The sequence below is a fragment of the Lepus europaeus genome, chromosome 11 (genome assembly GCF_033115175.1).
Source record: "Lepus europaeus isolate LE1 chromosome 11, mLepTim1.pri, whole genome shotgun sequence".
NCBI classification, from domain to species: Eukaryota; Metazoa; Chordata; class Mammalia; order Lagomorpha; family Leporidae; genus Lepus; species Lepus europaeus.
In genome coordinates this window covers 57,180,999-57,253,087 of record NC_084837.1, presented here as the reverse complement: position 1 = coordinate 57,253,087, position 72,089 = coordinate 57,180,999, and the positions used below count along the sequence as shown (strand labels likewise).

At 38.5% G+C, this 72,089-nt stretch overlaps 1 long non-coding RNA gene across 1 annotated transcript; it reads left to right on the top strand.

Annotated features, from left to right (window-relative positions):
* Positions 1 to 14,701: 14,701 nt before the first annotated feature.
* LOC133769526 (uncharacterized) lies at positions 14,702 to 25,584 on the top strand. The gene is made up of 4 exons (XR_009867205.1): positions 14,702 to 14,788; positions 15,525 to 15,817; positions 18,105 to 18,336; positions 25,271 to 25,584. It is a non-coding gene; the product is annotated as an uncharacterized LOC133769526 (long non-coding RNA).
* The last annotated feature ends 46,505 nt before the right edge of the window (positions 25,585 to 72,089 follow it).

The window sequence follows — 72,089 nt, the reverse complement described above, 5'->3', positions numbered from 1 at the left end:
AAGGCAAATAAAATTAGTTTGTAACCAATTATGATACAAAATAGAAAGGAAGTAGTGACAGAGCTGTAGAGGTAACCTTGTCTATTCTCAAATTTCTAAGAGGATAAAGAGAATCACAGAAACATGAAAAGTTTTGTCAAAGATATAGATATGGGGACTGCTCCCCAAGAGGCAGAATTCTCAGAGTATTTGTTCCTGAGGTTGGAGTACCATTTAAATAGATAAGCAAAGAGGAAAATATATTGAAATGTCTTAATAAAATGTTGCGCAGCAGTGAGAAAAGGCAGCTACTGCTGATAAAGTGATTTTGTAAGCAAGTACTTCTTGCCATACAGCTCTAACAGCAAAACTTCATCTGCTTATTAATGGTCACTCCTTCTGCATTGGATTTGCAAATCAAGAAACTGGAAGAAATACTATTTAAAAATTAACAAGAAGTGAAATTCTGGAGAAAAGCCCAAGCAGGTAAACAACACCTAAGTATACTCATTTGTGTTCAAGTAAAACACTATCAACCATGATGTACAATATGCAGTCTATAGCATTTAAGAGAATGTGAAATGTTTTGTCATCAATGGACACTTGGGTTGTACCCCCTCATTCACACCAGATTTTCCATCAATTCTTGGTAATAAAATATCCTTCCAAGGTAGAAAGATAGTCTTTCTAGTACCTGACCTAAGTGTTCTTCATCCACAGACACAAAACCCCATCTCTGGTTAAATATCAAATTTACTACCCACTACCTATTTGCAGGTAAAAAATGGCCAAAACACACACACACACAATCATGCTGAACAGTCTTGCTTTAAATTTGTGAGCATTTATCTTTTTTTTTAAATTAATTTATTTATTTTTATTTTTTGACAGGCAGAGTGGACAGTGAGAGAGGCAGAGAGAAAGGTCTTCCTTTGCCATTGGTTCACCCTCCAATGGCTGCCACTGCCAGCGCGCTGCAGCCAGCACATCGCGCTGATCCAAAGCCAGGAGCCAGGTGCTTCTCCTGGTCTCCCATGGGGTGCAGGGCCCAAACACTTGGACCATCCTCCACTGTACTCCTGGGCCACAGCAGAGAGCTGTGCCTGGAAGAGGGGCAACCAGGACTAGTACCCAGTGTGCCGACGCAGCAAGGCGGAGGATTAGCCAATTGAGCTGCGGTGCCGGCCAAGCATTTATCTTAACTGAAAACTTTATGCTAACCCAGCAATCTTAGTAGAGTCCCTAATCCATCCACTCTCCGACACTCCTCAATTATTTTACAATTCCCAAGCTCCTCCCAGACTTCACTACTTCCTCCTTCCTCCTCACTCTCTGATGATGATCTTAATTCACTGAGATAATGGAAGCAATCAGAGGAAAATTTCCACACTCTTCCTTGCCACGTTTAATATTCTATCTACATCGGCCTTCCTCCTGTTGCTGCAGATGAACTGTCTCTGTACATATCTAAGGCCAATTTTTAGTCAAGGAAACTGACTACAGAGCAAATTAATCTTTGCATATGTGCTATGGGAAGTACAGAGTATTAGGTTTTATGTTTGATTTCTCCTTGTACATTAACATCAAAGTGAATATAATCGAATGATTTGTGTCTTTATGGAAATGGACAGGATTCCATAAATTATTTGGCTTTCCCCTTTTTTTACAGATTAAGACCTCAAGAAGTAAAATGACTTTCCCAAGGATATATGTCTTTATTTGATTTTAAATTCTTTAAAACTTTTTTTTTTCATTTTTATTTATTTGAAAAGCAGAGAGACAGAGACAGAGAGCCAGATAGAATGAGATCTTCCATCTGCTTGTTCACTCCCCAAATTTTCACAGCAAACAAAGCTAGGCCAAGCTGAAGTCAAGAGCCTGGAACTCAATACATGTCTTCCACATGGGTGACAAGCCCAAGTACTTGAGCCATAAGAGTCTGCATTAATGTGAATCTGGATTGGAAGTAGAGCCAGGACTTGAACCCATGCACTCCAACATAGGATGTAGGCATCTGAAGCTGAGGATCAACTGCTAAACCAAATGCCCACTCTCCTTTATTTTTTAAAGTGGGTAATTAGAGGAAAGATGGCAGATAATGTAAGAATAGTTTCACAAGTGTTTCTATGAAACCAAAAAAAAAAAAAAAAAAAAGAGAGAGAGAGAGAGAGAGAGAAACATCCTTTAATTTTTAAACTCCAAGGGTAAATAAAGATTCAGAAAGCAGCAGCAGATCACATAGAAGAGAGGGACTTACGGGCTCTGGTTTTTTTCACGTATTACAGATTTGAAGAAGATAAGAGAACACTGTATATAGAATTTCAAACTTAAATGCATTTATGTCTTCAAATATGCAAATATATCACCTATATTTGATTTCATACAATTGTTCTTAAGTACTAACCCAAACTTTTATTTCTAAATATGATTAATTAGATTCTAGCATTACCACAGAGTGCCCAGTGAAATTTCAAATAAGCTATAGATAATCTTTCAGTAAAAGCATGACATATGTAATGTGAAATCTACATTTGACTGGATAATCTATTTCTTTCAAACCTGGATAATCTGAAAAATATCCTAAAACATATGAATAGAAGAGCTGGATTTAAAAAAGACATAATTATCCTTTAAAATGTGTGACTGAGCTCATAAGAAAGTAAAAGAAATCTTCAGAGGAATAAATTGAAAAAGAAATTGGTAAACTGAATTCAAAATGATGAAAATTATTTGCTGATAATGGTAACCAAAATAATTTGAATGGCCATCGAGGGACAGGAAAAAATAAAGACTTAGGAGCTTCATAAAATTGGCAATAGGATCTAATGCCTTTCTGAAAATAGGATTCCTGAAGGGCTTAAAGCACCATGAAAAATGGACTAAGATAATAGGTTCCAAAAAATTAAAGGAGATAACAAAGAACCTGATTATCTTGCCTTGGCATTTTTATAGAAAAATAAATAAATAAATAAATATAAACACATTGCCCTAGAAATTCAAACTCGTAGATTTCTTTCATTTAGTAAATTTGGATTTGAAATTGCATATTCAGTGGGGTCCTGGGAAGCCTAAAAAAATTAATTTCAGATGGTCCCAAATTAATAAATTGGTAGTTTGGAGCAGCTGGTAGAATCAAAAACAAGTTCCCTTTGAAGAAACGCACACTGAATTCAGGTCTTACGGTAATTGCACAGAAAAAGAAACATTAGGCCAAACATTAGGTCATCATTCAAAATAGAATAATACATCAAAAAACAAGAATCATAACAACAATGCATCAAATAATAAAAGAATACATCAAAAAACAGAATCATAACAAATATAAATGAACAAAGCAGCTGAATTAGAAGCCCTAGAAACTTACTTTGTTACTTTATTATTGCATACATAATATGAAGAACCTGAAGAAATGGGAAACTACTAAAAGTAGACATACTTTTTGTAAAAGAAAAAAAAGATCATTGGAAATAAATTTAAAATTCTGAGAATGAAAAAAACAAGATTAGACATCATTGAAAGAGAATGAGCAAAGTGGAATACAAAGCTGAAGCCACCGTGGGAATGCAACACAGAAAGACCAAGTCATGGATAATATGAGACAGAAGTTAAAAACATAAATGTTTAAAACAGAGATCTCTAACATGTTCACTTGTACTCTGGAAGAAAAGATTAAGAATAGGTTTAAAAAAATGGGTTAAAAGTAGTACTCAAATATATCATGAGTAAGGATATTCCAGAATTAAGAAAAGATTTCTTAATGTAGAAGTGCTTGGGCCATTGCCACTCATGTGGGAAACCAGGAAGGAGTTCCAGGCTCCTGGCTTCAGCCTGACCATTGCAGCCATTTGGGAAGTGAACTACCAAATGGAAGATATCTCTCTCTGTCTCTCCATTTCACATAAAAAAACAAAAAACAAACAAAAACAAGAAATCCACACTTAGTTTAAAAAAAAAAAAAAAAGCTCGATTTATTTATTTGAAAGGCAGAGTTACAGATAGATCTTGCATCTCTGGTTCACTCTCACTGGGCCAGGCCAAAGCCAGGAGTCCGGAACTCCATACAGGTCTCCTACATGGATGGAAGGGGCCCAAGTACTTGGGCCATCTTCTGCTGCTTTCCCAGGCACATTTATAAAGAGATGATCAGAATTGGCAACTGGGACTGAAGTGGTGCTCATACGGGATGCTAGTATTTCAGGCAGCAGCTTAACCCACTGGTTTTTTAATCCCAGGGAAAAAAAATAATTTTCTGTTAATGACACTGTATATTGGTCAACTTTTCCAGTGGACGATTTAGCAATATTTATCCTGATTAAAATATTTATTGCCTTTTAATTTATGATCCTGTTCCTAGAAGTTTATTCTAAAGGGGACAATCTGAAAAACATGGATGTTGATCTCTGTAATCTGTAACAGAGCTTTGGAAACAATTTAACTATTTAACAATAGAAATATAATAAATAATAACATAATAGAACCTCAGGATATTATGCAGAATTAAAAAGGCTGGTATATGTGTATATCTGTGTTTATTGATAAGGATAGACTGCCATGACCTGTTTGTCAATGAATAAAGCAGATAGCCAAACAGCATGTATCATATAGTACTGTTCTACCATTCATGTAAAGTTGCATATAAGTTTAGTTTATATTTAAGCTGTCTTACTTTATTACCCAATGTGGTTGCATACAAATAGAAAGAGGTCTAAAAAGGCAATTGAATGGTCTAAAACATTGAAAATGCTTACCCCTAAATATTTTGGTTTCAGAGAATGTTGACTTTTCTTTCTATACATTTTATACTGTTTGATTTTTTTAAGAAGCATGTTAAATACATACAAACACACACACACACACACACATAGAATATCACTGGCTTTTTGCATCTCTGGATGGTTTTCTTCTCACTTAACATGAGACCACTTTGGTAATAAAGCAACTACTCTTGATGTTTCGGTCATTTCTATGAAAAATCATTTTTTAAAAGATTTTATTTTTGTTTATTTGAAAGGCAGAGTCACAGAGAGAGGCAGAGGTCTTCCATCTGCTGATTCACTACCCAAATGGCGGCAAAGGCAAGGGCTGGGCCAGGCCAAAGCCAGGAGCCAGGAGCTTCATCCAGGTCTCCCATGTGAGTGAAGGGGCCCAACAATCCTGGGCCATCTTCCACTGCTTTCCCAGGTGCATTAGCAGGGAGCTGGATGGAAGGAAAGCAGGCCCATATGGGATGCCATAGTTCAGGTGATGGCTTAACCCATTATGCCATAACGCTAGCCCCGAAAAATAATTTTTTTAAATATTTATTTATTTTACTTGAAAATCAGAGTTACACAGAGAGAAGAAGATGCAGAGAGAGAGAGAAGTCTTCCATCCGCTGGTTTACTCCCCAGTTGGCCTCAACAACCGGAGCTGAGTGGATCCAAAGCCAGGAGCCAGGAGCTTTTTCCGGGTCTTCCCACACGGATGCAGGGACCCAAGGGCTTAGGCGATCTTCTGGTGCTTTCCCAGGCCATAGCAGAGAGCTGGATCGGAAATGGAGCAGCTGGGACTTGAACCAGCACCCATATGTGATACTGGCACCCTAGGCGGCAGCTTTACCTGCTATGTCACAATGCTGGCCCCGAAAAATAATTTTTTACAAGATTGAAAAAGGGCTGATTAAAATCAAAAATTAAAAAATATTATTGGGGATAGCATGATTTTCCTAAGACTCTGGATAAAACAGAACAATTCAAGATAGTTTGCTGACTTAACTCTTCTCAAGTTTTTACATTTACAAAGAGTTGAATTTTCAAATTCTGCCTCTTCACTACTTTGTTACTTTTAAAACAGAATTATTGTAGCAACACAACAGTGGCAGCACCTCAACCTCGGTTTCGAAGTTTTATTCTTAAAAGAACCAGGTCGCCTTGAAGATATGGCTGATTCTTCATATGGATGACAAAAGATATAAGATAAGCCTGAAGCATATTATAGTGTTAGAAAGTAAGGAAATACAGAGCTCAAAACAAAAGAATAAGCATATGTCAAGCAGATGGGAGAGATTCTGAACAAGCTCCCAGTGGCTACACCTGGAATAATTGTAGCAACAAAATAGTAAAGCCACCTTGGAATACAGGTTGGCTTTTTCTTACAAAACAACAAATATGAACTATAGAATCCGGCAGTTGTGTTCCTTGCTATTTACCCAAATGAGTCAAACACTTACATACATAATTAAACCCAGTATGCATATTTATAAAAGTTGTCTTTCTAATTGCTAAATATTAGAAGCTACTTATAATGTCCTTCAAATACAGTAAAGTTTCTTACATTCACCTAACAGAATGTCACACTAAAATCAGCTGTGAATCCACAAAAGACATGGAAGAACTTTAAATACATATTGCTAAGTGAAAAGAAGACAATCTGAAAAGTTGTATGCTGTATTATTCCAAATATGTGACATTCTAGGAAAGGCTAACTATGGGGACAGCAAAAAGATAAGTAGTGGCTAGGAGTTCCAGAGAAGTAAAGGATGAATGAGTAGATGGAGCACAGGGGAAATTTAGGGCAATGAAACTATTCTGTAAAGTATTGTAATGATAAGTACATTTGTCAACCCCCATAAAACATAGAGTGAACTCTAATGTAAACTACAGAGTTTAGTTAATAATAATGTATCAATTGTTGTTCATCAGTTGTAATAAATGTACCACTCTAATCTGTAAGTAGGGTAAACTAGAAGGAATACTAGAAAAGGTTTATGGGAACTCTATTTGCTGCTCCAAATAAAGTCTATTAATTTTTTTTTAATTTTTTTTTTTTTATTTTTGACAGGCAGAGTGGACAGTGAGAGAGAGAGACAGAGAGAAAGGTCTTCCTTTTTTTTTGCCGTTGGTTCACCCTCCAATGGCCGCCGCGGTAGCGCACTGCGGCCGGCGCACCGCGCTGTTCCGATGGCAGGAGCCAGGTGCTTCTCCTGGTCTCCCATGGGGTGCAGAGCCCAAACACTTGGGCCGTCCTCCACTGCACTCCCTGGCCACAGCAGAGAGCTGGCCTGGAAGAGGGGCAACCGGGACAGGATCGGTGCCCCGACCGGGACTAGAACCCGGTGTGCCGGCGCCGCAAGGCGGAGGATTAGCCTGTTGAGCCACGGCGCCGGCCCAAATAAAGTCTATTAAAAAACTCAGGGAAAAAAGACGGGCAGCATTCACAATATAACCAAAAGTAAGAGTTGTGTACATAGAAAGATAATAGCAAGTATAGTAAAATGCTAATGATGGTGGCATATATGGTTATTCACTGTAAAACTCTTCCTACTTTTCTGTTTGACATTTTTCATAATAAATCGTGGGGGGGAGTTATTATGGGTAACATTAAGAAAAAGTTTAACATAGTAGGATCCAAATGAACCTATAAGATTTAGTTCTAACTCCATTATGAATTTCTCATGATTCTGTAAAAAAATATGGAGTGTGATTTAACTACTTCAGTTACTAATCTAAATTATGAAACTTGAGGTATCCTGTCTTCAAAATCAGCATGGTCTGGGCATTTGGCCGAACTATTCAGACCCCAGTGACGACAGCTGCATTCCATATTAGAGTGCCTGAGTTCAAGTCCCAGTTCTGCTCTTAGTCCCAGCTTCCTGCCAAAGTGCACTGTGGGAGGCAGCAGATCATAGCTCAAGTAAGTGGGGTTCCTGCCACCTTGTGAGAGACCTAAATTGAGTTCCTGGTTCCTGGCTTTGGCCTGGACCAGCCCTGGCTGTGAAGGAATTTGGGAAATGATCTTGCATAAGGAGAGATCTCAAGTAGGTTGGGTCTCTGCCACCCACTTGGGAGATTGGATTGAACCCAGCCTTGGCCATTGCAGCCATTCGGGTAGTAAACCTACATACTGGAGCTCTGTTTCACTCTCACTCTCTCTCTCCCTCCCTCTAAAATAAATATTTTTTAAAAGACCCCAGTAGCAAGATAAAATTGCCTTATTTGAGAAATGCTAAATGTGTGTTATCTCACAAGCAGAATAATGAGAGCAGTGATTTATAGTTTTTAAAATAACACTGATGACAGAGTAGTGGAATAAGGACATCTACTGCCCTGGCCTTCATCAGTGTTCTTGTTAAGACTTAGCACTGTTTTATTTACCATACAAAAACATATTTGCTATTACTCATACAACATGACAATAATTCCAGTTTTGAATGGTGCATATTTCTCATAAATCTAAATACACAGAATGTTTGCTCTGTTTTCAGTCACTACACTGCGTAAAAGTGTTGTATTAAAAATAGTATGACACATTTACATATTTATCTGTATTAAAAGCTTCATGAAGCAGTTACTGCAGATACACAGCTGTTGCTTTTTAGCTATTTTTTAAAGGAGCCATGTCTCTTCTTCTATACAAAATATGTACATTTTCAAATGTATCATCTGTGCCAAAGAAGTTGCTGAGATTTAACAGGAAAACTTATTCTCCGAGGAGAAAAATTATAAATTTTTCGTCACTGTGTCCAAATGATACATTTTTAACCTAAAATGATAAACTTATTCCTTTGCCAAGTCAGATATTATACATTGTAAACAGAAAGTAATTCTGGAAGCTCCTACAAATTATGACTGCATTTCATCATAGAGACCGAGGGTTTACCTACTCTACAGAGCAATATAAAGCTACATAAAAGGATGCAGCTTTATATTGAGCACATTATAGAAGAGAAAAGTCTGCTCGATGACTTAAAGTGACAGATTCTCTTACAATGCAGTGAACTTTTTCTTTTAAGACCATTTCCCATGAAATATCTTCATGAAAGACAATAGCAACACCTCTGTCTTTAATTAAAAGAGAAACTATATGCCCCTTGCATGCTATCTAGTATCATCTAAGTAGTTGTCAGAAAACCCAAATTGAAAAATGATTCTATTAAATTTCACTATTTTCTCTAGAATTTTAATATGGACTTCACAGAATTAAGAAAACGTGTGTGTTTTCAACTCAATGATCATGTCATGTTCAGTTGATTGTCATATAATTCAAATAAGCACTAGAAGGTTTTAGCATATGCATTGCACTTGTATTTGTGGGTTTTTTTTTTTTAATAGAAAGCTTTTAAAAATAGTTGGATCAAAGATATCACATTTCATAGTTTGGTTTCACCATGTTAGCTAAACAAGAAAGTCCTGATTAGAGAGAAAAATCATTTTATTAAAAGTTTGCTACTTTGCAGCATTCATCCTGTCAGAAAAAGATTATTTCTGTCTAACTTAATCAGCAAGAGGTCTTTATTGCCCTAAGTATTAATTGATTAGGTTCTCAGAGGCGGCCAATTAGCAAATTGTCAGCCCTGCTTATTTACATTGACTGAACATAATGGTAGTTATTTGACTGCTGAGTCATAAGGTCACCGAATCTTTTGTGCACTTTGCCCTCCAAAAGGGCAACAGTCATTCAGACACCAGAATGCATTCATAGCAAAGATTTAGCTTATTACTTATTGACTTAAATCACTCTTAAAAACAGGTGTTTCATTCTCTTTGGACAAATAATACATCTTTTCTTCGTGAAATACTTGAGATTTGGTTGAAATCCTCTAGTTGATTGTGTCTGAGAAATTTTGTTCAGCAAGCAGTTTGCACTTGAAACTCTAAATAGGTTTTTAAAGAGCAGACTGATCCAATGACTGCACCCCTTTGCAATATAGACTTCTCCTGCTACGTGACTTTGTTGTAATTTTAGCAATTTGAGCACACAGGTGCTGAAATGGCTCTGAGACACCAGTTTCAAAGTTGAGGGTTAGAATCATATTCGAGTTTCATCTTAATGAGGACGTTGCTATGCCTTCTGAGTACTGACATGAAAGATTGGATATTTGCTATGGAACAAAAGGAAAATGAAAATTCAAAATTATGCATAAATCAGTAGCCTAAAATTTCTGCCTACAGTCTCAGTGATTGTTACCATCATAAAGTATTACAACTAATTTATATTGTTGTGATGTTACTAGTTGTATTTTTTACCATTTATATTTTTTTGTTTACTCTCTTTAATTTTAGCATCATTGTCCTGTACACTTTCTATTATTGATTTAAACACCTTCAGTGATTCCATGAGTTAGATTTTAAAAAGAAAATACTTTGGTTGAGTGCATCACCTTTACAAGTTTTGCCACTAGATAGAACTAGACATCTGTTAGTCATTCTAGATTCTTCCCTATTTATCCTGACTTCCCCAAATGTGGATCCTGTGAAAAATCACATTTCCTTAGTTGTACCCACAGAATATTATCAACAGACATAAGTGCCCTCCTTCAGTTCAGTGCCTGGCACAGATAGACACTCAGTAAAAATTTACAGAATAAATAAGTGAATGATCATAATTAGCTTTATGCTACATATGAATATACATTTGAAAGAACAGAATCTGTAATGATTTAAGAACTCACTAAATTAACCTTTTACTCTTAAATTATTAATTAGTACTTTCTCAGACTGTCACAAGCAATAAATGTTAATTAGTCATGTAACTAAACCAACAGCAATAAATAGGAAAAGAAAATGAAAGAAAATTGAAGGAAAAAAGCTATGACCACAATACTTAAGTAATAAACTACCAAGTATATAAATAAAACAAATCCATATACTATGAATATGTTTTCTTTGTTTGTGGGACATACAGTTTTCAGATGATTCAACATTACTACTTATATATTATCTACAAAGTACTGAGCACTCTATGTATGTTACCTATACTCCTCTTCAGGACTATATAAAGGGGGCAGGTGTTTGGCACCGTGATTAAGACATTGCTTGGGACACCTGTATCCCATATCAGAATGCATAGGTTCGAATGTTGGCTCTGTTCCTGATTCCAGCACCCTACTAATGGACACCCTGAAAAGCAACACATGAAAGCTTGAGTAATTGGGTCCCTGGTACCCACAGGGGAAACTCAACTTGAGTTCCCCAGCTCCTGGTCTTGGTCTGGCTCAGCCCTAGCTGCTTTGGGTATTTAAGACATAAACCACCACACACAAATTCTGTTTGTCTGTCTCCCCCTCTCCGTCTGTTTTTCTTCCTTGCAAATATACATATATATATATATATATATATATATATATATATATATACAAAAGAGTACTTCACAGGTTTCTGGAGAATTGTAATTAAAACTAAGTTTCTTTTGGGTGAATTTTTAAAAATCCATGCATAATTTTTTCATAGCATACATTTTCATAATGTGAAGACCCCTTGTATGCATGGATTTAAAATTATTTTTGCACCAAAATAAACTCATCTTTTAATTCTGATGTCCAAACGTTTTGAAGTATTACTCATATAATGCAGATATCACAATCATCATTTTACAGATTACAAAACTGGTTTCACAAGATAGTTTGTCCAAAGGCACACAATGCAGGTCTTGCTGGCTCCTAAACTGAAGCTCTACTGACCACACTAATCTGACACTAAATTTGCACTATTCGTTGGAATTTTGGAAAAGGCAATGAGCATTATTCTGAAGCTTCACTAGACATATAGAAATATTTCATATCAAATATTGAAGTAGGATGGAGATAAGCAACACAGCCAAGATGAGAAAAATGACACATGTGATTTAGAGTTAAGATCGCATGAGTTTTGACATCGAAAAGCCCTATACTCATGCCCCAGCCTGTCCTGTACTACCTGGTTAACTTTAAGTAGTGATTTGACTCCTTCAAGTTACATCATAAGGGTTCAGTACTGTTCACTATTGTTTTTGGTAAAGGTCGACCAGGTACCAGCACTGTGGCACAGTGGGTAAAGCTGCCACCTGCAGTGCTAGCATCCCATCTGGGAGCTGGTTCAAGTCCTGGCTGCTCCACATCCGATCCAGATCCCTAATGCGCCTGGGTAAGCAGCAGAAGATGGTCGAAGTCCCTGGACCCTGCACCCACATGGGAAACTTGAAAGAAGCTGCTGGCTCCTTGGTTTTCGATAGGCTCATCTCCAGCTGTTGTAGCCATTTAGCAGATGGAAGATCTCTCTCTCTCTCTCTCTCTGTAACTCTGCCTTTCAAATTAATAAATAAATTTTTTAAAATAAGTAAATAAACAAATGTTCTACCAAAATGAATGCTTTCATGTATATGTTCTTCCTTATTCTTTGTTGAGCTATTTGTGCTCTTGCATTGTAGGACATGCTGAAACTCAAACATTACTACATAGGAGGGTAGGGTGGGAAGAATCGTTATGTTCCTAAATTTGTATTATGAAATTAATGAAGTTTGTATACCTTAAATAAAACATTTCTAGGTAAAAACATAAAATATTCATAATATAAAAAAATTATGACAGCACCTAGACAATCATCCAGTTGTAAGGTTGTGTTCAAGATACATAAATACTCAAGTTTGTTATGGACCCTATTTGATGATTTCTTCGAAGTGCACAAGCAGCATGGAGAGTATCCTATGAGAAATAAGTTTTTCCTGAGTCCTCATGGTGCTTCTCCGACATTGCATAAAAGACCCTAACCTCTCTTGTGCATTGCCACATAAACTGGTGTCAGGATAATCCACTAACTAAAGTCACAAGGCTGGCCTATTTGAATCCTATGCTCCATGGAGATTTCTTACTTTCATTGTGTCAGAATTATGAGGAGTTTAATTTAGAGCTAAAGAGATCCCTTAAAAGAAAATTCTCTGCTGTGCATCAACACTTTGTTTCTTTGTTTCATTAGCACCTTGTGGAAGAGAAGTTCTGATGTTAAAGGAGAGGGGAGCTCCTCATCTTCTGCCTGATGTTGGGCCTTGTCCTCTACTGATTGGAAGAAAATATAATTATGTGATCGATGACAATTTTAAAAAAATAGTTAATCAACTCATACTGTTTGACTTCTTTTACATATATACATGATAAATAGATGAAGAAATATTTTATTGTTTTTCCCTATGAAATCTCCATAGTTAAGCAGAGAAAGAAGAAAGGAACAAGGTGAATTGGCCACCCTGAAAAGTATGTGGGCTTATGCATTGTTTACTAAGTAATAAATATTTTTTGGGCACCTACTTTGTGCTCATAGCTCAAACCCTATGCTAGGTGCTGGGGATAGTATCTTTGATTTTCCATAGTTCATTTTCACTCAAACTTAATTAAAATGCAATGCTTATTTATAATCTTACCTAGCATACAAGTTTAAATTTTAAAGAAAAGTTAGCCATTAATGCTAGGTTAAACTACTGTTCACATATCCTTAGGAAATCAGTTTGTACTTAATAGATAGGAGATTCTCTCTCTCTCTCTCTCTCTCTCTCTCTCTCTCTCTCTCTCTCCTTTCCTCCCACCATCCTCTTCCTCCCTCCCCCCCCTTCTCTCCCTCTCCATCCCTCTGCCTCTCTGCCTTTCAAAATAAGTAGTCATAGAAGGGCTTACAGGAAGATATTGGAACTACAGTTTGAAGGACTAGAAGAATTTAGCCAAGAAGATTACTGGGGTAAGTAGTGGAATTTGCTAAAGTGGAAATATTTCAAGTTTGAGGTTTGTTGCAAGGAAATTAATGTGGAAAGAGCAAACTGAACCTAGAGGAGAATGATAGAAGGAAAAGGAGAGTGCTAGGAATTGGGGATTGTGCCCAGCTTAGGGGAGGGAGTTTAGCTTTGTTCATTGAGGATGATGTGGAGCCAGGAGGTTGAGCAGAAAGCTGAACTGATCTGACTTTTCATACTACAACGGTCGTTCATGCAGTGGGTTGAACATGGACAGGGTAGAAACAGGTGGACCAATTAGCAGTAATCCAGATGAAAAATGATAGTGGCTTGGAACAAGGTTGTAGCATTGAACTTGGAGAAAAGTTGTTGTATTCTGGATATATTTTGAAAGTAAAACTGATAGGTGTTCCTGGCAGAGAGAAAATGGGGAAGAAAAGGAAGAAAGGACTCTAGGAAGATTCCAAGGTTTTGGGTCTCAGCAACATAATACCATAAGAAAGGTGAAAATCCTTTTCTATATACATTATGGTATTGATTTTATGTGTCAATGCTTTTTTATAACACTATCGTAACTTCTATTTTACCTTCCAGAACTGGTAAAAGTCCAACCAGTTCTAACAGTGTTTTTGAATGCTCTTGGCAAATTCAAAGTAGCGCTGTGAAAATCATTTTACTAACTGTCACGTCTGAAGACAATACCACCTCTAGTATCCGATGGACAACTTAACACTGAAGAATTAGAAGACATAGCTCCTGTCTTATTTAAGCCTTGTTGTTTGTCTTACCATCTTGGTAAGGAAAAACCCAAGGCTTTGTCTGGGTTTGGATCTTAGGGGTGGGTGTTGTCAGTTGGCCTTGGGTCTTTGGGTGATGTAAAAGGGATATAACTGAGAAGGTTTTTGGGCAGCAAGACCCTATAGGAACCAGTAAGTCTCAAGTCAAGAAGTCAGACCAATCTTGACTGCCAATCAGGAGAAAAGGACTTGCCCCAGGAAATTGTGTATATTTTTCTACTTAATTTTCAGACATCTTTTTTCCAAGTATTTAGGAAAAGTCTTCTTTGGTACTTCTCCAAGTACCAAAAACAGATGTGGTGGAGAGATGAGTAGAAGATTAATACATAAAAAGAAATATGAATAGTGTAAACAAGAATTAAAATGTGTAGTATAACAAAAGTTCATATCCACAATGAATTATCATGACTGTTTCCTCCTTCTTCCTTCTTTATGTATGGAATTACTTCGCTATTATTTTAGGCAACTATTGTTAACAGTGTCTCATTCAATAATGTGATTTTGATGTCTCTCTTTTGTTCTAGATTTAGTTGAATGCAAAGAAAAGCTTAGAAATGCAGGTAATTTATCATTTCTCCCTCATTCAAAAAAGACTAACATAGCAAAACTTGAATCGGTCTTATAAAGAACCATCTAGTTATAGCAAAATGTTGGAAACCTCTGTCTAATCTTCACACAGATAAGGACTAACTGGACATAAAATAAAGATGGAGGCCAACTTCAATTCTTTACCAAATAAGATTTTTGTGAAATACTTTCATTTCTTGGAGTGAGGCAAAATAGTTTCTCTAATACCATTGATAAAGTTCAATGCAAAAAATGTTAAAGTTAACATAACTTATATTGTTGTTTTGTTTAATTCTGGGTACTTTTATTTTCTTTGGCATTGGGACAAGATTGCAATTACTGAAGTCCAAAGAATTACAAAGCATTATTTAAGCATTCATATTAGATTTCAAATTAAGAGGAGAATGCAAAAACTGGTATATCAAAGCAGAAAAGTTTCTGAGACTGGATTGAGTAAGCTTAATAAGATATGAGGAAGTACAGCAAAGGGAGGAAAGGGGAGGTAACAACATGATTTGACAGTGTGTTAAGCTCTTACTACAGAGAATATTATTTCAATTGTCTTCATAATTGAACCTAATAATATTCTTTGTCCTTTACCAGAAAATTATAATTCTTAAATCTCTACAGGTGCACTCTCTGAGACTAAGCAAACTTTTGTATAGGGGAAATTGTATTGAAGAGGTTCACTTTTTTTTAAAAAGATTTATTTTTTTATTTGAAACACAGAGAGAGAAGGAAAGGCAGAGAAGAGAGAGAGGTCTTCCATCCGCTTACTCACTCCCTAGATGGCTGCAACTGCCGGAGCTGCGCCGATCCGAAGCCAGGAGCCAGGAGCTTCTACCAGGTCTACCACGAGGGTGCAGGGGCTTAAGGACTTCGGCCATCTTCTACTGCTTTCCCAGGTGATAGCAGAGAGCTGGATAGGAAGTGGAGCAGCCGGGACTTGAACCAGCGACCATATGGGATGTCAGCACTGCAGGTGGCGGCTTTACCCTCTAGGCCACGGTGCTGGCCCCAAGGTTTACATTTTTTTCAATGACCTTTCCCCTGCTCCTGTGTCAGATAATCTGAATCAGCCTTGGGCACTCAGCATTGGCTCAAACCCAACTTGCTTATATTTCTCTTATTAGAGAACTTAGACCCATAATCCTGGATCAACCATGATGGAGTTTCATTCTTCCATCTACTCTAGCTGACCTCAAGCAAAATTCTACTTTTCACTCTGTGAAGATTTTTTATTTTAATCTCTTCCAATTTAACAGAAAGAAAAAGTTCAAAAGAAAGTCAATTACCCTGCAAAAAAAAAAAAGTGATCCACAGTTTCCCACTGAACTAGAGCCAAGAACTCTGCCAGTTTTGCTCTCATATCACTGAGCTGTAGCCTGACCTTTCATGTGCCCAGTGAGGGCTTGTTGCACAAGATCTATCCGGGCGCCTTTCTAAAAGTGCTATCTTTGTCCATATTTCAAAACACTCACAGATATTTTATCATTAATTAGTATTCATATTATGTCTCAAACAATCTGTTCAAGGAAAAGGGAAGTGAACTAGTTGAACAGCCTTTCTGTTTGTCTAGTAATTAACATGGATGATGTATATAGAGATTAAGGTCTTGTAAGGGGAAGAGGTGGCCAAGTGTTGAGTAGGTAACTACTGGAACATCTAGATGCTTACCTATTTTGGAGGCTGGGCTTTTCCAAAAAAAATTGTACTTGGCAAACAGGATGGGGAGACACAGGCCTCTTTAAAAATAGACCCGTGCCTCTTTGATTCGCAGCATCCTGGATTTGCTTTTCATCATGTTAACATGCCACTTGGAAGCTGGCTGGACTCCCTTGTTCAGTGACATATATTTCATAGTGTGTGTGTGTTTTTTCTTTTTAAAAAACCATTTGTTCTTTCAACCACAACATGCTTTGAATTTCTCTTTCAAATTTGAGGGTGTATATATAGATTGATCAAAACAATATTTTTAACATTCCAAACTATTTAGAAAGATAGTGGATGGGTGTCAGTTAATCTATTATGTTCCTCTCTTCCTCCTCCCCCTCTTCAGCTGCTAATCTTAGAACTTGTGTGCCAAATTGTGTAAGATATTCTTCCAATAGCTACATGTGTGACTCTTTTGTGAGCTCTACAGACAGTTATGAGGACAGATTTGGAGTTGCATATGGGACTGTCACATGGTTTGATTGCCTTGTCTTCCAGGCACTGAGATTTCTTTTCACTGAGCTTTAATACCGAGGAATTTTTAGTTGTGAAAAAAGTTTTCAAAGTCTCTATTAAAGAATTTACACATCCCAAGAATGGAGAAGGAGAAAAAAGTTTTACTCATCACCGCTTTCTACTTGGCATCTATGTCTAGTGAATAGCTCATATGTTTACTCTTTCCAATAGTGAAAAAAATTCAGAGATTTATCACAGAATTTTTGTGAAAAGCCGAAGAGAAGCGCCTTTATTACCCTCCTTGCTCTTTTGGAGCAAGATCTAGTAAATGTCTCAGCTGAAAAAATAAGCAGATGCTTTGCAAACAGGTCTCACATAATTTATGTTCAATGGCAGAAGCTGATTTGCAGGAAAATATAACCTATCTATGGCCTTAGGAGCCAAAATTCTATGCCTTTAAGTTTATGAAATGGATCAAGTGCAAATCCACTTTCAAATACACATGTTTGAAATTATTCTCATCATTTAAACCCTGCAGCCTCTCATCCTATTGAACCCCAGTTACCTTTCAGAAAAACGCAGCCTCGAAGCAAGGTCTTCTAATTCTATTTTAACTGTTCCTATAGGATAAATAATGCCCGTTATATCTGTGTCCAGCGAATTATGAATACTTTATGACTTTATGGAAGTGTCAATCCCATATATTAAGAGCTAGTTTAATTAAAGCACAGTCTGTGTGACTATTATTCATCCTGTTACAAATTTCACCATGTAAAACAAATCCAGTGGTTAATTATTCAGAGCTGCACCTTCCTTTGGTCCATGAGTAAACTCACTCAATTTTGCTAACTGGGGACAAAGTCTTAATTCGGAAATAAAAATTATGGGTATCATTTATTGATTCTCTGCTCCATAAACTCTATAGAAGAGTTTATGTAAAAATATATAGAATTGTATTGAACTAAAATATGTAAATATTTTATATATATATAAAATATATAAAAGTATACTGAACTCCAGAGCAGCTCAAGATAGATATTATCATGTCCATTTTTTCCACCGGAGTAAGAACCAAGAAATAGCTCAAATGAAGAGAAGTGCTTTCTTATTTCAGAATTTAATTTGCTTTTCCTGTTTTAGATTGGAGAAGTGTTGCTGAGAAAATTGCCCTAGAACTTTGCACAATGAAGCTTATGCATGGTGGAATACAAACAGAAGTGAGTCAGTCTCCTTAAACCACACCCTGAGCATCCTGGATTCTACACAGAGGCAGACTTCACCCACTCTCATGACTCACTGTTACCAAATCTACAGCAAGTTTGTTGCCACTACTCTGGATATTTGGCAGAAGAACTTACCGATATTCAAAAAGGTACCCACTATATAGGTTTTCTAACCTACAAAATAACAATTTATGAAAAAGTTTAATTCAGGCAATATCAAGTCTCTCAGCACATTTCATAAGGGTTTGAACTAAATCTTGCATAATAAGGTTTGATTGAGCTGTTAGGTTTTGTCTGGTAAGTGACTGCGCACAATTGAGAATGAAAACTGCTAAATAGAAAGTTACAGCCATCACAAACTTTGCCTTAATTCTCCAAAGCAATAAGTTAAGAGTTCCTGAGGAGCATCTTAGGGGCCAGCATTGTGGCATAGCAGGTGAAGCCTCCACCTGCATTGACAGCATCCCATATGGGTACCAGTTCATGTCCCGGCTTCTCCACTTCCCACCCAGCTCCCAGTGAATGGGTCTAGGAAAGCAGCAGAGGATGGTCCAAGAACTTGGGCCCTTGCACCCATATGAGATCTCTCTCTCTCTCTCTCTCTCTCTCAGCTCCCCCTCCCCCGTAACTCTTTCAAATAAATAAAATAAATTTTTTATAAAGAGCAGCTTAAAGTTCTTAGCAAATGCTGAAAAATACTCTTTTTAGAAATATTTCTGCCAGGGCCAGCACTGTGACACAGTGGGTTAAAGCCCCAGCCTGCATCACCAGCATCCCATGTAGGTGCCAGTTCAAGTCCCAGCTGCTCCACTTCATATCCAGCTCTCTGCTGTAGCCTAGGAGAGCAGTGGAGGATGGCCCAAGCCCTTGGGCCCCTGCACCAGCATGGGAGACTAGAGGAGGCTGCTTGCTCCTGGCTTCGGATCAGCTCAGCTATGGCCATTGTGGTCATTTGGGGAGTGAAGTGGCAGAATGGAAGACCTCTGTCTCTCTGGCTCTACCTCTTTCTGTAATTCTGTCTTTCAAATGAATAAAATAAAATAATTCTTTAAAAAAAAGAAATATTTTGGCCAGCGCCGCGGCTCAACAGGCTAATCCTCCGCCTGCGGCGCCGGCACACCAGGTTCTAGTCCCGGTTGGGGCGCCGGATTCTGTCCCGGTGCCCCTCTTCCAGGCCAGCTCTCTGCTGTGGCCCGGGAGTGCAGTGGAGGATGGCCCAAGTGCTTGGGCCCTGCACCCCATGGGAGACCAGGAGAAGCACCTGGCTCCTGCCATCGGATCAGTGCGGTGTGCCGGCTGTGGCGGCCATTGGAGGGTGAACCAACGGCAAAGGAAGACCTTTCTCTCTCTCTCTCTCTCTCTCACTGTCCACTCTGCCTGTCAAAAAAATAAATAAAAATAAAAAAATAAAAAATATATTTCTGCCAATATGTCATACTATACATTCTGGGAATGTGGGGCAGAGGTATTGATGTTCCTGATTTTGTTCATTAGGAGTATTATCTTCCCTAACAACACTTACAAAGGGTCATATCTTTCCATTTTTCTAAAATATTTGATAGAGAATCTGTTTCACCTTTAAATCTGGCTTGGTGTTAGAACTTTCAGTTATCCCACAAACATCAAGAGTAGTTTCTGGAGCTGGTGCTGTGGCTCACTTGGTCAATCCTCCGCCTGCGGTCCTGGCATCCCATATGGGCGCCGGGTTCTAGTCCCGGTCGGGGTGCCAGATTCTGTCCCGGTTGCTCCTCTTCCAGTCCAGCTCTCTGCTGTGGCCCGGGGAGTGCAGTGGAGGATGGCCCAAGTGCTTGGGCCCTGCACCCACATGGGAGACTGGGAGAAAGCACCTGGCTCTTGGCTTCGAATCAGAGCAGCGCCAGCCCTAGAGGCCATCTGGGGGGTGAACCAACAGAAGGAAGACCTTTCTCTCTCTCTCACTGTCTATAACTCTACCTGTCAAATAAAAAAAAATAGTAGTTTCTGAAATATGTCAAATTTAGGTCTGTTAGGTATATTGTGTCATCAGAAAGTAAAAGATTTCTAAAATGAATAAATCAAGTCAGCTGATGATGGGAATATATTTTAGAAAAAACAAGAGTCTGTTCCTTGTTATTAAAAGCCATATTGGCAATGAAATCATTGACTGCAGATAATAATTTTATCTACCTATTTATATACTAAATAAAACTAAAATTTTAAAAGATAACAAGCCAAGGGGCCAGCAATGTGGCATAGCAGGTTAAGCTGCCGCCTGCAGTGTCAGCATCCCATATGGGTGCAGCTCTGGCCGTTGTAGCCATTTGCGGAGGGAGCCAATGGATGGAAGACCTCTCTCTCCCTCTCTGCCTCTCTTTCTCTCTGTAACTCTGCCTGTCAAATAAATAAATAAATCTTTAAAAAAAAAAAAGATAACAAGCCAAAAGACCCCACTGACAGTAGCATTAAAACTGTAAGGAATCTGGGGCCAGCGCTGTGGTGCAGTGGGTTGAAGCCCTGGCCTGAGGCACTGGCATCACATATGGGTGCTGGTTCTAGTCCCAGCTGCTCCTCTTCTGATGCAGCTCTCTGCTATGGCCTAGGAAGGCAGTAGAGGACGGCCCGAGTCCTTGGGCCCCTGCACCCTCATGGGAGACCTGGAAGAGGCTCCTGGCTCCTGGCTTCAGATCAGTGCAGCTCCAGCAGTTGCAACCCTCTGAGGAGTGAACCAGCAGATGGAAGACCTCTCTCTGTCTCTACCTCTCTCTGTAACTCTGTCTTTCAAATAAATAAATAAATCTTAAAAAAAAAAAACTGTAACCAATTTAAAGAAAACCATCTTTATTGCACAATGATGCATTTTAAAAAACTGTAAAGGTATATTAAGTTTCTGATCAGAAATTATTTAAAGATATATATTCTGAAGTAGGCATAGAAGGAATAAAGCAGGGAAAAAAAAAAAAAAAAGAAAAGCTTAAAACTTTCTGCCAAAAAAGAATAAGAGTAAAGGAGTATGTGGAAGAGAGAAAGAAGAAAGTCTTAAATGATCATATTTTTTAAAAAAAAAATTTGTTTATTTGAAAGTCAGAGTTACACAGAGAGAGGAGGGGCAGAGAGAGAGAGATGTCTTCCATCTGCTGGTTCACTCCCCAATTGGCCACAATGGCTGGAGCTGCCAGAAGCCAGAAGCTTCCTCTGTGTCTCCCACGTGGGTGCCTGGGTCCAAGGACTTGGGCCATCTTCTACTGCTTTCCCAGGCCATAGCAGAGAGCTAGATTGGAAGTGGAGCAGCCAAGACACGAACTGGTGCCCAAATGGGATGCCAGCAGGTGGTGGCCTTACTGGCTATGCCACAGCGCCTGCTCCTAAACTATCATATTTTAAAATATGAAGATACAACTAAAGTCATGTGTCATTGGCATGGTTACAGATAAGAATCAGTGGCTCAGACTTGAAACCTCTCTAAATATTATATGCCTTCATTTTGTAGAGTTGTCAGTCATTTTGTTTGCTTGCTTGTTTGTTTTGATCAAACCAGAACACAAAGTCATGCTGCCTGTTACTGGTTTGGCAAACAGTACTTGAGATGCTTGCTTTGCTTGAATGAGCTTTCTCCGTGCTGCACCTGGTAACTAGGTGGAGTTTGCAAACAGTCAGCATTAACTGTCTCTGCCTCTCAACTTTGATGATAATAAACTTAAACTCCTCTGAATCTCTTTGGGTCTAAGGCTTGCATACCTGAGAGCCTTTTCTCCTCCTGTGACTCATGGAGTCTATAGAATTCTGTAGAAAGTTACTGTTTTCTGTTGATAGGAAAATATCTCCTAGAGTTACACTTTATTTTAATTGATTTTTGCCATGGCTGACACATTTGAATTCAAGCTATTTCACAGTTCTCCCCTCCTGCCCCCTGCCTCAGTAGCTTCATTTGGTATTTAATGCAAGCTAAAAACAACATGATATAAAGTTTTAAATCATTTAAGATAAACTTGAGTTTGAATTGAGGGTAAACATAATTCTTCAAAATGTATCTGTTCTCACTTATGCACAGATGTGGGTCCTGATTTAGAATGAGTTTCACCAAGGAAATAGTTTGTAGAATATTTTCTGTGAAGTTAGCAGGTGAAATAAATGCTAGTCATCTTAATAGAGCTTGAAGTAATTTCTAGGCAGGCCACCCATATTCACCTTATAACTACATATATTATAAATTACCATTTTGCTTTAAAAGCAACTTTCTATCAGAAGTTAAATGATCATTTTATAATTTCCAATAAAAGGAAATAAAAACTATTTTAAATCTAATAGCCATGCCTAAGAGAACACTTGAGCATAATCTTATTGGCATCATTAGTAATAAGAATATATCACAATAACCTTTTATAGTCTTCACAGACATTTTTTGGCTCCTCAGTCATCTTTGAGGATTCTTGGGTTGCCTTTGAGAGTATAGGCCTGACACAATATTATTCAACATGCTAATACATTTTAGGATCACAATTTTGGTTGTTAAAACTTTACTAAATTGGCTTGACAGTTTCAAATTAAGTATCATCTTATGTTTTTCCTTTCCTCATATCTTTTAAATGATAGTGTCATATAATATGTTGGCTCTATGAGTCGTTTTGCTACCTCATTCATCAGAGTAATCAATGAGGAAAGAAGCCATATGGGTTGAGGTCCATTTGTATTGGGTAGGACAGATGGCAATATTGGTAAATGGAAATATTCCAAATATTTATTGTATAATGATATCTCTGGGATTCTGACTTACGAATTTTAATAATTTAATTTCTGCAATAACTGGAAAATTGAGTAATTTATTCAGTCACCATGTATTCATTTAATGATATCAATGTGTGAATTGCTGCATTAATTACCTTTCAGTTAATAGTTTACTTTAAATGATAGGCATTTCTCTTTTAAAGGCATGCTTACTTATCTGATTTCTGACCAAGCTATCACTTTGGTCCTGAAGATTTTAAAGCTAATATCAATGTTTGAAGCAGACAGTAAATTAAAGATAGGATCCCAGAAATGAAAGATGCAAAAATTACATAACAGTTTTCTCCTGGTATTACCTCAGTCCCATGGCCGGCAGAGGGGTAAGGTGGTGTTACAGATTCTCCGTTACATTTGTGGCTTGTGTTCATTGCTGCTCTCAATAGATTTTCTTAAATTACATTCTAATGTAACTGTGGACATAATGACGTGATTCTGGTCTTAATTGTATTTTATTTTCTCAATTTGGAATTGAGTCATTTGAGCAAGGGTTAGTTCACTTTTTAATTTAAATATTTTTGTATTGTTTAAATGCTTACTGAAACATCTAGTTATGCCTTACTTTTGCGATTGCAGAGTTAAAAATAATAGTTTTAATTGAAAACTTCCATTGTTGTTTTATTTTGAAAAATACTACTAGGCCTATTATTGAAGGCCTAGTATGTATTTAGACAGTGCTATGAGCTCTGGTAGTACCTTCAGGTTTGCTACTTTATTTAGAAAGCAATATAAATTCTTTAACAGCACTGAGATGTTTTCCAATTAAAAATATATTTTCCAAATTAAAAATCAGAAATGTTATCCAACAGTATTCTTTTACTTGTGATTTATTACTGTGAAAAAATTAGAAAGACATAAAATCTAAAGATTTTATACTTAGTTATATTTTTTAATTGTTGAACCCTTTGATTTTATTTATATATTTAAATAATCTTTAGATATAAATTTGTCACTGCCATCATGAATTATGCTCACCACTGATTCCCAGTGTTTCGCACACTGCATTGTACAAAGCAAGAGCACATTTGTTGATTGTGGTGCCGATTAACAAGGTAGGTTGGTGCACATCCACAAAAATAATTGGGAATATAAGACTTTAGTTATGTGCTTTCAAAATGGTAATGTGATCACTAATCAAATAAAAACTATACTAAAATTTCTCAAGATTAATCTTTTTAAAAGGTTGATACAAAAATAGAATATGATGGCATGGACAGTGTGGTGCAGTGGGTTAGGTTACCACTACGGATACCCACATCCTATCTCAGAGTACCTTGAATGGAGTTCTGCCTCTGCTTCTGATCTAGCTTCCTGCTAATGCTCACTGTGGGAGGCCGCGGATGATGGCTCAAGTTTTTGGGTTCCTGCCATTTACATGGGAAATGTAGATGGACTCGGCTACTTGTTTCAGCCTGGCCCATTCCCAGCTTTTGAAAGCATTTGGGGAGTGAAACAGAGAGTAGAAGACATTCTCTTTCTCTCTCCCTCCCTCTCTCTCTGTTTCTCTCTCTTCTGTTTTTGTCACTCTGCCTGCCTTTCAAATAAATAAATAAAACTTAAAAATTAAGATATGTAATTATATTGATATAATATCTTGACTAAGCTTCGTTTTGTCAGAAATATAGTGTCCAGTGGTCAAGAGGACAACGTAAATTGGACCTTGCCAGAGATATCCCATTCCAAATAGACTTTCTACTCTATGATTTAGATCAAAATAAAAGGAGTTTCATTCCTACTGCCCCAGAAAATATGGACAGAATAAATATACCCTGATGATTCCAGATATCTTCAACACTCTAGAAAGATTTCAAAAGCATTGACTAAAATTGCATGAATAAAATTCTGTTAAAAATCTCTGTAACAACAATGAAACAAAGAAAAGACTAACATCCATTGAAGTAGTATAAAATGTAAAATATTCTACATATGTTTACTGTTTCTTTTATAATATCAGTCTAAGTAATATAAAAGGCACATGTATTTGGTCGCTAAAGCCTTTTACTTCCTCTATTTATGGAATCACATATGAGAATGCTATCCAATAAGATTTGTTTAAAAAAAAAAAAAACTGGATCTATGTTTGCAGCCCTTAACCTTCCCTGAATTTTTTTTTCAGTATTTCTCATTATCTGTGTTCCTCTCTCCTGCCTCAGTACTTAGTTGTACCGTGAGAGTTAATAAGACAAAGATAGACAGAAACAGCACTTTTAACTTTGCATCTCCAAAAGGAAAATGACCTCTCAGGCAACATTGCAAGATGCTTATATTGTTATTTTAGGAAGACTTTATTTCTCCTGTCTTATACTAAATTTTGTTTCTATGCAGTAGTTTCATCACATCACTCCAATGATGCAAAGAAGAGAAGTCTCTGAAACTGAGCAGTCTGATTATATTTACAATGAATGAATGACTCTTTTCACTGTATCATGCTACAGGTTTTTCCTCATGAAAGCTATTTTCCAGAGTTTTGGGTATAACCCACCTCTTCACTACATGAAAGGATCACACATTCCTAAAAGTAAGACATGAAGACCAAATTTTAACATTTAATTTGTGTCCTAAGAATTTTATATGGCCTAATTTTTAAAAAAACAAACTTAGAGTATTAAAATATGTTTTAGACAAGCAATTCCTGTGTGGGAGCAAATTTTCTTTATAATATTCTAAGAACACCTGACTATTTATCCAACTAATATTTTTTTAAAGATGTCGTGTTCTCTGAGGGGAAATAATATAAGGATACTCAATAATAGATTTCTTAATTTTGTGCTGGGTTGTTTAGTCTTTTGTTTATTCAAATTTATCCCCCAAAATTTCCAACCTTAATTTCTGAAGATGCTAGTAATTGACCATGCCTGTGGATAATAAATAAATTTGGCACACTAATGCAGTGTATAAGCTGACATTCTTTAACAAAAGCAGCCTGTCAACTATGATGCATTTAAGTACAGAAAAGATTGATGCTTGCCAAATGTAAAATCAGAGAGAAGAAAAATATGTTTTCAAGCTTAGGGGATTTCCAACAATAAAAGAGGAAATAAATAAAAATGTAGATGCACAATATTGTTATACCTTGTCAAGGAAATGTTAATTGAAATCAGGCTTTAAAAAAATAATAATGTAAGATTTCCACCAAAAGACTACTCAAGAGTCTGACAATGTGTAAGTAGAATTTTAAAGGTACATTGACAAAAATTGAGCCGTTACATTTTCAAAAAGCTATGCCCCAGATTTCATTGTCAATGATCTCCTACTGGTTAATTAATATAATCAGTTATGTTACAAAGAGAAAGCTAAGAGTTTTGAAAAATATCCACATGAGCCATGTGGAACTCCATCATAAATTCAATGGCTAAAATATGCGGTTTGTGTTTATTTCTTCTGCATTATCAGGTTTATGACATTTATTTGGTAGCTAGATATTGTTTTGAATGTGCAATGATTTGAGTTATTAAAATACAGTTCACTTATGATCCATGCTAAGATCATGCGGTGCATTCAAATGACTAGGTAGCATTGAGTCTTTCATCTCAGAGTGGTATGTTTCATTTCCCTAGGGTTGGGATTAAATTGAGATTTTGTATTCATTTGAAGTAATTGTACTGAGAATATTTAACATGGGTCAAATGGAGAATAGTGGCACCCTGGAAGTGCTTAGAAATAATTTGCTTTTTATACATTGTTCCACAGTGGGATTGAAAAAGATTACCACGCCTTGTTTAAAGACGTTATATTGTTCTATTTGTGAATCTAATGAAATCTTTTGCAGAAAAGAACACCAATTGCACAAATGAATTTTAGAAAATAAGAAGGCATCTGAATCAAATAATTGTACATTTGAAATACATTAGCTACTTTAACAGTCTTTACCTAAATAAAATCAGAGATAATGTATATATATTTTTTAATTTTTAACATTTTCTTTTATTCCTGTAATGTAAAGTGGGTGAAGTTGTATTTATTTTCCCACAGACATGGGAGAGAATTGTCCAGCAAAACTATGTACCCACAATACATTTTTCCAGACTCCTTTTTCCCCTGAAGCAGTCTTTTTATTTGAGCACTGTTAAGTGATTTTCCATCTTGCTCACTAAAAGTGCTCGGGTATATTAGTACCAGTCTCCCTCACAGGATGCTGACTTTGTTAAAGCCAAGAGGAAATAAATTATATCTTTGTGCTGGTTGTTTGTATCTCCTTTCTTGTGTTTAAAAGAATAATAATAATTACTAAACTGGATCAACCTTCGTATGAAAACTGATCTGTGACAGATGATCAGCCACTGAAAAACAATTTAATACTGTATTAGATTTAGTGGTATCACCTAATCTTAAAGAAAGGGTCTAAACAAAAGAATGCAAATAACGAAAAAATTGAGTTCTAATTTATATTCAGAAACTGTTTTAAAGCTAAAACATATCCAGTGATGGCTCAGGGTTGCATTACTCGGTTTCAGAAGAATATGATAAGTTGAGTCAATGGAAGAGGTAAAAATAATATAACATTTTCTAATACATTGACAGGTTTCTTCTCCACATGGAAATGTATTCATATTGAGTATATTCTAAAATGGAAGCTTGTTTTCAATATGCCTATAAGTCCGAGAATTACTTCAGGAAGAAAGAAGTGTTGCTTACCCTCAGAATTAGTGAAGGGTTGGGGGGGGGGGGGGAGAACATCTTCCATTTGATAAGCTCTCTGTGGTAACTTGGAAGTTCTGCTGTTATAACCACCCTCCTTGGTCTTCCCCCAAACATTATTGTACTAATACAGTTATTATTCATTGTTTATTATTGTTGAAGGTCTTTCAACTGCAACTAGAAAACAGCCACCATATTATAACTATCAGAGAGGGTCCACATCACTATCTGGGTAGAGGCAACGGTGCCTAGCAATAACACTATAATTTAGGATCGCTTGGAAAATTCTAAATAATTCAATAAGATAATGACCTGTTAAAAAATGTATTACCAAAAAGGAAAACAAGTTCTCATTGTCATGAAATGAATAATTACTTACAATACAATTAGATCAAGTGTACTTAAAATTACCTGGGACTTACCCTATTTGAAAAGATTATGGGGGCCAGCACTGTGGCATAGCTGGTAAAGCCACAACCTGCAGTGCCAGCATCCCATTTGGCCACCAGTTTGAGTCCTGGCTGCTCAACTTCCAATCCAGCTCTCTGCTATGGCCTGGGAAAGCAATAGAAGATGGCCCAAGTTCTTGGGCCCCTGCACCCACGTGGGAGACCTGGAAGAAGCTCCTGGCTCCTGAGTTTGTATCAGTGTAGCTCCAGCCATTGCGGCAATCTAGGGAGTGAGCAAGCAGATGGAAGACTTCTCTCTCTCCCTCTCTGCCTCTGCCTCTCTGTAACTCTGCCTTTCAAATAAATGGATAAATCTTAAAAAAAAAAAAAAAAGATTATGATCAGTTGAGATAATGGGAATGGGCTGGCATAATAGATTTTTTCTAATATAGTCTCAAACACTTACTTTAAGTAAATATGTATTTATATTAAACCCACCCTGACATAAAAAAACTCAAATGGATCAACTGAAAAACTATTTGAACTTAAAAGTTAATTAATTAACATTTCAGGACACAAAATATACACTTTAAAAATTTCCATTCATCAATAATAGGATGCTTTGGGGATGGGGATTAGAGAGCAAATTCATGACAATAATCTCAATTATAAAATACCTGGCAATATTTTGAATAAGAATTTCACAATACCCTTATCTGGAAGATATTATGAAACTTTACCAAGTTACATACAAGAAGATAAATGTTAAGTATTACTTTTCTTAATGAGAATGCTATAAAAATAGCAATAAATGCATTTGTGTAAATTTAACATGTCAGAAATTTAATGAGAGTACTTTAGGAACTTAGGAAATTATTCCAAAATGGTAGGATTTAGAATAGTAAAGGATAATTTTTAATATTAAAAAGTAAAGCACTATCTATTGAATGTGAAAATATATTCCAACACTATAGTATTTAAAATGATATGGTACTACTACAACTAGAATATATGTGTACATAAAGCATAATGGAACAGATAAACATAAATTAATGCAAGCATTTTTATGACTCAAGCATGACAAAACAAACTCTCAATAATTTATGATAGGGTAAATTATTCAATGAAGGATAGTATGAGATTTGTAGAGAAAAAGTGATAAAACGAAATTCAAACATTTAATTTTTGAAGTTTTTAATTATATAGGAATGCTTATAAAATAAGACTAGTCAAGTAAAATATGAGTAGGTGAATATATATCGATATATATATATATATGTAGAAAAATTAGCTGATAGGAATTATAGCAAATCATAAGAATCATAGAAAGGGGAAATTGTTGGGATGATTGCAGTTGATTTTAGTTTTCTTCATTTATTTCCAACTTTTGTCTTCAATTGTAATAAATTCTATAACCAGAAAATAGGTTTTTGTCCTCATACCTCGAAATAACCATCACATTATCCAAGTACACAAAAAAACTATGTTTTTTGTAGCATAAAACATTTGTAGACTTACTTCAAGATAGTTCTGTTGATGTTTTTAAGCTCTGAAATGGGAAGGCCTTAATTTTCTTCTCTTACAAAGGTGCATCTTTGGACCTTCAGGAAAAACTATGTACATTTTATATTTTTTCATCAGAGGAAATAATTTTAAAAGAAAAGAATGATCAGATAGCTTTCTGAGAGGAATAGTACTGTCTTGCACTTGACTTAAAGGGTAGAATAAATGAAAAATTTTGTATGCAAGGTTCTTGGTTTGCTTACAACTTTCTGCTAAAACTATAGAGACCTTTAAGCAAAGGATTCCACCAATTACATTTGTTGTATGTGTGTGTATATATTTTTCAGAAAGCATATGTTAGTAGGGCTATTAAGCAATTAGCTTCATGCATATAGATAGTTCATTTTGCACCAAACCATATGATGTGACTAGAATTTATAGAAAACCATCTTTCCTGCCAGAAATTGAGGCGAGTTAATTCTCTAGTTTGGAAAAGTGTGGTCTTCTGGCTGCAATCTGTACTCTTAAAAATTAAGAGTCTAGTATTCTATATTTGATAGCTTAGAAAAGTACATAAAATACAAAAGTTTTATTTATATTAAATGAAGAAACCAGAAAAAGAAAACTGAAGTGGCACCTTGTTCATATTGCATGCTCACTAAATGTTCGATAAGTTGCAATAAAATGATGCCAGCAGGAATTGAGATTCCTTTTTTTTTATATAAATATATGCCATGAGGTCTTATGTCCTTGTCAGATTTGGCTCCGAGCTTTCTAGCAGTCTATGCAAAAAGGGAAATGCAATCAGTGACAGAATCTGTAATGTCCATGAGATAAAAACAAACTGGCTGCTCAGTAGAAGCCAAGCTATTTCCAGGGATATAATAACTATTTCTAGAGTGAATGAATCTATTGAAATCTGAGAAAAATTGAGAGGTTATTTGAACTTCCATCATCTTTATAGCAAACACAACATGCCCAAAAGTAGTTCAGGAAAACTGCTTTTATGGGGGTGAAATACCACAACTGCCTGATATGTGGCTTAATTCAAAATATATTTTAAATTTCCTAGAAATCCCAGAAATCAAATGATACAGAAAATCTATCCACTATGTACACATCAGGTATATGTACATTGTTCCATGTGAAAAATAAAATTCATTGCCCCCCTTTGAAGTTTTAGTTGTACTTAAGAAAAGCTGACTATTACAATCTTGTCTCATTTTTATAGCATTCGTATCCCTGGGCACAGCCATTAATCAGTGTTTTTGGTTTTTTTTTTTTTTTTTTTTGAGGAAAGAGGATTATACTAAAAGTCCATGGAATATCTATTACAAAATGGAAAATTCTACATGAGTGGCCTTTTGTAAATATTAAGCAAAACTAATAAATCAAAATGATCAGAAGCATTTTAACAGACACATTCATATGAGTGGAAATGTTGACATTCTTTCTGAAAGCGCTTTTTCCCTTTACTGCTGCCATTTTTACTGTGGATTTCCCTGTTCAACACTTAGTTCCAATTTTTTTAATGATCCATTTCAACAATAGACAGCAATATTCTCCCACTCATGTGAGTTTTTGGTTGCATTTTATTACATGAAAGATTGCAGAGCCCTACTATGAATTACTGTATTAGCATTCATTGTATTTTAAAGGACTGTGCTCACAAAAATTATTATGTGTGGGCCCAGGAATTCTTTACTTGTGACTTTGAAAAGTCTGATGCAATTTAACCTTCAGTTGTGGCCAGGCCATGAGTACATTTTGAAAAAAAAATTAAAAACACAAGAGCAATAGAAAATTTAAGAATCCCAAAGATATGTTTGATTTAAGGAGGTACCCAGATGAAGGTGATACTATTTTTAAGAAATAACCTATTTACCTGGATGTAGTTTCTCAGAACTTAGTTTATAACTTAGTTGCCTGGAGATCAAAATACAGTTTTCTTAGAAAAAAAATGTTATAAATTCAAGTCCATTTAATGGTTATTTAAGCATCAATGCTCTCTCTCATCTTTAAGGAACTTGCTTGCTGGTGGTGTGGAAAAAAAAGACAAGGACACAAATAACTTGGCAAACCTCTTTTTAACACATTGTCAAGTGTCTTATAAAGCAAGCTCAAATGTGGCAGAAAGCCACCATCGAATTTCAGAGTCAAAGAATTCATAAATTGTTATAAGTTTGTTCTATAGATCAACTACCCAGGATTTGGGAGTTTTGTGCTAGTACCTTCCTTTTACCCCCTTGTCATTTCTTCTTAACCCCACATGCATTCCATGCTAGCCACCACCTCCCCATGAAACAGATGGGGCAGTTTCCAGCTAATGGATAATCAGAACGTCATTGATTTAAGAAATTTAGTCTTATTGTTAAGCTAAAATCTCTTTCACAGATTCCCCTATCACTTAGATAAGTCATTTAATATTGATCCCCAGAATGACAGATTGCTAAAGATTTAGGAATTTTTTTATCACTTCATTAGAAGTGACAGAGTTTCTGACACCAATATATTTTCACTTGTGATAATTTTATAGTCTATTTAGCATAGAACAATATTCATATTAATATTTTGAGAACTGTTTTTAATATTTTCAACTAAATTGCATGCATTTGGATACCAGTGGATCCCACTAAAAGCATGACTGAGTATCCTATTTTATTAAATGCAGAATAGCTCATTTTATCAAGGCTTGTATTTCTCTCCTGTTCTCACAAGCGGAGGTGATAGTTAAACTCTTCAATCTCTACTACAAAACTCTACCAGTCAGCTCACACTTACAGGTTCTCTATCTCTTCTTACCTCCCTCGGAGCCCAATTCCCACGCAGAGAGCTACAGAAGGGACAGAGGCCTCTGAGCTTGGGGCATCCATGTGGGAGCCACTGTGCAGTACCCAGGAAGCAGGACTTTGAAGGGCTGACTGGGTCCTGAAACACCAGTCATAGGAAAGTGTGTGAAACTTGAACTTTAACACTTTAGTTACTATTCCAAGAGAGTCCTGGCCAGGTTACTTTTACCAACCTGTAGCAATTTAAAAATATATAATAATCTCTGGAGCCCTACTTAGTACTTACCATGTAGGTGGGTATCAGAACTGCTAACAATCTGATCTAAAAGTCGATCTACAAACTTAACGCAGCATTTTTAGTCGCTATCTAAATGTTGCCTTGTCTGCCATACTTGAATCTTTGTTCTGCTTGAATGTGGGTTCAATGCCTGCAAGGCTTTTTTTTTTTTTTTAATCTATTTACCCAAACTATTCACTATTTCCTCCTAAGACCTCAGTTTCCACTTTTGTAAAATGGTTGCTGTAGAGTTTGAGTGAGAGTGCAAGTGAAACCCTTTGTAGAATGTCTGGAATACAGCAGGTGCTAACCGTTATCCAATTGTCACTTTGTAATCACATAAACTAGATGCAGTTACATAGATGATTGGTATATTTGACTACAGAAACATATGCTGTGTGCTGTGTTAGAACAAAATGATAACCCCCAAAAGTGGGTTATTACTGGGTATGAGATGTTTTCATACACTGTAGGGCTATGGTGTACTCTGAAGCCTTGAAGAAGCCTAGGATTTCAGGGCCTGATGTCAGCTAGTGGCTTCAGGGCCACTATTATTCAGGAAGAGGTAGTTTCTCTCTCTCTCTCTCTCTCTCAAAAGCTTCAGGTCTCCCTGTACTCAAATATTATCTTTTGACTTTTGCTCAAAACCGGGCAATAGAGCATATCTTAAAAGCACCAGTGTCAGGAAACTGGAGGCTCTTTTGTTTGTAGGAAACATGAATAAGAAGACTGTCACACAAAAAAAAAAAAAAAAAAGAAACTTTATGAGGAAATAAATAGCAATGAATCCCAGGATAGCACTGAAAAATGTATGGAAAGATTCTGGTAACAAGTGAATGACTATTTTTAACAAGTTTTTCTTATCATCCTCTTTGGCATCAGGCCCTTTAAAAACATTTTTATGGCATCAGAATCTTTATCTGAACTGTATCTTACTAGGTTCTCTGACTGAAAGCCAACTATAATCTAGACTCCTGATGAATATTAACCATCAAAGTAGAAGTTTGGTTTAGTAGGTTAAATGCCACTGGTTGGGACACTTGCATAACATACTGGAGTGCCTAGGTTGGAGTACTGCCTCTGTCTGATCTAGCTTCCTGGTAATGCATATGGAAGACAGCAGGTGATGGCCCAAGTACTTAGATCCCTTCCATCTCGTGGGACATTCAGATGGAGTTCCTCGCTCCTGGTTTCAGCCTTACCCAGCCCCAGCATTGCAGACATTTGGAGTGTGACCCAGTGGATGGAAGATTTCTGCTTTTTTGTCTCTCCCTCTCTCTCTCTTACTCTGCCTTTCAAATCAATCAATAAATACATTTTTAAAAAAAATAATAAGAGCTGAGGGAAGCTTTGTAGCACGCCATGTTCTGAAAGTTTGCTTCACCATTTGTTTTGTTTCCCTGTCGGTGGTTTAGCACCACAATATGCTTTCTCGTTTTCTGTCTTCTCTTCTTGAAAGGCCTGTTCACAAGTGAGTATCATTACTCCACTCATATACTTTCTTATCATATATGTGATAGAATACATTCTTCTCATGAATTTGAGGAAACTTCAACTAATTCTCTAGTTGTGATTCCTAAACCAAAATTGTTGGCAAAAGTCTAACTCTGTAATTTCTGTATCATGGAAATATATAGATGATGATGGCCCTTTTCTGAAGGGGTATTATTGAAAATACTTTCCTCTTGTTCTTTCCTTGCAACTACCTTTATTATTCCCAGTCCAAAACTGCCATGAACATCTAGACTAAGGAGCAAAAGCCAAAATAAAAGAGAGAGGGGATAGCATTGTGGCACTTCAAAGGCCAGCATTCCATATTGGAGCACTTCTTAGTCCTGGCTGCTTCGCTTCCGATCGGGCTCCTTGCTAATGTACCTGAGAAAGCAGTGGAACATTGTCCGAGTAACACTTGGGAGACCCAGATGGAATTCCAGGCTCTTGAATTTGGCCTGGCCCAGCCTCCGCCTTTGTGACATTTTGATAATGAACCAGCAGATAGATCTCTCTATCTCTATTTCTTTCTGTGCCTCTCTCAACAAATCTTTTAAAAAATTAGAGGATAAGAAAATGCAAAGCTGAATATAAATATGAGAAATTACTAAACAATAATTGCAGCAGTTAAATGATATCCAAAAATTGTTAACTTATCTTGGGTTTACATGATTTTCAGGAAAGAAAAATCTCTATACTTTTTTATAAAGTTGAGAGAGATTATTTGGCAAAGCGAAATTTAGTTAGTGTCCCCTTCTAGAATCATTCCTAAAAGGGGAAAGGTCTGAATACTTAAAAAAATTCATGGTGATACTTCATGCAAAAATGTTACTATTCAGAATTAATCATTAGAGATTACTTAAATATACATGTGTATTTTTTAAGTGTATACATTATATTTGCCCTTGTTAACAACAGTAATTTTGAAATGGAAGACAAGAATTTAGTATTACAAGTGTGTGAAGCATTGCCTGTGATCTATTAGAACTTTGAATATAATTTACTATAGCACATATCATTCTGAATTATAACCATTAGCTTATGTCTCTGTCTTTCCTCACTTCTACATTCTGCCTTCCCTCCCCCACCAAAATTGGCAACTTTGTCTGCCTTATGCTCATTCCTTACTATCACATAGGTTCTTGGCATGGTGTCTTGGCAAATAGCGGGTACTCAATAAATGTTGTATAAATAAATAAATGGATGATGCTGATTTTATATGTGCATACAAATTTATGGCATTGCTATAAATTTTCAATTCAACATTCTAATCAAATAGTGCCATTATGTGTATCTTAGTATACGTTAAGAAGCAGTAGTGAATGCTATAGATATCAGTATTCAAGCTTAATCCCAAGTAGGTTATATGTTCCATCCTATGTAACAAGGAAGGTCACAGAGGGCCTTTCCTAAAGCTTGGAGTGTTTTTCAGTCATGGAGGAAATGATGGTCAAACGTGAAAGTAACAGCTAAGGTGGAAGAGGGTGGGATAGAGTTATTCTGCCTTCAAATGGAACTACCACCTAAAAAGAGCCACGTCAGGGCCAAAGGATTGGTAGAATGAAGAGGGAATTAATATTTGTGATCACTACTTTGTGCCAACTTCCATGCCATAGCTTTACGTGTCACCTCCTTAGTTCTCACAACAGCAGTAGGAATTACGTAGTCATATTCCCTTCTATTAAGGAGAAAGCAGTTTCTTGCTTCTGTCAAATGGGAGTCCTATGATTTAAACTGGGTCTGTACAATCCCAAGACCATTCTTTTGAACTATGACAGAGAACACAGTTGTACTAAATCCTTTCTGAAATAAAGAACATTCATTAGCTATTCAAATTATTTATACCAGTTTTATCAGAAGTCACATCCATCTCAAAAGTGGCAAGAGTGAATATCAGGGAAGGGACTCTTCACAGTGAGGGGTACAGATTTTAACTTGTGATAAACTTTGGTCCACACACCTGTCTGTGTCTTAGTGATCCTGCGCTAGCCAAATTACTTAACCATGCTGATCATTTGTAAAATGAGGCTATTCACAGGATCTCCAAATGATAAGTATATTACCTGAAATAGATAAGACCTTCAAAAATGATAATTGCTTGAATACTCATTTGAATACAAATAGAGACACTACTTAAAAGACATGGCTATTAGCAAAACTGAAGAAGGAGGAGGAAGAAGAACAAGGAGGAGGAGGGAGGGAGAGGAGGAGGAAGAGATACAGGAGAAAAGAAGAAAAAGGGCCAGCGGTGCTGCTCACTAGGCTAATCTTCCGCCTTGCGGCGCCAGCACACCGGGTTCTAGTCCCGGTCGGGGCGCCGGATTCTGTCCCGGTTGCCCCTCTTCCAGGCCAGCTCTCTGCTATGGCCCGGGAAGGCAGTGGAGGATGGCCCAAGTGCTTGGGCCCTGCACCCCATGGGAGACCAGGAGAAGGACCTGGCTCCCGGCTTCAGATCAGCATGGTGCGCCGGCCACAGCGGCCATTGGAGGGTGAACCAATGGTAAAGGAAGACCTTTCTCTCTGTCTTTCTCTCTGTCCACTCTGCCTGTCAAAAAAAAAAAAAAGAAGAAGAAGAAGGAAAAGAAGAGCATTATCTTCAGGGAGGCCTTAGCTGATTTTATGGCAAGGGGGAATTCATCTTGAGATATGGGTCAGTTTGACATAAAATGACTTTGAAACCCAACAAATTATGGCATATTACATGGAATTTATATTTTGCTTAGTATTTGTTTCATTAAACAGTGATTAAAATTCATCAAAATTTTAGATAAACTATTTTGGAAAAATATTACAAAGGTGCTTTCAAAGAACCTGCAAATAGCCTGTGAATTATTATTAATGGCCAAAATAAATGCAATAGAGAAATGAAGACAGGTAAATATAACTGCAGGCCTGAATTTTCATGGGTCTTTAATTAATAGAATAAGTTATTATAAGGCAAAAATAAAAAAGTTGAAAGTGGGTTGCATTTGAGAATAATGGAGTTTGAGTTGAAGAAAAGTAGTAGGAGAAAGGATGGAGAGATTGAGGCAAAGCATAGAAAGCATATAATGGGAAGGACTTCAAAGCAAATAATCTGACAAATTACCAATTTGTCTCTAAATTTGATAATTTCATCTCTCAGAAGCTAGGGGAAAGAGCATCAAGATAAATATCTTTGTGGTACAAACAGAAGAAGAATGAATGATAAAGTACAGCTGGTGAAAATGCTTAGGTATTTAATAATGATAAAGTACCTAAATGCAGCTTTTAGAGTAAGAATTTGAACAAAGAAGTGATCAGCTCATTGCTTAGGAAACATACCATAAAGTTAAAAGTTGAAAGAAAAAGACATCATTATTCATTTCCTATTCTGCTTCTATCCTGCCCACTCATGATGGTGATAGTCAAGCTGGAAATAGGGAGACTAATAACGATAGTATCGTTATTGGATTTAATGCTGCTTTAAGTCTTAGGACAATAGTTCTAAAATCAGAGTGAACATAAATCATGAATTCTAATTCTAACTGGTAAAAATTAGGTCTGTGTCTTGAGGTCCTTTTTTTAAATTTGCAGTTAAATTCTTTTGTATGATTAGTCATTATTATCAAATATAATAAATTTAAAAATCATAAATTTAAAAATCTGAGTATAAAACTAATGACATCTAAACCATGCATTTCTCAGATATATCCCAACATGTAAGTGGATACCACTAAGAAATTCTGTCCAGTTCCTCTTCAGTAGCTCTATCAATTCATTTGGCTATTGGTGATGTATTTGCAACTTAACCTAGCTAAGTCATTCAGAATGAAATCCTGCTCCAAATTAAACCAGAATAGGACAGTATACCTCAGTGAAAAGAAGAAGTTTTATACAGGTTGGTTTTGTATATGGTCTCTTCAAATTAATAGCTGTGGAATTATGAAATGAGACTTATAGTACCCACTTGTAAGCTGTCATCATGATTCAATACAATGATATATTTGGGGAAATTGGTATTTATTGAACACCTGTGATGAGTCACATAGCCTATTTTTAAATCTCTTAGAAAACTTAATGTGATAGATATAAAGAGGCAGAGTTAGGCTTTGAATCCCAGTCTTAGTCCAAATTTTATGTTCAGTCTTTACTACATAAAATACCTGACATTGTAGCTATTACAAAGTACTGATGATAGTGGAAGTTATGATAATCATCACACTTGTTTTTTACATTCTTAGGCCAAAATCATCTTGTATTTTCTTATAAATTTTTTTTTAAATTTTCATGGAAAAAAATGTATGTATTTGGTGTGTTACGTGATATGTCAGTGTTTTCTCTATCCTTCTTCTGGAAGTTTCAATTTTCAGGTTTAACATTGAAGTTTGTAATTCATTTTTAAAGAAATCTTTCTTTTTGTGTAGCTATTTATTTTCATCTAATTGAAAGGCAGAGTGATGGAGTTGTGGAGGAAGAGGGGGGGAGGGGGGAGGGATCTTCCATCTGCTGATTCACATCCCCAACTGCCTGCAACAGCCAAGTCTGGACCATGAAAAAATTAAGAGCCCAGAACTCCATTTGGGTCTTCCCGTGTGGGTGGCAGGGGCCCAAACTCTTGAGTCATCATCTGCTGCCTCCCAGGATTCATTACCAGGAAGCGGGATCAGAAGCAGAGGTGCCAGGACTTAACCAGCACTCCATTATGGGATGCCAGCCTCACAAGCAGCAGTGTAACCTACTGCACAACGATACCTACCCCTTAATTAATTTCGAGCTAATTTTTGAATATGTGTGAGATAGAGGTATAGTTTCATTCTTCTGCATGTGGATATCAGATTTTCCCAGCACCATTTATTGAAAACAATGTCCTTTTCCCAATGCTATTCTTAGCACCTTTAAAGTTCAGTTAGTGTATATATGTGAATTTCCTTCTGGGATATCTATTCTGGCCTGTTGGTTTATGGATCTATTTCTTCCTAAAAGATGTACTTATTTATTTGAAAGGCAAACTGTCAGAGAAGGAGACACAGAGGGACTGAGAGAGAAGGAGAAAGATCTTCCATCCACTGGTCCACTCCCCAAATGGCCACCACAGCCAGGGCTGGACCAGACTGAAACCAAGACCCAGAATCTCCAGCCACGTCTCCCACCTAGATGGCAGGGACCCAAGCACTTTGGCTATCACCCACAATTTCCCAGATGCATTACCAAGGAGCTGGTTCAGAAGCATGGTTTTGCTGGGACCCAAATCAGCATTCTGATACAGGATGCCAACGTTGCAAGAAGCTTCCCAGCTCTATGTGCTTCCAGCTGTTTTTATATCAATTCCATACATCTTGGTTACTGCAGCTTTGAAATATACTTTAAAGTTAGCTAGTATAATGCCTTCTGCTTTTCATCTTATTTTCTGACATTTCAAATAACCTAGCTATATAAGCTATAAGTTAAGCTATTGATTGAAAAATCAGGGAATCATGGCTGGCATTTGGCACAGTGGTAAGTCACCACTTCCTGACACTTTAATGCTATATTCCAGTGCCTGGTTTGAGTCCCAGCTACTTCACTCCTGATCCAGCTTCCTCCTTCTGCACACTCTGGGAAGCAATAAAAGATGGCTCAAATACTTGAGTCCTTGACACCCAAATGGGAGACGAGATTGAGTTCCAGCCTCCTGACTACAGACTAATCCAGCTAGGTTGTTGCAAGTATTTAGAAAGTGCACCAGGTAAGCCTGGGCTTCAGCAGAAGTCAACTTATGAAGAGCCTGGGCAGCTCTGCCAAGAGTTGGATCACTGGAAAGGGACCTGCGCTGGAGTCGAAGGATGCCCAGATCAGAGCCACAGATCTTATTGGCTCTAAGCTGAAAAGCCCTTCACTCAGCCCAACTTCCAAAGTGACCACTGCAGCTGAGGGGATGGTCAAGTAGGGTCAGCAACGTTGCAGGCAGAACTGTAAATTTCTTGTTAGAGATGCCTACTGCCTTGACCTGGCCAGCTCTCCTCCCAGGCCAGCCAAGTAATGAAAGTCAACAGAGTGCCTTCCCCCAGGAGGTTCACACCTCCCTTACGATGTACCCCATGTGAAGAGATAGATAGCTCTGGGCCTCTTAACTTACAAGGCCTAAAGCCCACCAGATTATTACCAGGCCCCTTCTGTCAGGTTCTATTTGCCTCTCAATCAGAAAACTTAATTGTAGCTTAGACAGCACCTTTCTTAGCTCCTCTAATAATGACTCTGTCCTTTGTTCTAGACCCTGTCTAGCGCACTTGGGCCTCATTCCTTTGTAATCATAACCTCTACGCTACCACCAATGGCTCTACTCCCAACCTGTGTGTACTGATGGTCCTCTTCTCCACTTAATGCTGTATAATTGTTCAGACCTGGTTAACGCCACTCTTAGGATCATTGGTTACTATCCTCACCCTGTCTTTTATGACCTTGTCTAAATATGATCAGAGTCGGCGATCTTGGAAGGCTTCCATAACCTTGATGAGAGCCTAGGGTGGTTACTGGCGCCATAAACTAGAGTGTCAATTTGTTGGGTCAACAACAGGAGTCACTGTGCACTTGCTCCTCATGTGGGATCTCTGTCCTTAATGTGCTGTACATTGTGATTTAATGCTATAACTAGTACTCCAACAGTATTTTTTCACTTTGTGTTGCTATGTGGGGGCAAACTGTTGAAATCTTTACTTAATATATACTAAACTGATCTTCTGTATATAAAGAGAATTGAAAATGAATCTTGATGTGAATGGAAGGGGAGAGGGAGTGGGAGAGGGGAGGGTTGTGGGTGGGAGGGAAGTTATGGGAGGGGGAAGCCATTGTAATCCATAAACTGTACATTGGAAATTTATATTCATTAAATAAAGTAAAAAATAAATAAATAAATAAATAATAAAGTGCACCAGGGCATGGAAATATATTCTCTCTCTCTCTCTCTCTCTCTCTCTCTCTCTCATTCTCTCTGCCTTTCAAGTAAAATAAGAATAAAATAAATTTTAAAATATTGAAATTAGGGAATTATTAAGAAATGAAATATATATATACACCTCCTAAAATATTTTCATTTAAACAGTTAAATATACACTAATGCACTGATCTTTTGAAATAGGGCCTAGGCCTTGTCTTGACATAGCCTGTGTGAGTTAAATACCTTTCTTGCATAAACCTACTCACAGTGTGATATCTACAATTCCTATTTTATTTTTGTATAAGATAGAATAGGAACATAAAGACATCTGATTACACAATGTTTCTAGATTTGAGCAACTTGGTTTTTTTTATATATCTGATTTGACAGCATTTTTTTGTTGTTGTTGTTTATTTATTTGAGTGGCAGAGAGGGGGAAATAGGATAGAAAGAGAGAACACATTCCCAGTGTTCTGCTGGTTCATTCCCAAATATCTGCAAAATCAGAGACGGGACTGGGACTGAAGCTGAGATCTCGGAGCTCAATCCAGGTCTCTCATGTAGGTTGCAGGAATCCAACCACTGGAGCCATCAGCACTGCCTGCCTGCCAGAGTATGCATTAGGAAGAAGCTGGGATCAGAAGCTAGAACCAGGTATGGAACCCAGACACTCTGTGGAATGCAGGTATTTAACCAGTGTCTTAACTACTGGGCTAAATTCCTGTCCCTGAGAGCCGCATGTTCAGTAACAGGTCCTGGTAAACCTTTGCCAGGGGGTGGGCAGGGAAGTAGGAGCAGTGAATCCCATTAGGGTGCGGGTAGAGCTGACACTGGTGGTTGGCCCATGGGGTCACCTGGCTACCAACTATGGTGGCAAGAGCTAGAACCTAGGATAGTGTCTGGGGTGTAGATCGCACCATAAATAAGACTGCACCATTTTACTAACATTCTCCTTTTTTTATTTTTTTAATTTATTTGGCAGGTAGAGTTATAGAGAGTGAGAGACAGAGACAGAGAGAAAGGTCTTCCTTCTGTTGGTTCACTCCCCAAATGGCCGCTACGGTCGGCACTGCGCTGATCTGAAGCCAGGAGCCAGGTGCTTCCTCCTGGTCTCCCATGCGGGTGCAGGAGCCCAACCACTTGGGCCATCCTCTACTGCCTTCCCAGGCCACAGCAGAGAGCTGGACTGGAAGAGGAGCAACCAGGACTAGAACCAGGTGCCCATATGGGATGCCGGTGCCGCAGGCGGAGGATTAACCAAGTGAGCCACGGCGCCAGCCCCGTCTTTTGTTTTTCATAAAGCAAGAGTTGTATGGAATTACATTAGCCCCAGAAGTCCAGGAGGGGTAGAGGGACGATGATCTGTCTTTAGAGCTACTTCCTGCTGACATGGGGTGACGAGGTACTCTCTGCTGGCATGAGGTGATGTCTCAAGCTGCTGTCTCCTGAGTGGGGAGCTGAGTATATCCCTGTAGCAGCATTTGGTTGACTGCCTGGCTGGTGAAGGCCTTGGTTTTTTCCATTATCAACTCCTGTAAACACTTAAGCAGACACGGTAGTATAAAAGAGTGAGCAACCAATGGTCCTAGTAGTGGCATTAACCAAGTAATGAGAGGATTTCATAGAGGAGAGGGAATGAGGGGGTCTCTGGACCCTTGTGAAGATTGTTTGGTGGAATTGGTTTAAAGCTGATTCCAACCAAGACTGAGAGGCCACTCATCTTTTGCAGGTAGACGGGTTTGTCTATAGAGAAACTCTGAACAATCATGCACATTAAGTGGAGGAGAGGATCATCAATACACACAGGTCAGTGGTAGAGCCATTGAAGTTAGGGTAGAGGCTATGATAACAAAGGAATGAAGCCCCAAGTGGGCTAGATAGGGTCTAGAACAAAGGACAGAGTCATTATTAGAGGACCTAAGAAAGCTGCTGTCTAAACCACAACTGTTTTCTGATTGAGAGGCAAATAGAAACTGACAGAAGGGGCCTGATAATAATCAGGTGGGCTTTAAGGCCTTGTCAGTTATGAGGCCCAGACTTACCTCTTCACATGGGGTACATCATTAGGAAGGTGTGAACCTCCTGGGGGAAGGCACCCTGTTGACTTCTATTACCCAGCTGGCCTGGGAGGAGAGCTGGCCCAGTAAAGGCAGGTGGCATCTCTAACAGGAAATTTACAGTTCTGCCTGCAACGTTACTGACCCTAGGTGGCTGTCCCCTCAGCAGTGGTGGTTACTTTGGAGTTGCATTTCATTTTAAAGATGATTCTTCTAAAATGTGTTATGAGGAGCAAGCATTTGGCACAGTGGTTGACATTGCTTGAGATACCTGCATCTTGTATCACATGCTTGGATTTGAATCCCAGCTTCACTTCCAAATTCAGCTTCCTGCTATTGTGCACCTAGTGATGCCTCAAGTTCTTGGGTCCTTGCCCCCAATGTGGGAGACCCACAATGAGTTCCGGACTCCTAGCTCCAACCTAACCTAGCCCTGGCTGTTACAGGCATTTGGAGAGTGACCCAACAGATGAAAGAATGTTTCTCTCTTTTTCTTTCTCTCTCTCTTTTTTCTCCCTCTCCCTTTCTAAAAAAGAAAATAAATAAATAAAAGATTATAACATGTGTTTTCAGTAGGGTTTATGAGTATACCAGGAATCTGGTGACTTGGACTGAACTATGAACTCAACTTCTCACCTGTAAGAAAAACACAACTTTCTGGAACTCTGTTCCACTTTTTCAAAATGAGAGGATTGAGCAGATGTATTTATAGCTTTGTCCACTACTACATTTTTGAAATGCAGTGATTTTAACACTTTTCTGCACTTGGGAAATTTTCACATAAAAACTGTCATTTATTTGGTAGCAGCTACTAACTGAAAGAGCCATCACTATTTGAAACTCCATCATCCAGGCAACAATTAGCCTGAAGTTTTTTACTGAAGAACATCAACTCTGTTCCTGGTAGTTACATACTAGGCTGCTTGGTCACCTAAGGTCACCGTCATCCACAGTTAATTCCTGATTGCTCTAAGCTCTGCTTCAATAGTAATTTAAAGCATTTCTCTGCCCTTCCTATTTGGAAATATCACACTTCAGAACACTGTATTCCAGTTTGTCCACTAGCCTGCTTTTTTTTCTTCCTCCTACATGATCAGTCAGCAGAATTGTGTTTTGATGAGCATCCCTTCAATCCTGGTGGTCTGGCTGCTTCCAAGGACTTTGTGGTTAGTTATTACTCCATTGGGATGACAGGTAGCCTAGATAAAATTATTCCAAAGGATAGAAATTATGCCAGTAGTTGTCCATGTTTTTACAAAACTACAGAATATTAGAAAGCACTGTATTTTTGTCATTTGTTGTGGATTGAGTTTTTCTGCCATTCTGGAGCTGCCAGTTTTTCTACATATGCATCTTCATTTCCAATTCCATTCTATTCTACTCTTCCTAGTCAATTTCTAATTAAATCTAAAGGCAGAGTTAATTGGAAGTTTCCAGTTCCATACTTCCAATGGAAAATCTTACAAAAATCTTTTAAGCATAGGATCTCTGATGGAAATTAAGGGAGTTCAGTTCTCTTTAGAGTTATTGAAACTGCACAATGAAATGGTGACACCACAGTGACTCACTATCCTGTGTGCTCTTCAAGGATCTACAACAAGTCCTAAATGATTATTACTATGACTTCCAGTGTTACCTGTTACATTTTGAGTTTGAAAAATAACCACCCAAGTTTCCAAAGGCATGATCTAATTGATATAAGCTCTTGGGATCAAATTGTAATTAAAGATAAACATTAATGTTTGCATTAAAGGACACATGTTAGGAAACTTGATTTTCCTTCTTTTACAATGGAGAAAATTGCTCAAGCAATTAACAGCAATTAAATAATCTTACTTTATAGGTGAACATTTTTAAGGTAAACTTCATTATGGTATGACCCTCTTGACCTTGCCATTTTAATTTTCATGAAATGGGAATATTTAAGCCCTACATGGAAGTTTAGCTCTGCTCTAGGCATAGAGGCTAATCCTACTAATTTTCAGTAGGTTTACAAGTTTATTTTAGAAGCCTAGGATACTCAGAATATGTGTTTCCACTCTCCCAGTAATTGCACTTCTAAGAACTTTTTTCTTTCTTTGAAAGATTTAGAGTAACTTTCCTGGAACTCTGTAAATGTCATTCTAAAAGTATCCCGTCTATCATACTTAGCTGAATGAATCCATTTCAAAAACTAAATGTATACAAACACAGCAAACAAACATATAGCATCAGCTTTAAGAGTAATTTACAGAGTTGTAAGATAAGCAGATACATTTATTGATTGTTACCTTCACATCTGTTATATACTGATTTGTTGGAAACCCTGTGAATTGGGTTCTACAGTATGTGTTCATTTTTCTGAATAAATTATGGCATAAGAATCTACCCTGGACATCCAGTCTAGCAGATGAATTCATACTGATGATCGTTTTCCAACATCTAACTACAACTTTTAGCCTCAGGAAAGGACTTTTCAATGTCTAGGAAGGTATTTTTAAATAAAGCCTTGCTGTAAACACCTTAATTTGGTTGAAATCGCTATATTTCCACAAAGATGCTTCTATTTAACATTATACATGAAATAATATATCCTAGCATAATCATCTGAAATTATGTTTTTATAACAGAATTAATTTTCTTTCAGTGTATATCATATTCAGTGTATTGCTTTTATCCCTCCATAGCTATCTTTTTTCTGTTGGGTAACACTCATTCTTCTGGGTGTTAGATTTATATGATATAATAAGGAAGTTTAACTTGAGCAATTACTGATTTCATCCAGCTTCTGGATCCTCTGTTTGTTAAGAAGATAGTATTTTCAAAGATAAAATAAATTTATAATTATTTTCTTATCAATTACATTTTTACAGTCTCCTGATTAGCTGGCACTTGGCGCTTAACTTTACATTCTAGCTCTGCAGGGTCCTTTTAGGCTTTATTGTTGCAAGGAAAAATCAAAAATCAAAGTGAATTCTTAGTATTATTCTTGAAGCAATAGAGGTGCAATTGCTGAAACAGCAGCCAAGCATTGTGCTATAGAACTAACTCACAGCTTGATGCCCAGTCCCTGCTGAGAAGGAAATGTAGGGGAACTGGCAGAGTTTTACTACATCTGCTCCCTGCTGCTAATGAGCTTTAACCTGTTTCATTCTTATTATGCTTACTGTTTAGATATTTTGCTTGCAAAATTAATTCTTTAGCTGAGAGAACACATGAAAGAGGATATGATTTGTAAAGTAGGGTTGTTTAAAAATTAAAAGGTATCAGCAAGGGAGATTAAAGGCTATAATGAGTGATATGGTTACTTAATATCAATTCAAGGGCAGAAGCTCAGGTGGGAAAACTGGAGTTATTTCAGTTTCGGTTCCTTTGGTAATATGAGCTGCAGCTTAAGGAGGCATAGCCTTTGTTTTTGTGTTGTCCATCTATGGCAATGTGCTTTGTATTTATCCGAGAGACATAACAGTATTTTCTGCTTTGAAAGCTTCCCAGATCCTCTAAATGGTGTCAGCTTTAGTGATGTGTAGCCTCTAAAAGCAATCAAGTTTCAGCTACAGTGTTTTATTACAGATAAGAACAAGTGAGCTTCCATTCTCAACTTCTTATAATCCATACCTGATCACCTAAACAAAAACAAGAACTCAAAGTGTAAATAGGCCCTGTTGTTATTCTTAATGAAATAATATCAGTTATATGGCCATAGAGGCTTGCTATGTAAATAACTTCCTCCAGAACCAGCACGCCTACAAATGAAATCATTATTTTATTATGATACATGCTATAATTTCTTTATTTTTAGTAACAATTGCATACACCTTTATTTAGGACAATCATTTTCATAGTCCATTTTATGACATTGATTAATAAAGAAATACCATAAAAGGAAGATATCTTATTATGCATTTACTTCTATATACTGCTAAGGAGCTTCTACGAAGTAGTGCTTATGAAAATGGGACTCATGTGATACATCTCCTTACCAAATACATGCTGACTTGCATGGTCTGACTTTTTTTCTGGTTGGTATAGTTATCCTTCAATGTGTCACATAATGACTCTTTCTCCCACTATTTCTCTCTCTATGAACCATTATAAAATGTTGTGTACAGCATGCCATGATATCATTTAGCCTTTCCTTGGCACAAGGACATCATTTATGTGCTAAGTACTTTTAACTTTTAAGACAGTAAAAATAGTATGTTACTCTACTGCAGTAGGATTTCTCAGTACCAAATCATCATTTCAATTTATGAAGTAATTTAGAGAACTCTAACTTACTCTGATTATATGAATATTAAACTACCTTTGAATAGTGAATTTTTACTGCCAAGTGGAGTTTTGTTTTTTATAACTTACAAAAGAATCTGAAGGCAGGAATAGTGAATGCAAGAATGACTGTACTGGTCAGTGCCCATGCTTGCATATGCTGGTGTCAAATGAACACCTTAACTGAGGGAAAGGAAAATGTTGCTCCACTTTTCTAGGGGAGGCAAAGGAGAAGGGTGTTCAGTGTTCACTGGCAACATTACCAACGTAAACTTGGGCATAAATACATATATGGCAGTACCCAGATAGAAGGTGCTCATCCAGACAGATCTAACAGTGCTTATGCAATCACTATGTTCACAAATTTCCTGAGATGGAAATTTGTGTTATCCCCATTTTACAGATGAGGAAACTGAGAAGTTAAATGACTGCCCCAACCTCACATGCCAGGATTCAAGCTTTAGTCATCAGACCAGCATCTATGCTCTTAATCATTGCGAGTCATGATTGAGAACACCAATGCCAGCACTACTGTATTCATTACTTACATACACTTTCCTTCTTTGTTGTGTTGCCTTTTTTAATGAAAACCATATAAGAATGGATTTTCAAAAATTGTTTTCAATCCTACCTCATGAGGGCACACGTAATATGAGGGTACTCAAAACGTTCAAGGAGACTAGGTATTATGAAAAATATATGTGTGGATTTCAAAACTATTTTGTACCAAAATAAACTCATCTTTTCATTCCATTTTCCATGAACTTCTGTAAGTATTATAGTATATATTAGCCTTTTTTTTTTTTTCACTAAAACAAGGATTCAAAAAAACAATTTTTTTTTTTCAATAAAGTACTCAGAGGAGTGCATTGTGGCCCACCAGGTTAAGCTACTGCTTGAGATTCTCGCGTCCCATTTCAGGGTACCTGGGATCTGGTCCTGCCCCACTTCCAATCCAGCTTCCTGCTACTGTGAATCCTGAGAGGCAGCAGAGGATGGCCCAGGCACTTGGGTTTCTGCTACTCACCTGGGAGACCCACGTGGAGTTTCCATTTCCTGGTTTCAGCCTGGCCCAGCCTCAGCTGTTGGAAGCATCTGAGGAGTGAATCAGCCAATGGAAGATCTCGAGATGTCTCTCTCGTTCTCGCGCTCTCTGGCTGTTTCTCTCTGTGTGTCTCCCTCTAACTGTGTTACCTTTTAAATAAATAAAAGTAGGCAATTGTATTATTTTATTAATCAAGCAGTGTGGAAGGCATTGGGCATGTGTGTGTTCTAACAGCAAGTATCTTATTTCAAAGAGCAACCAAAATTGAAGGAAGACTGGGGTTTCTTGTAGTCAGTATAAATTAGAGCAATTTCCACTTGAGAATATACTTGAAGTCTTTCTCAAAGCTATTTTTAATTCATTAATTTATTCACTTATTCATTCTATGTCAGATTAGTTTTTAACAGTTAATGACTTCAATATTTTGGTAGATTTTCTTTCATAAAAATATTCTAGATGTGGTCGGGCCACATGGGGAGCCTTGTTTCTTGCCCCTAAGCAAGAGTTAGCACTTGGTTACATTCCCTCAGAGAAAGTCTGTTTTTATGGATTATAAGTGAAAAGTTTACTGAACAATTCAGGGAATGCAAAGGAGAAGGCTAAAATAAATACTGCACAGCATAACAATAAAAATTTCCATTAGAAGCTGTTTTTTGCTATTCCTCCCATGTCTGTTAACTTCCAACTACCCCAACTCCTTGCCTTTAGTCCTTCTGCAAAGAGCTGATCCTGTCCCAGACTCCACCTCTCTCCTCCTCCTCCTAGATATCTCTCTATTCAGGGAGCAAATAAACCATCTCAACATACCCCCCCTTTTTTTATACAAACCAGCAGGAGCTTGCAAGAAATATGTGCTTTATTCCTGTAGCAGATTACATCTTTCTATATAATCAGCTATGTATGCATGCATGTGTGTACATATATATATGTACACAAATATTTATATAGACACATATTTTACTATGAGATTTTACTATTCCTACTAATCTTCGAACTGATTTTTCCCACTCACATAATATATTTTATTTTCCCTTACAATTAAATGTTCTTTAAAAACACGGGTTTTTAAAGTTGTATAGTATTTCCTTGTACAAGAATCATACACTTTACTGTATTTCACTAGTACTCTGGTTGCAAATTTGTTTGTTAACAACTTCTTTGTTTTTCAAGATAAATATTCTATATATTTCCAATTATTTTTTGTGAACATTTCTACTTATCCTCAGAGTAAGTTATAAACTTGAATTTTCAGGTAGAAAGTGAATAAGCATTTAGAAATTTGAAATAAATGGCCTCCAGAAAAATGTTAGCATAAAATATTAATGAGCATTTATATGTTGGGTACTAGGCATTATGCTATTGCTTAGGATTCAAAAATAAGTAAGACATATTCTCTGATATTAAAAAGCTTACAGTTGGGATTTTGCTTTCATTAGATAGTAACCCCTCATACTTCCTCTAAAATGTCTATTTTTGGGCTGGCATTGTGGTGCAGTGGGTTAAGCCACTGCTTGTAACATTGCCATCCCATATTGGAGAGCTGGTTGGCATCTCAACAGCTCTGCTTCCAAACCAGCTCCCTGCTAATGCTTTTGGGGAAGAAGTGGAAGATGGCTCAAGTACTTGCACCCCTGCCACCCATGTTGGAGGTTCCTGGTTCCTAACTTTGGCCTAGCCCAGACCTGACTATTATGGCAATTTGTAGAGTGAACCAGCAGATGGATGATCTCTCCCCTCCTTCTAACCCCATCATTTTGTCTTTCAAATAATTAATTAATTAGAATTGTTACAAATTTATTTATTTGAGTGGAAGACAGAGAGAGAGAGATATGAGAAAGACAGAGTTCCCATATCTTGTTTCACTCCTCAGATATCCACAGTGGTTGAACTGGGCCAGGTTGAAGCCTGAGCCAGGATGAAACCCAAGACCAGGAACTCAATCCAGGCCTCCCATGTGGGTAACAGGAACCCAAATACTTGAGCCATCACCACTGTATTCCAGGGTTCACATTAGCAGAAAGCTAGAGTCAAAAGCTAGATCTAGGAATCAAATCTGAGCACTCTGATGTGCCTGGACATGGGACATTAACCATTAGGCCAAATGCCACCCCATAAATATAATTTTAATCCAAACAACCCTTTCACAAACAAGTTTAAACAAATTCAAGCACTGTGCATTGTTTTTTCTTATGATATGTAAAAAAATAGAGAGGGACATGTCACCTAAAAACATTATGGTCTGAATTTGACAATGTTAATAGATGATTTTGTGCAATTAAGGTTGCTAAATAACCCAAATGACAATAAACACCTTAACACCTTACAACTGATAATTAATAGCCTGATAAAGAACTCTGACAGTCTCGGGGATGGGGGTGGGGAATAGAAAAAGTAGATCTAGTGAGAATCCAGCACTTAGAGACCCCTTCCCCTTCCTTTTTGTCTGGTTTAGATTAAATATGAGTAGTTCTCTTTCCTGAGTGTGGCAACACTTTTCATAGTGCAAATTGGAGATAGGAGCAGTTTCTTTAAAAGCAGTACTAAAAAGTATAGTGACAAGGAAAACACAGATTTAATTTTAATTTTCATGACTCTATCATGCTATCCATTTTGCAATACCTTGCAATTTCAAAGAGTTTAACATATTAAGAAGAAAATATGTGGGTGTTATATATAGTGTTTCAACAGAATGATTATCACTTGCTCTGTTGAAATGATCTCTATCTTAGCTAGCCTTAAGTTCTTATTACTCATAGCTTAAATGCCAGTTGTAGACATGCAGAAATTTAAAGTAACTGATTTAACAACCTCAGACAAAGAGAACATGTCTGAAAGTTTGTCTCAATGTTTGACTTGACCTAAGAGAGTTTCTCTTAGACTTATTTTCTAAACAGTACCCTAGCACCTTGGGCCAACAAAATGGCCTTTAAGCTTGAATGAACAGGTATTTCTTTTCCTCTAGTGCAAAGCTTCACTATTTCATCTTTTCAAACTCTTTTACTGCACTCAGCACAGAATTATATTGACAAGGGTAGAATTTATCTCCAGAGGAGAATACTGTGCTTCTGTTAAGTGCTAATATTACATTTATGTGTTGGTACCTTAATGACAGCCCCAGCTTACCTAATGAAAGTTGAAAGCAAACAGTACTCTCTGAGATTTTATTATGACTGAAGTGACTGCAATTTGAGGCAAATTATTCCTAGTTTTGTTCCCATATCAAAAACAGAGATGCTAAAGCAATTGCTACATGGTTGGTATGGAATTAGGTTCCACTCTCATTAATCTACAAGGAAGAGCATTTTTCATGTAAACAGCTCACGAGGGTCAAAGAGAAGAGCTGTTTCTGTGAAAAATGCTTGTCAATAACTTTGTGAGTGAATTTTGAAATAAAGTGCCTGTAACCTGTCATTATTCCTTCCTCTCAAAGTCGAGAGTGAGTGGATGAAAATTGAGCATGTGAATTGAAAACAGGGTGAGTGTTATGGCCTTATCGACTTCAGGTAAAATGACTGTTTTAACTTGTTATTATTTTTCCATTCAGAGGTCAGGCAATGTACAGTATTACCAGCATAGACTGCAGTGTAAGCAAATTGGTATACAAAAAGGCTATTACACATACTCACAAAGCAAAGGAAAGTATAAGTCACTAATATCAAGTGGATTTGTGATCTCTACAAAAACAAAACAACCAAGGGTGCTTTGCAAAGGAATAGCATAGGTGTGTAAGTATAAGGCACCTAGGAGGCAGAAAATATGAACGTGTTTGAATAAAGATGCATATGTTTACAAGGCAGAAATATACATTTTAAATGACCACTTTGAAAATGCATGTATTATTATTATTTTTATTATTATTATTATTATTATTTTGGACAGGCAGAGTGGACAGAGAGAAAGGTCTTCCTTTTCCGTTGGTTCACCCTCCAATGGCCACTGCGGTCGGTGCACCGCGCTGATCCGAAGCCAGGAGCCAGGCACTTCCTCCTGGTCTCCCATGGGGTGCAGGGCCCAAGCACTTGGGCCATCCTCCACTGCCCTCCCGGGCCACAGCAGAGAGCTGGACTGAAAGAGGAGCAATCGGGACAGAATCCGGCACCCCGACCGGGACTAGAACCTGGGGTGCTGGCGCCGCAGGTGGAGGATTAGCCTATTGAGTTGCAGCGCCAGCCAAAACTGCATGTATTATTAATCATACGTGTTTTGCAAAGGAATTGTAGGACCTAATTGAATATCTGACAGCCCTTCCTTACATGTTATTTTAAAATGTTTTTCTAAAAATCATCTTAAAAATAATTAGCTGCTGAGTTTTCAAGTCTTGATGTGTTCTTTTCAAAAGCAAGATATTACTGTGGTCTTCCTTTTCTCCAGAGAAAATGAAAGCCAGTAAGACTTCAAAGCATTAAAAAAAAAAAGTTTTTTCCTTGTATTCTAGACTTTTTTTCTACCTTGGAAGAATAGCTTAGGAGTTTACTGTGACTGTGTTTGCAAAATAAACATCTTTCTTCCCAAGTAATCTGGGACCTATGGAAAGTATGGCTCATTCTAATATCAAACTCTTATTTTTTTCCATTTCAGTGGACCAGCTAGTGTTTCTCTCTTTGATACTGATTTTTCCATTATTGACTCTGGTAGTCAGAAAAATAGCAGATTGGCCTAGAAATTAAAAGAGGTTATAGAAAGTTGCAATCATTGAAAGCAAGTTCGGGGAGAAAGGGCTACATGTAATTTTGAAGACAGAGTCATATGTTTATTCAGGAAAGTTCCAAATTACATAAAAGATCTGTATTCTTTTACTTTTAAATAAGTTTTCCCTGGCTTCAAAATGATTATGATGACCTAAGATAAAAGAAATATATTGGCAAGAAACATATTAGCATTTCTTTGTTTCACATTTGCTCCATTTATGCACCTTTAGGTGACTACGTACCTATTAAACACTGTGCCAATCATGATGAAGCAACAACCTAAGGAGGCTCCCTGCTTTCATCTAGTGAGGAAGGGAGTAAAGTAGCAGGATAAGTTGTAATCAAAACACTAGAAGAATGCAAGATCCATGAAGGCAAGGATTTTTCTTTCTTTCTTTCTTTCTTTCTTTCTTTCTTTCTTTCTTTCTTTCTTTCTTTCTTCCTTTCTTTCTTCCTTTTTTAAAGATTTATTTGAAAGGCATGAAAGGGAGGGGAGGGAGAGAGAGACAGAGAGATCTTCCATTTGCTGATTCACTCCTCAAATGGCCTTAATGGCCAGGGCTGGGCCACACCAAAGCCAGGAGCCAAGAGCTTCCTCCAGGGCTCCTGCATGGGTGCAGGGACCCAAGCACTTGTGCCATCCTCCACTGCTTTTCCCAGGCTCATTAGCAGGGAGCTGGACTGAAAGTGAAACAGCCAGGACTCAAACCAGCACCCATATGGGATGCCAGCATCACAGGTGGTGGTTTTACCCACTGTGGCACAATGCTGGCCCTGAATTTTTGTTTCTATTCAGCTGCATGTCCTAACCATCTAGATCAGTACCTGACACACAGCGGACAGTGAACTCATGACAGATAATTGTGGAATACTGCATGAATGTGAGAGGAAGCATGCAGGTGTATTTAGGAGACTACAGGAGGGTCAAGAAAGGGTTCCCCAGTGAAAGATCTAACCTCTGAGACTACTGCTGTGACTGAGTCAGGCAGAGTTGGGGCAGGGCCTACTGAATCAAGGGAGCAGAAAATTCAAAATTGACTTTATAGACAGAATTCAACAAATTGCTGTTAATTCTATATGGCTTCAGCAGTAAGTGAAAGGTGGGACATGCTGAGCTGGTTGACATTAGACTGAAAGGTAGTGAATGATTTTTAAGTATTCAGGGACTATAAAAAAATGAAGAAGGCAGACACATTTTAGAAAAAGATTTACTCGGCTGGCGCCGTGGCTTAACAGGCTAATCCTCTGCTTTGTGGCACCGGCACACCGGGTTCTAGTCCCGGTTGGGGCGCCGGATTCTATCCTGGTTGCCCCTCTTCCAGGCCAGCTCTCTGCTATGGCCTGGGAAGGCAGTGGAGGATGGTCCAAGTGCTTGGGCCCTGCACCCGCATGGGAGACCAGAAGTACCTGGCTTCTGGCTTCAGATCAGCGAGATGCGCCGGCCGCAGCAGCCTTTGGAGGGTGAACCAACGGCAAAAAGGAAGACCTTTCTCTCTGTCTCTCTCTCACTATCCACTCTGCCTGTCAAAAGAAAAAAAAAAAAAAACTTACTCAACCTAAAGCATGGAACATGGGTTGAAAAAGATTGGAGTTGAAGAGACCAGTTAGGAGGCTTCATAGAAATTCAAGCAACATATAAATAACAGTGGCTTAAATTAAGGTAAAAGTAAAGGGATAGACATGATTTTGAGGAGTTGTAAATTATAAGATTTATTGGCCACCTGGAATATGGGGGAGGTGGGAGAAGGAGTTAAGGAAAACAAGAGATGAGGTAAAGCCCCAGTTCTCCACCTTGGGGTAAATGAGTGGTTACACATTTCCCAAGATAAGAAAGATATGTTTGGTAATGAAGGTGATAAGTTCATTTTGGGACCTGCTGAGTTATTTACAGTATCATATTGTTAGACTCTGGGTTTCTGTGCTAATCTATTCCTTCCTGTACAGTGACAGACTAGATCTGTTACAACTGGATGAAACAAATCTGAGTACCTATCACTGTAGTTATAAGCCATAGTTTTCTTACATACAAGACAAATTGCATCTTATAATATAAAACATGCTTAACTCATAAACATTTTCAGGACATTCAAAGGTATACAAAATCATGATAGGACTAAGAGTCAAAGGGATCACATAAACAAGACTAGTGTCTGCTAATACTAACTGATAGAATTAAAAAGGAAAGAACGATCCAACATGGGAAGCAGGATACACAGCAGACTCATAGAATGGCAGATGTCCTAAACAGCACTCTGGCCTCAGAATCAGCCCTTAAGACATTCGGATCTGTTTGAAGAGACCCATGAGAATATTTTAGGCATGGAAAGCCAAGACACTCTGGGAAAAAAAAAAAAAAAAAAGACCTAAACGAAAGATCTCTGCGAGCGAGATCCCAGTATAAAGAATGGGCCATCAAAGAAGGAGGTACCTTTCTCTGAAGGGAGGAGAGAACTTCCACTTTGACCATGGCCTTGTCTAAATAAGATCGGAGCTGGTGAACTCAAAAGGCTTCCATAGCCTTAGCAACTCATGACAAGAGCCTAGGGTGATTACTGACGCCATAAACAAGAGTGTCAATTGTTAAATCAACAACAGGAGTCACTGTGCGCTTACTCCGCATGTAGGATCTTTGTCCTTAATGTTTGTACTATGTGAATTAACGGTATAACTAGTACTCAAACAGTACTTTACACTTTGTGTTTCTGTGTGGCTGCAAACTGTTGAAATCTTTACTTAATATATACTAAATTGATCTTCTGTATATAAAGATAATTGAAAATTAATATTGATGTGAATGGGATGGGACAGGGAGCGGGAGATGGGAGGTTTGCAGGTGGGAGGGAAGTTATTGGGGGGAAGAAGCCACTGTAATCCATAAGCTGTACTTTGGAAATTTGTATTTATTAAGTAAAAGTTTAAAAAAGGCATACAAAAGCAAGCTCTTTCTGAGTTACTATAATTATCTTTTTAAAGGATTTATTTGCTAAGCAGAGTAACAGAGAAAATGGGAGAAAGACAGAGAGGGAGAGAGAGACTGACTGACTTCCATCTGCTGGTTCACTCCCCAAATGCCCACGACAGTTGGAATTAAGCCAATCGGAAGCCAGGAGCCAGAAACTTCATCTGGGTCTCCAACATGGGTGGCAGGAACTCAAGTACTTGGGCCATCATCTGCTGCTTCCTACATGCATTAGCAGGAAGTTGGATCAGAAGCACAGACTAGCTAGGATTCAAACAGGCACTTAAATATGGGATGTGGTTATACCAGCAGCAGAGACACCCTGTGCAACCCACTGTGCCAAAACACCCACCCCTATAATTAATTATCAATTATGACTAGTCAATAAAAAGCATGATCCCACAATTGAAATCACCACAAATGATGTACTGGACCCTTAAGGGTTAATTATGAGGGTATAAGTACAGGTAAAGAAACAAATATTTTTGCACTTACAATTGTATGGCATGTAGGTACTAGGATAATGTGTTGAACTGAATGTAGTAAGCTCACAGTGCTTTAAAATATTAACATAATTATAAAATATTATATTTATTATATTTAATTATTAATTTATCTTTAGTATATTATCTTTTTTATATTTCTCTTATAAAAAATAACATAATTATCTTGCTTGATTCTACCATAACATTAAAATAAAGATACATGGGATGGGCGACATGGTACAGTAGGTTAAGCTACCTCTTGGGAAGCCCACATCCCATATCAGATTGCCTGGTTCAAGTCCTGGCTATTTTGCCTCCCATCCAGTTCCCTGCTAATGTTCCTGGGAAATAGTGGAAGATGGGTCAAGTACTTGAGTTAGTACCAACCACATGGGAGACCTGAGTGGAGTTCCTGGCTCCTGGTTTCAGTGATTTGGAGAGTGAAACAATAGAATGGAGATCTCTCTCTCTCTCTCTCTCTCTCTGTCTCTGTCTCTGTCTCTGTCTCTCCCTCTGCCTTTCAACTAAATAAATAATTTTTTTAAAAAACCATAAACTTCTCAAAATGCAAACATACTTAGCAGGACCCCTAGTTTATATTAGTATTTATAAGGAACAATTGTTAAATAAATGCTAATTAACTGAAATACCTTTTACCTTACCTGTATTTCAACCCATTTCCATTTATTATATAATTATTAATTTATGAAATATAAATTAAACCTAATAATATTTCTGGAATGCTAAGCAAATCCATCCTGACATCAACATCCTGATTGTTATCTTCTGTTTCTCAGAACAGAAATATTGTTATCTTCTGTGTTCTAGGAACACAGATGTTAGGACAGATGTTAGGACACAGGTAGCATACTGGTGATGGTAATAGCTCCCTGTCGCCCCAGAGATTCTGTGATCAAGTGATACATCATTGCAGTGGCAGATGAACCTTTTAAAAGTAAACATTTGGCTTTGAAGAAAGTATCTGAGAAGTTGCATTGTTAATGTGAAGATGTGGTACCCAGTTCTATGAAAGACCAGTACCTCTATCTCTGCTTCTTTAAGATGGTTGGTGCCTTCGAGTTCCTTATCTAGGACTCAATAAGACTCTAAGAAACCTGATGACAGTGTTGGTAAAAGCAAGGAGAAGACTCTCTGAAGGGAGGGTGACATACATAGGTAGCATAGGAGCCTTTTTCCCTGCTCCAGTTAGTGACAGTGATTGTAAGATGAGACGTGAATCTTTGGTGCTTCCGTTGATCTCAGTTCTCCGATGCCTTTTGTCTGAATCTCTCACTAATCTCTGAGTGGGTGATTCCAGGGTTTAAAGAAATTTATTTTTCCTACCATATAACTCTCTTTATTGTATTCTGAATCATGTTGTACAGATTGTGCGTTTATGGATATATACTAGTAAGTAGATTTATGTACATAGTACCATGAATACTATATTTCAGAGATGAATTACTGGATCTTGACCAAGTCCAGTGTAAATCTGGCTCCCTGGTCCACGCACATAAATGAGAGCCAAAATCTCATCCCCAAACCAACTCTGCTACAGAGGGAAGCTCCACCATTCATTTGCAAGAGCATTTTTCTAAGAGGGAAACTATCTCATTCATCCTTCTAAAAGAGGAATATACCAGTGTGCACTTGACATAATTCACTTTGTAGCTGGCTACCAAAGCAAGAGGTCTGACCCAAAAGGTACATTTCACTCCCATCACTCAAGTCAAGCTCAGGAATTAGAACATTTTAGCTGACCACCTGGTTAATTTGTAATCTTAATAGCAATGTCACTAGGGGCCAGTGCTGTGGCGCAGTGGGTTAAAGCCTTGGCTTGAGGTGCTGGCATCCCTTTTGGGTGCCGGTTCTAGTCCTGGCTGCTCCTCTTCCGATCCAGCTCTCTGCTATGGCCTGAGAAAGCAGTAGAAGATGGCCCAAGTCCTTGAGCCCCTGTACCCAGGGAGACCGGAAGAAGCTCCTGGCTCCTGGCTTTGGATCAGCACAGCTCCAGCCATTGCAGCCATCTGGGGAGTGAACCAGCAGATGGAAGACCTCTCTCTCTGTCTCTACCTCTCTCTATAACTCTGTCTTTTAAATAAATAAAATAAATCTTTAAAAAAATAGCAATGTCACTAAATCAGCAGTTAATGAATGAGTTTTCAATGGACGAGCCTCATGCACTTACTATATTCAGAATGATCAGTTCCTGTGTTATGTGCTATTCCTTTATCATATTAACCTAAATTGTACGTGAAGCCCCTCACTGGGTTTTAAAATTAAGTTGTAATCCATGCCTTGCAATAAGTGTTTCTGAATTCAATATTTGCAAATAGAATTGTACTTTGAACATTGTATGGAAGTTTTTTTTAAAAAAATGCGTTATTTCCTACATCAGATACTTCTAAAGTGGATGAATTCAAGCTTGGAAACCCTTGTTTCCAGTCCTGTGAGTGCCTGGACTATAGAGCACCCAACCAAACCTCTTAAATTCCTGTTGAACTAAAGAAGGCAGCTGGACTGGTAGAATTGAGCCACTCCTTGATGGCTCTTGCTGTATGACTGAATTCTCCTCTCCAGACCCACCTTCTTAATGGGCAGTTCTTCAACCCTGAAGATGACTTTGCTGGCAAAAGGACATGAACTTGGGGTTATTTTCCATGGTAGGAAGAATAGAATTAAAGCGAACCATCGCATTCCCTTGCTCTCTCCAACCTCTACTTGTCGTCATAGTAGCTGGACACAGTTAGAGGATACAGACTTTTGGCCAAAGAACAAAGGAACACTAAGTGACCCACATGGGCACTGAACCTCTACTCTCATTAGCATTGTGTTCTTACCACTTAAGCTAACAGACAGCCCAATTATGAACACTAAATCAAAGAGGGAAGTCACATCTTCACCTGGAGCCAAGAAAAGTCTTACGATTGCTGATTTGCTAAGTAGAGACTGCTTCTCCACTCAAATAACTACAGTATGAACATCCACAAGTGATTTCTAAGAATTTTCCCATCCTTACAGAGCTTATTCTAATGAAAATGGCTGTCATAGTCATTTCTGTTCTGGAAGGTGATGAAGGGTGTTGGGAGAACCACCCCAAGATGGATGTTCTGGAGTATGCTGGAGTGTCCCCCACTGACAAAGCCAATTTGAATCTTCTGCAGTTGTGATCCTCTATTTTCAGAGACCAGGAAAAAGGTGTCAAAACAAACCCAAAGGACTAGAGTTAAATTGGACCCTAGGAACTTTCCAAGAGGGAATCTTCTTTGGTTATTGTTCTTCTGTTCATTAACTTAAAAGAGAGTCTGTTGGTTCTAAGACATACAGATATAAGTTCTAGGATTCATTCTTTATGTGATAGGTATCACACGATTCAGTTTAAAAGTGAAAAAATCCATCATTTGGCTAGTCAATTATTACCAGTTTGCAAATATCTGAACACTTTTGCAAAATATTTTTAACCCCAACTTTTTGGCATTGTGCTAACTCACAGCCACAATTATTGACATTCTTTGGCAATATTGAGAAGACTCTCATGGGCTAAATGTTTCCTGGTGACTGTTGGCACCTCAGCCAGTGCTGCTGTAGGGACTGTGCAGGCTAGACTGGGTCTTGCTTCCTTAGAGCCACATGTCTAGCAAGCCTAAGACTTACATGGGAACAACTTCTGTTTGCATACAAGCAAAGAGAAACTGGGGAAAGTCTACCACCTGCATCCCTACCTCTTCCCAGTTGCTGTGAAACGACCAGCAACTGGGGATAAGGTAAGCAGACACATGCAAATTGTCATAACAAAGCACTTCCTCCAACTCAGGTGCCCCTGTCCTGGGGAAACATTAACCAAGCCCCACTGACATTCCTAAAGGAAGAATTCCTTCCCATGTGCAAACAACCTTCTGTTTCATCACTTGCCCTTGCTCTCCACCTGTCTAAGATTCCTTGGAAAGGAAACTGGATCTTTCTGCAGTCATCCCCAGAGCAACAGCCCAGACATCCTGCTCTGAGGAATGTGCTGAGTGCTCATGGTACATCAGAGTAACTTGTGAAGCAGGCGCAACTACAAGGATTCAGTCCCAGACACTGAGTCTCCATGTGTAGGGGTGGGGTCTGGAATGGGTTTCTTTAACCAGCTCTGCTGGTGGCTTTTGGTGTAGGTGTTCATGGAACACAGAGAAACATGGCCCTACATCTCTGTCTTCCAAAGTCCATACATAGCCCTGTAGACTAAAGTAGGTGTGGCCTTTTAGGCCTCATCTTGATATTGTACTGATTTCATATCTAAGGACAAGTAGGTTACTTGGCCCTCCCTCTCATTGTTCCCACTGATTCGCTACTCTCCCTACTCTAGTAGAGCCCTTCTCACAGCAGCAGATGGAAGGGCTCCTGGCCAGAGCCCAAACTGTAGGGTTGCCTTTTGGAACAGAGCACAGTAAGTTTGGCTTCTTTTGTGTGTGTGTGTATGTGCCCCAAAACTCTTGCTGAAAGTTGGCCCGTCTGGCAGAAGCTAAAGGGAGCTTTCTTGCCCAAGTTTATGCTCCCTCCAGGGGCAACTCAGCAACTCATATCAAATGATCAGTTGATCTGGAGTCACAAACCTAACTCCTGTGTCTCAATATGGTACAATTCAGAAGGACCATCCTAGGGTCCCCCATGAGATCATCATAGGACTCCATTACTACTTCTTCAACAATATTCTCTTATGCCCTCCCAGTGCTCGTTAAGACACTTTCCAATAAATTACTTGCATGCAAATCTCGATCTCAGAAAGTGTTTCTCTAGGAATATAACCTTAGAGAACTAGTGCAAGGGCAGTCTAAGGAGTAAGACCTTGAAAGGCATGTTGTTGGTGGGTCATCTGCTGGCCAGCTGGCAATGATTAGGAATCCAATAGGTGGGGAAGTATAGTTCTGCTAGCACTGGAATGCTGTAGTGGTAGAGATGTTGGGATTTTTACCAGTGGTGAGTTGAGAAGGGGTGCCAGTATAATGGAATGAATTGGAAATGGAATATCTTGAGGTGTCTGAGGTATTGAGGGAGTAATGATTTTAAGGGTGATGAAGCTGAATGGTGGTTGTTGAGTGTATTTGATGCTTTGGAGAAAGACGTGGGAAGCTGAGACTGATTAATCACCAATTGAAGGTGAAGTGCAAAAACCAAATATCTAACTTGGAAACATACAAAGACCCATTGCTTGCACCCAGAAGATATAAAAAGCCCTAGGAGTAATTGTAAGAGTAGCAAAGATTTCTCCACCCCTGGAAGTCTTCTGTGCCAGAGTTAGAGCCCTGATTTAGAAGGATTGGGATTCTGAGACTTGGGATGGCGCTCTCTGGTTTGATAAGCTCAGAAATCCTAAATCCCTGGACTCCCCAGGACCTTTGAGGCTGCAGAAATGACCACCCTACTCTGTTAAAAGTTAGTTTGCTAGGGCCAATGTTGTGACGTAGCAAGCTAAGCCTCCACCTATGATGCCAGCATCCCATATGGGTGCCAGTTCAAGATCCATCTGCTCCACTTCCAATCCAGCTCCCTGCTGATGCACCTGGGAAGGCAGCAGAAGATGGCCCAAGTGTTTAGGCACCTGTGCCCGTGTGAGAGTTCTGGAAGAAGCTCTGGGTTCCTGGCTTCGCCTGGCCCAGCCCCAGCCATTGTGGTCATTTGGGAAGTGAACCAATGGATGGAAGATCTCTCTCATTTCTCTCTCTCTCTCTTTACCCCCCATAACTCTAACTTTCAAATAAATAAAAAAAAATCTAAATGAATAAAGTGGATGAATAACTGCCTGTCTGTTTATCTTAGTTTAAATATGAACTCTAATGTATTGAATCTGTTTAAAGCAAGAATCTTTTTAAAAATTTTATTTATTTATTTATTTATTTGAAAGGCAGAGTTACAGAGAGAGTGGGGGAGAGAGAGAGAGAGATCTCCCATCTGCTGGTTCACTCCCCATATGGCCACAACAGTTGGAGCTGGACCACGCAGAAGCCAGGAGCCAGGAACTTCTTCTGGGTCTTCCACATGGGAGCAAGGACCCAAGAACTTGGACCATCTTGCACTGCTATCCTAGGGCATTAGCAAGGTGATGGATGGGAAGGGTAGGAGCTGGGACATGAACTGGTACCCATTTAGGATGCCAGCACCACAGGCAGCAGCTTAACCCGCTGAGCCACAATGCCAGCCCCAAGTAAGAACCTTTTTTAAGCTAACATTTTTTTAAGCTCACTTTTTTTTTTAAAGATTTATTTGTTTACTTGAAAGTCAGAGTTACACAGAGAGAGGAGAGGTAGAGAGAGAGAGAGAGGTCTTCCATCCGATGGTTCATTCTCCAATTGGCCAGAACAGCTGAAGCTGCGCCGATCCGAAGTCAGGAACCAGGAGCTTCCTCTGGGTCTCCCATGCAGGTGCAGGGCCTAAAAACTTGGGCCATCTTCTACTGCTTTCCCAGGCCATAGCAGAGAGCCGGATCGGAAGTGGAGCAGCCGGGACTAGAACCGGCGCCCATATGGGATGCTGGCGCTTCAGGCCAGGGCGTTAACCCGCTGTGCCACAGCGCCAGCCCCTAAGTTCACTTTTAACCTTCAGATATTTGGGTGAGTATTTTTGTTTTTTTAAAAGATTTATTTTTTTATTTATTTGAAAGCCAGAGTCATGGAGAGAGAGGCAAAGACACAGAGAGAGATCTTCCATCTGCTGGTTCACTCTCCAAATGGCTGCAACAGTCAGGGCTGGGCCAGGCCAAATCCAGGAGCTTCTTCAGAGTCTCCCACATGGGTGCAGGGGCCCAAGCACCTGGCCCATCTTCCACTGCTTTCCCATACATATCAGCAGGGAGCTGAATGAGAAGTGGAGCAACTGGGTCTTGAACCGGTGGCCACATGGGATGCCAACATCACAGCCGGTGGCTTAACCTGCTACATCACAACACCAGCCCTGCTAATTCCTTCTTTGCAGACTAAATGGCATAATAGAAATTATGTCACAGCAACATCATTGCATTATTATCTTTATGTTAGGGGACATTAGCATGGCACATGTGCTTCTGGTCACTATTACAAGCTCAGTCATCTGGTTCCTTTGTGAATATTAGGGTATAACATCCTCATTACCTTAGTTCTGTCTCAGTGTCTTTTTTCACTTCTCTACTGTCTGCTGCCAGAAGCAAAGGAAAATAGGTGTATGGGAAACATAGAAGTGACTTTTACTACATATGTCTCTAGAAGGCCTGCTGGGGGAGGCCAGGATTGTGGCCGCGTGAGTGAAGCTGCTGCTTGCAATGCTGACATTTTGAGTCCTAGCCACCCCACTTCTGATCCAGCTGCCTGATAATGTTACTGGGAAAGCAGTGGATTATGGCCCAAGTACCTGGGCCTCTGCCAATCAAAAAAGAGACCTGGATGAAGTTCCTAGCTCTTGGCTTCAGCATGGCCCAACCCCTGCTGTTGCAGCCATTTAGGGAGTAAATTAGTGAATTGAAGATCTCTCTCTCTCTCACTCTCACTCTCTCTCTTTCTTACTATCTGTCTCTCTCTCCTATCTCTCTGCCTTATAATGAAAGGAAGCCTACCAATGGCTTCAAAATCAGGTCATAAACAGGAAAAGAGAGACTACACTAATAAACACGGTGCCTGGGAACTGGCATTGTGGCATAATGTGTTAAGCCACTTCCATCTGTATTGTGACATAGTGGGTAAAGCCATCATGACACCAGCATCCCGTATGTATTATGCTGGTTCAAGTCCCAGCTACTCCACTTCCAATCCAGCTCCCTGCTGTTGGCCTGGGCAAAGCAGCAAAAGATGGCCCAAGTGCTTGGGCCCCTGCTATCCATGTGGGAGACCTGGAAGAAACTCCTAGCTCCTGATTTTGTCATGGCCTGCCCAGCCCTGATCAGTGTGGCCATCTGGGGAGTGTACCAGCTGCTGGAGGATCTCTCTGTCTCCTCTCTGTATACCTCTAGCTTTCAAATAAATAAATCTTTAACAAAAAGAAAACTCGGTGCCTAATGACCATAAGTAAATCTTCTGCAGCCTTGAGATTTTCCACGGTTTAATTCTTTGTAAAATAAAATGCACTGGCCGGTGCCGCAGCTCACTTGGCTAATCCTCGGCCTGCAGCGCTGGCATCCCAGGTTCTAGTCCCGGTTGGGGCACCGGATTCTGTCCCGGTTGCTCGTCTTCCATCCAGCTCTCTGCTGTGGCCCGGGAAGGCAATGGAGGATGGTGCAAGTGCTTGGGCCCTGCACCTGCATGGGAGACCAGGAGGAAGTGCCTGGCTCCTGGCTTCGGATTGGTGCAGTGCCAGCCGTAGTGGCCGTAGTAGCCATTTGGGGGGTAAACCAATGGAAGGAAGACCTTTCTCTCTGTCTCTCTCTCACTGTCTAACTCTGTCAAAAAAAATAAAATAAAATAAAATGCACCACAATAGATCATAATAGATGATCCTGTGACAATTTTAGTTTTGGGGAAGTACTATTTATGTCTTTGTAGAAATAATTATGGACACATCTTGTTATACTTATATATATAGCACTAGGGGCATGGTCTGTGCATTCACATTTTATGAATATGAATGAAATATTAATTGATTCATATTCAATTAATTCTCTAAGGCTCTGGTATCCTAATATTCCCTCCATTTAACCTAGGTGATATGAAAAGGAAATTCAACTGGACATTCTTTAATAGAGTTAAAACATAAAATAAAGAAGTCAATGAAAACACAGTGAAGAACAAGCTCCTCACATTCCGGAAGGAAGGTCTGAACAGAGGGCCTGACGGAATCTAATTGTCATTCTACTAGCACTAATTTCAGAGGAAAAAAATCAGCCTGGTAAAAATGCATTTCCTTTTTGCAGCTGCTTTCTTTGATTGCTAATATTCCACAATCTCATAATATTCTCTGAATGAATTATAATCACTTTGTTTAAAGAAGAAATTTAACATACATTTATATAGTGTGGGTTTGTGAGGAAGACGAACTGTGCTGAGTTGTGCGTTATACTAATGGCATTGGGTGCAGAATGAGTCATCATGGTTTTTATTTATTCATTCATCCTTGGATCCTTTTAAAAGTCTCCAAGGCCCTAATGACCATCATCATTATCATCAGTAAAAACTGCTTTCTGGTGAAAAGGCAATAGGCATTAAATTTAGAGACAGCATTAAATTATCAGTAAAGAGGACTTGAAATAGTACTGCAAGCATATTCCTGGCCACAATGTACTGAAAGTTCACATAGCAGCAGTCAGGTAATCTTCTTTTTAAAGCTTGTGACTAAGATGTTCTCTTCTCTTTACATAGCAGTTAAGTATAGGCCAGTTCCTATGCTCCAGTGTTAAAAACATTACAAGTCAAAAATATCAGCTATGAGAAAATCCTTAATTACAATTAAACTTTTTTTAAAAATCAGTACCAGAATTTTATTTTTGAGCACTTCCCTTACTGCTGCAGTTCCTAGCATATAATAAATGAACATTGATCGGTAAGTGGGTAAAAGCTGATGAAGAAGAATTTTGAACTAAACCTTCTTAAGCCCTTTCTGTCTCAGCGTGTTCAGAGGCATCCCACAAACATAAGAGACACTTCTTTCCGTAAACTCCAGCAATGGAATTAGAACTCCACTCATTTGAGGATAAATTTAGTGTCCCATCTGAAAGTATAGGAAAGTTAGTAGTTTGTGATGAAACAAGAGTGGTCTCTTTCTCTCTCTCTCCCTCTCAGATAAACAAAAACTTTTCTAAAGGACTGGACATTCCTCCTAGTTCAGATGCCCGTAAACCACATCAGAGTACGTGGGTTCAATTCCTGGCTCCAGCTCCTCAGTGTAGCTTCCTGCTCATGTAAACCCTGGGAGGCAGCAGTTTTTGGCACAAGTAGTTGAGCTCTGGCCTGGATGTAAGAGACTACTCCCAACCCAGCACTAGCTGTTGCAGGCATTTAGGAAGTGAGACAGTAAGAGAGAGAGAGAGAGTGAGAGAGAGAAACCTTATCACTCTCAGCACTCCCCATCTCCATCCCTTATCCAAAATTCTACCACAACATGAGTAGTTGATGCAGTTGATAAAGAAGATAACTTCTGGGGCTAGTGTCATGGCCTAGTGGGTTGGGCTACCACTGGCAATGCCAGCAGGATGCCAGTTTAAGTCAGGGCTGCTCCACTTCCAATCACCCATGTGAGAGAACTGGATGGAGCTCCAGGCTCCTGGCTTCAGGCTGGCCAGCCTTGGCTGTTGTGGCCATTTGGGAGTGAATTAATGGATGAAAGATCTATTTATCCCCCTCTCCCTCTCTATATCTGCCTTTCAAGTAAATATATAAATCTTTTTTTAAGACAATTTCTTCCTTTATGGAAACACAGTAGGTTAGTACAAAGTGTTCTGAAATTGGAGCAAGGCTGAGTTAAACATCATTTTTTATAGATGGCCTATTCCCTTAAACTATCTAAGTATAGGGGTTGCCAGCATCTAATTTTAAAGCAGGTGATCAGGTATTGAACTTTCTGTTTTTGTTAAAAAAAAAAAAAAAAACATAGAGATTGACACTGTAGCATAGCAGGTTAATCCACTGCTCAAGGTACTTATATCCCATATTGGAGTGCCTTGTTTGAGTCCCAGCTACTCCACTTCTAATCCAGCTTATTGTTATTACACCTGCTGGGAGATAGCAGATGATGGCTCTGGAGTTCCTGCCACCTGCATGGGAGACCCGAACGGAGTTCCAGATTCTCAAGTTCCTAGGTTTAGCCTGGCCTAGCCCTGGCTGTTGCAAGCATTTGCTTTTTAAATAAATGATAATAAATGACAAACATTAAAAAAGAACAACATAAAACCTAGATTTGGAATAAAAGTAGTGTTTTATGAGGTAAAATATTAAGTTTTAGAACACATTATTGTCCTTTCCCCTTCCACTACATAAAAATGCAGCAAGAAGGCACCAGAGGATTCTAAGATTGCAGAATAGGAATTGCTCTAGTCTAGGCGAAGATAGTTAAAAAAAATAAATAAAGTTGAGAGAGTGCAATCTCAGTAAGGAGTTAGGGAGGAAACTCCATGCAAATTAGACAGACATTGTGGATCTACATGGAGGGTGTTGACACGCACAACTCAGGACCCCAGCAGCCGATTGATTTCCTAAGCACCAGCTTTGGAGAATGAGATGAGACCAGACTGCAGCATCCCAAGCCACTGATAAAGCTGCAGGAAGAGCCTGGCAAGAGTCAGGGTTGGAGCAGTGGAGGACAGTGTACCTGCCAACCTAGAGAAAAAAGAAAAGGAGGGGGCACGTTTCTCTCTCCCTGACCACCTGGCACCAGCCCTGTAACTGGCTGTGAGAGGGTGGGAGCTATCTTGGACATATATAACAGCTGCACCAGCTTGTGCCCCCACTCCCAGCAACCAGCTGAGCAGGGATGCCTGAGTCTGGCTGGAAGAATTGACAGTGGACTGGGTGCTCGTAACTGTGGGAGCCTTGTGTGCTGGGACTGTGAAAAAACTGTGTCCACATGGGAGGGTGCAGCATGTAGCTGGGTCTTTGGATTCTCACTGTGGGAGGCTCCACATGCTCAGGGTTCCCTGATTCTCTGGTGCCAGTCATTGCTGCAGGATCCATGCTCACACCATGGACCACACATAGCCTTTGTGTGGTTCTTGTGGCAGTGCAGATGAATATTACTCCCACTGTGTGCATCCAGGCATTGATCTCCTCGGAGGATAGGAGGTAAGTGTGAGACTATGCCAACAGAGTGAATCAAATCTTCCCCTCACGCTGAAGTGCTGAACAGAGCTCCCAGTCCATACCCAGCACACACCTCTGGGTATTCACTGAAAGAGCAGACACTCTACTAAAGCACAGAGGCGTAGTTAAAAGATAAAAGCCATCACCATGGGGGAAAAAAAACAAGTATCTCCACAAATGCCTAAAAATGAATGCAACAATTCAAGAAACAAGAATAAGGAAGACAACATAACAAAGGAACACAACAACACTTCAATATTAGAATGTGAAGATGAAGATATTGAAGAAATGCCAAAAATGCAGTTTAAAAAATTGATCATAGGATCATTTAGAATTAAACAGAAGCAAATCCATGAATTAAGTAATCCATACATGACATGAAAAATTTTCATGAAATTGAGATTTTAAAGAGAAACCAAAATGAAATACAGGAATTGAAGAATTCAATATATCAAATTAAAAAAAATTCCATGGACAGCCTTAACAATAGACTCAGTGAGGCAGGAAAAGAATATCCAAGTTAGAAGACAAATCTCTGCAAATTTTGTAGTCAGAACAAAAAAAATAAAAGAAGAAGAAGAAAAATTAAAAAACTAAAGTGAGATCCCAGTGGAAAGAACGGGGCCATCAAAGAAGGAGGTACCTTTCTCTGAAGGGAGGAGAGAACTTCCACTTTGACTATGACTCTACTGGAATAAGATCAAAGTTGGCGAACCCTAAAGGCTTCCATAGCCTTGGCAACTCATGACTAGAGCCTAGGGAGATTACTGACGCCATAAACAAGAGTGTCAAATTGTTAAATCAACAACAGGACTCACTGTGTACTTATGTCTCGTGTGGGATCTGTCCTTAATGTGCTGTCCAATGTAAAGTGATGCTATAACTAGTACTAAAACAGTATTTTTACACTTTGTGTTTCTGTGTGGGTGCAAACTGATGAAATCTTTACTTAGTATATACTGAATCGATCTTCTGTATATAAAGATAATTGGAAATGAAAAAAAAAAAAACCTGGTGTTAAATTGTAAATGGCATAGAAAATTAATTTTTAAAAAATATCATGTAGGATCTCTGTCTTCAATGTGCTGTACACTCTTATTTAATGCTATAACTAGTACTCCAACAGTATTTTTTTCACTTTGTGTTGCTATGTGGGGGCAAACTGTTGAAATCTTTACTTAATATATACTAAACTGATCTTCTGTATATAAAGAGAATTGAAAATGAATCTTGATGTGAATGGAAAGGGAGAGCGAGTGGGAAAGGGGAGGGTTGCGGGTGGGAGGGAAGTTATGGGGGGGGAAGCCATTGTAATCCATAAGCTGTACTTTGGAAATTTATATTCATTAAATAAAAGTTAAAAAAAAAAAAGAAAAGCTACTATATACACTTTTAAACAAACAAACAAACAAAAACTAAAAAACAGTGTTGTAAATTTATGGGATACTATCAAATGACCCAACATATGAGTCTTAGGAGTTCCTGAAGGTGTGGAAAGAGAAAATGGATTAGAATACCTTTTTAGTAAAATAATTACAGGAAACTTCCCTAATTTGGAGAAACAAAGGGACATCCAAGTACAGGAAATACGCAGAACTCTGAAGAGACATGACCAGAAGATTTCCACCATGACACACTGTAATCAAACTCTCTACAATAAAACATAAAGAAAAGATTCTAAAATGTGCATGAGAAACACCAGATTACTTTGAAAGGATCTCCAATTAGACCCACAGCTTTCTTCTCATCAGAAACCCTACAAGCTAGGAGAGAATGGGAAGATATAGTCCAAGTCTTAAGAGAAAAAAAACTGCCAAGCCAGGATACCATACCCTGCAAAGCTCTCATTTATGAATGAAGGCGAAATAAAGAACTTCCATAACAAACATAAATTGAAAGAATTTGTTACCACTCATCCAGCCTTAAAAAGAGGCTTAAGAATGCATTACTCTTGGGCTGGCACTGTGGCATAGCAGGTAAAGCCACTGCCTGCGGTGCCATCATCCCATAGGGCGCCGGCTGAAGACCCAGCTGTTCCACTTCCGATCCAGCTCTCTGCTATGGCCTGGGAAAGCAGTAGAAGATGGCCCAAGTCCTTGGGCCACTGCACCCATGTGGGAAACCTGGAGGAAGATCCTGGCTCCTGGATTCAGATCAGCACAGCTCCAGCTGATGCAGTCATCTGGGGAGTAAACCAGCGGATGGAAGACCTCTCTCTTTCTCTCTCACTCTCCTTCTCTCTCTGTGTAACTCTATCAAGTAAATACATAAATCTTTAAAAAAAAAAAAAAAAAAGAATGCACTACTCACAGAAACACAGGAACATGGTCATCACTATGAAACAAGAAGGCATAAATCTCCCAGTAAAAGTGTAACAGAAATCCAATGTAAAAAAATGGAAATATTTATAGAAAAATGGCAGGGCCAAGTTGTAACTTATCAACAGTCACCTTGAATGTAAATGGCCTCAACTCTCCAGTTAAAAGATACAGACTGGCTGAGTGGATTAAAAAACAAGACCCCAGGGCTGGTGCTGTGGTGCAGTGGGTTAACACCCTGGCCTGATGTGCCGATTTCCCATATGGACACCAGTTCGAGACCTGGCTGCTCCACTTCCTGTCCAGCTCTCTTCTGTGGCCTGGGAAAGCAGTAGAAGATGGCTCAAGTCCTTGAGCCCCTGCACCCACGTGGGAGACCCGGAAGAAGCTCCTGGCTCCTAGCTTCAGATCAGCGCAACCCCAGCCGTTGCAGCCAATTGGGGAGGGAACCATTGGATGGAAGACCTCTCTCTCTCTCTTTCTCCCTCTCTCTCTCTCTCTCTCTCTCTCTCTGCCTCTCCTCTCTCTGTGTAACTCTTTCAAATAAATAAATAAATCTTAAAAAAAAAAGACCCATCTATTTGCTGCCTACAAGAAACATATCTCACCAATAAAGATACACTGAGACTGAAAGTATAAGGATGGAAAAAGATATTCATGCTATTGGAAACCAAAAAAAGTTGGTGCTGGGGCTGATGCCGTAGCATAGCTGCCACCTGCACTGCCAGCATCCTATTTGGGCACCCGTTTGAGTCCCAGCTGCTTCACTTCTAATCAAGCTTTCTGTTATGCCCCAAGAAAGCAGTAGAAGATGGCTGAAGTCCTGGGGCTACCCTAATATCAGACAAAATGGACTTTAACATAAAAGCTGCTAAAAGAGGCAAAAAAGGGCACTATGTAACAATTAAGGGATCAACAGAAAGATGTGACTATAGTAAATGTATATGCACCTAATTACAGGGCACCTGTAATTAGGCTATTTAAAAGAACTGTTAACAGGTCTAAAGGAAAACATAGACTCTAATACAATAGGAATGGGTGACTTCAATACTCCATTTTCAGCAATGGACAGATCAACCAGAAAATCAGCAAGGAAACAACAATTTAATCAGCACTATAGACCAAATGGACCTAATGGATATCCACAGAACTTTTCATCCTGCAGATTCAGAATACACATTCTTCTTACCAGTGCATGGAACTTTAGCATAGCCCACATGCTAGGCCATAAAGCAAGTCTCAGCAAATTAAAAAAAAAAAAAAAAAAAAACCTCAAAATCCTACCATATGTACCTTCTCTGACCACAATGGAATGAAGGTGGAAATTAACAACTCAACAAACTCTGGAACATACGCAAACCCATGGAGACTGAACACCGTACTCCTGAATGAACATTGGGTCATAGAAGAAATCAAAAGAAAAATCAAAAAGTTTCTGGAAATAAATGAAGATGACAATACAACATATAAAAACATATGGGATAAAAAAGCAATGTTAAGAGGAAAATTTATAGCAATTTATAGCAATATAGTTACATTGAGAAATTCGAAAGGCACCAAATAAATAAGGTATCAGTGCATCTCAAGGACCTAGAAAATCAACAGGAAACCAAACCCAAAATTAGTATAAGAAAAGAAGTAATTAAAATTA